We start from the raw sequence: 72,089 nt of genomic DNA, 5'->3' as shown, positions 1-72,089 counted from the left end.
GTGCTGTGACCTAAAAACTCTAGGAAGTATGTGGGAGCAATTACAAAAGGCTGCCTTCTCACTGTGACCTCAGATAGTCTTTTCTCTCTATTGTGTGTATGCATGACCCTGGTGTCTCTCTGTGTGTCCAAATGTACTCTTCTTATAAGGACAAATCAGATTAAATTAGGGTCTACTCTAATTGCTTCATTTTAACCTAATCACCCTTTTAAAGACCTTATCTTCAAATCCAGTCCTACAGGTTAAGACTTCCACGTATGAATTTGTGGGGGTGAATGGGCACAATTTAGCCCAGAACAACATTTGTTTTCTTTCTCTCATGGATCACTACTCTGTCTGATATCTCAAAACTATTATTTCATATGTTTTGCCCAAATTTTAAGTTGTTTCAGGAGAGAGGTTAAATCCAGTACCTGTTACATCATCTCAGCTAGAAGTGAAATTCTGAAACTGTTAATTTTAAAATGGTACAATTTGTTGATTTTTTTCTTGCTTATCCCAAGTTGCTTTTTTCTTGAGTATCCCAAGATATTCTTTTATATCATTTTCTAAAAGGTTTATATCATGGCCTCTCCTGGTTAAGTAGTTAATCTACCTGGAATTGATTTTTGTTTATGGTGTAATATTGGAATCCAGTTGCATTTTTTTCCTCATAAGGATATCCAATTGTGTCAGCATTATTTTCTAAAAGGTCAATTCTATTTCCCCCTTTCTATGAAGAATATTATTATCATAAATCAAGTGTTTATAAATGTGAGAATTTGATTCTTGCCCTCTATTCTGTTCCACTAGTATAATTTTTATTCCTGCAATATTATTCCAAATAATCCTATATGCTCTTATTTACAAATAAAAGTTTGATAATATCAATTGCTAATGAGGATGTACAGGAAAAGCAATACTCATAAATGTTATTGAGAATAGAATCCGTATGATCACTGTTTTTGTTTCTTAAGGCTGCCATAACAAATTACCATAGCTGAGTGACTTGAAATAACATTATTTTCTCATAGTTCTGGAGGCCAGAAGTCCAAGATCAAGGTTTCAGCAGGGCCAGACCGTTCCTGAAGGCTCTAGAGAAGAATCTTGCTATGCTTATGGTTGCCAGAAATGTAGCTACATCACTCCAATTTCTGCCTGTCTTCACTTGGCCATCTTTCCTCTGGGTATGTCTCCTGGTCTCCACATCACTCTCTCCTTATAAGGATCCTAGTCAGTGGATTCAGTATCTATCCTAATCTAGTATGACCTTATCTTAACTTGATTACATCTACAAAGACCCAATTTTCAAATATGGTTACATTCACAGGTATCAGATGTTAGCACTTTGACATATCTCTTTGGGGGACAAAATTCCAACCACAAAAATTACTTGGAAAAATAATACGACATTTATTAATAGAGTTGAATGCATACATAACCTAAGACTAGCAAGCAATTCCATTCTTAAATATATAAGCGACACAATCCCTACGTGCACCAGACTGTAAGAATATGTTTAGCAATATCATTTATATGTTATATAAAGGTGATAGGGATAAACAAATTCTGACATATTTGTGTAGTGAAATACTGCAATGCAATGAAAAGGAACAAACTATACATATAGTCACCAACTTAAATGAATCTTATAAACATACTGTTTGGCAAAAAAATACTAGTCACAAAAGAACACATAGAGTATAATTCTACTAAAATTAGCAATCTGTGCCAATATTTCAGGCCACAATGTGTAATTTAAAGAAATTCATACAAGAAGTTTGACATGAAGATATAAGTATTAATTCTCTGCTAATTCAAGCTGTCTTGAAGAGAAAAGAGTTTTGCACTTTCCAAAGAGTCTGACAGGTTGGTTCATCCAAAGTAGAGGTCAGCAAACTTTTTCTGTAAAAAAACAGACAGTAAAAGCAACCATAGACATTACATAAGAGAATGAGCATGGCTGGATTCCAATACAGCTTTATTTACAACAATAGACAGTGGGCTGCATTTGGCCCACAGACCATAATTAGTTTCCTCATGATCAAAAGCACAGATAAAATTATGTTGTCAACAACCCATGACACCCTGCTCAAAAGCCTTTACTTTATTTATTTGTTCTTTCTGCCAAATTAAGTCCAATCTCCTTACCTTCCATTCAAAGCACAGCAAGATTTTGGGTCCCGGCCTATGTCTCCAACCTCATTTTTCTCCTCCACTCCTCAATCACAAATTTGAATTTGAATCAAGTTGGGGTCTTAGGCACTCTCTCAACATTTCCTCATGCTCTTCGTCCATGCTCACACTGTTCCCATCAAATGGAATATTCCCATAAGAACAAAACCATGTCTACATTCTGCTCATCCTTCCAGAGGTAGCTCACATATGCTGCTTCCCCAGTAATAACTATTTAAATCATCTGATCCAACTTTCTCTTCTCGATTTCCATAACACTTATTCCTTTCATATCTCCTTTAAGACTGTTTTCTCCCCTTATTTTGTTGAGGTATAATTTACACATACTAAAATCCACCCACTTAAAGTGCATAGTTGATGAATTTTGACAGCTGCATACAATTGTATAATCACCATCACAACCAAGATATAAAACACTTCTATATTCTCAAAAAAGGTTTTTTGTGCCCCTTTGAAGTTGACCCCCTCCTCCAAACTCTGGGTAAACTCTGTTCCTTTTTGTCATTATAGTTTTGCCTTTTCTAGATTCTCCTATAAGTGGAACCATAGAGGATATGTCTTTTTTTTAATATATGACTTTCAGTTAGGATAAAGTTTCTGAGGTTCATCCATGCTGTTTTTGAACATATTTTGTTCCTTTTTAAAGAGATATACCACAAACTTTATTAGTAGACAGACATTTGAATTGCTCCTATTTTTAATTCCAATGAATAGTGCTGCTATGAACATTTGCAAACAGATCTTTGTGCGGACATGTGTTTTCATGTTACTTTGGCCAATACCTAGGAGTGAAATTGCTGGGTCAGATGAAAACACCAGACTGTTTCCCACCATCGTCACATGAGAGTTCCAGTTGCTCCCCATCCTCATTAGCCCTTGGTCGTCAGTCTTTAATTTTTTCATACTAGTCGCCGTTGTGGTGTCTCAGTACACTCTTCATTTGCGCTTCCCTAATGACTAATTGTGTTGAGTTACTTTTCATGGTGTTTAGTAGCCATCTGTATCTCTTCTTGGGTGAAATGCCTAAGTGTTTTGCCCAGTGTTAAAATCGGGTTGTTCTTGAGTTGTAAGAGTGCTTTATAAATTCCAGATAAAAGTCCTTTGTCGGATAGGTTTTGCACATATTTTCTCTTGCTCTGTGGCTTGCCTTTTTGTTTCCTTGGATATTTTTCTCCACGAAAAAGAAATTAAATTGAATGAAGTCCATCCTTCCTGTTATTTGTAAACTCCATAAGGGTAGGGATTGTGAGTTACACATCTTACATGTCAATATATGATAATAAGACTGGAAACTAATTATGTAATGGGCACTAAGATTTGTTTTATATATTTCTTTGCATTTGATTGTTACCCACCTGTAAGTAGGTGTTCTTGTCCTCACTGTGGTGCTGTGGAGATGAAAGCACTGAGAGGTGTCGTAACTTCATCAGTTAAATGACTAGTAAGAAATGGGGCCAGAATTCAAACCAGGGTCTTCTGTTTGACCTTGAAGTCCATGCTTTTAGACACATTAGGATGCCTCCCTTTGTTGGATGACTAGGTATATGAGTGAATGAATGCTGCCTTATTTGTTCTTAAAGATTACGTGTGTGTGTGCACATGCATTAGTAGTAGCCTTGTACGCATTAAAAACTCTGCAACAATTCAAAGGACTGAAAATAGTGATTAGCCATGATGGGAAGAGAAAGTTGGGGAAGCAAAAGTAGGAAAGAAAGTTACCATGTTTTACATCTTTCATTTTTGAACCAGATGAATGTATTATGTAGCATATCAACCTATTAAAAGAAAAATGAAGCCCCATATTTAGGACAATGACATATATTAGAAATCAATAGAAAAATAGCTTATACATTTTATTAAGGGAATAGTTACTAATGATTCTGCAAGAGAGAGAGAGAGAAAGAAACCATTACATTGCTGTGTCTTCAGAGTAGAGGATTTCTCTTACAATATTTTAAATTTGAAGCTTCCACATGTGACTGTAGACATGCTTGCAAATTTAGGCCAAGGGCAAGAAGTCACACCTTCAAAATTCCCTTTTCATTCACCATGTTAGTTCTTTTTTTTCCAACGTTTATTTTTTATTTTTTGAGACAGAGAGAGACACAACATGAACAGAGGAGGGTCAGAGAGAGGGAGACACAGAATCTGAAACAGGCTCCAGGCTCTGAGCTGTCAGCACAGAGCCCGACGCGGGGCTCGAACTCACGGACCGCGAGATCATGACCTGAGCTGAAGTCGGCCGCTCAACCGACTGAGCCACCCAGGCGCCCCAACACCACCATGTTAGTTCTAATGTGTGGTAGCCAAGCCCATCTTCCTGTGGGGCCCTCAACAAAGCAAGAGTCAATTACTGTTAAAAGCTTTGGGTTATTAACATAGAATTTGTACTTGTAGTTGCCTGCTCCCCAGATTCACAGAAGGACAAAATTACAATGAATTTTGAAAGACTCCCCCGCAACTAATGAAAATACAATTAATGAGAACAGAAGACCTCACTGGCCTTAATGAGAAGGCCTGAGATGGATTTAATTGCTGGGCCTACCCCAAATGCTCTGTTAGATTCACACCGTGGAAGAGCCAACATGGATATAGTGGAGCGTGGACACGACATCAATAAGACATGTCAAAGCTATTCATCACTTTGACGTTTCATGAAAGCCCTGACAGAAACCACGCAGTCCCTCATGACTGGTTGGATATCTTGCTATGTTCCTAAGGCAGCTTCTGCAGACTTGAAAGAGAAGGCAAAAGAGTGCCAGCGTGTCTTTGTCCTCTCGTTCCAGCTCCCTGGCTGCCTGGATCACAGCATGCATTATCTGGATCGAAGGGATGACGCTTGTCCAGAAGGCTGGATGCACAGGTGGAAGATGCCGCAGCCGGCACCAGTGACACCTGAAGAATGAGCCAGGTGGAGATGAGCTAAAAAGGAAAGGGAGCTTTAGGAGTGGGCCTAGGGAGAACGGTGGTTGGGGGTATTTATATAGAAGGGATGGATAGTGAAGTCATTAATGATTCTGAGAGAGACAGAGAGGGAGAGAGAAATCATCGCAAGCACCCCACGCCCAGGGCCTACATTGTAGAGAGTAAACACTGCACACAGAGTACATTTCCCTGATAGGAAGCTCTGTGCAAAGGTCCCAAAGCAATTCCTTAAAAGTCCTACGTCATGAGGAGCTTAGAAAGATCTAGACATGGAAATGTAGCAATGGCCGTAATGGGTATAATAAACCCCATTGGCTGGCCTGAGTTTTAACTCCCTGCAATGGCGGTTCTCTTCAGATAAGGAGCCCTGAGCAACCTTTTCCTTCCTTAGGTCTTTATAGGGGTATCTTATTATATAGTAATAATAGCCTGCGCAGTGCAGAAAAGCACAGTAAAAGATAAGTGCTCATAAGCAGTATGGTGCAGTAATTAAGAGCCCAGGATCTGGTAAAAATCTCAGCTCTGTCACTTTCTACCCTTAAGGTGATAGGACAAGCTAATTAATTACTTTGCACCTCAATCTTCTCATCTCAAAAATAGAAATAATAATGAAAATAATAGTATTTGTTTCTACAATAATAGATATATTAGATATATATAGATATATCTATATAATAGATATATATCTATTATATAATAATAGATATATATAATATATTGTTATTAATATAATAATATATTATAATATATAATTATATATTATATATACTATATAATAATATATATTATTAATATAATAATATTATAATAATATAATAATAATAATATAGATATATCTATATAATAGATATATTATATATAACATAATAGATCAGTTGTTGTGGAAGAGAAACAAGGTAAGTATATAATGTGCTTAGCATGACCCTGGAAAACAGAAAGCTTCCAATAAACTCTAGCAGTCATTGTGGTTACCATTGTTATTACCAATTTTATTACCAATAAATTACCAATACCAATTACCAATACTATTACCATTAATAATATTATTATGACTCCAGCTTATCTTCTACTTCCCATATTTAATCTGTTAACAAATCATTCAATATAAAATCTGATGTCTACCTTGGCCCAGATTTTTGTCATCTTGACTGAAAATATATATGCCTGTTGGTCCCCAGTCTCATTCTTCTTCATCTCAAACTTTTGACCAAGCGTATATCCGGAGGTAAGTATATGGCGAATACACTTGTCATTTACATTATCTGACAGTGTGAATATTTGCTTCCCAGAAGCCTGATATGGAAAACACATAGCACCGCTAAAAGCATTAAATAAAATAGAGTTGATATGGTTACACTAATCTGCACTTTCTAAATTTATTGATGGAGGCAAAGAAAATAGGCTGGCGTGGATTTCGTACAATTTTGGATCACACTAACCTAGATTCAAACAGTTCGTTCAGCTAAAAATATTGTTTCCTCCCATGAGGTTCCCAATTTTGCAGAGAAAGATGCCTCTGAGAAGTACATTACTTGATACAGTGAGTGGTCTTGCATTCCGGAGGAGAAATTACACAAGGACATCACCACCACATTCTCCAGAAGTAGAGATTCTTTGGCACTGAGTCCCAACTGACGTAGGGTCCCCTGAAGTACAGAACAAATGATACCAGCAGTGCAGCCAGCCTCGGTGGAGTTGACGACAGAGGGTGTCTTTGTGTGGTCAATGTTGACTTCCTTTTGTGGCCAGGCCCACTGAGTTGGGGGTGACAGAAGGCAAGAAAGAAACCAGACCCACAATTAACAGATGGCTGACCCAAGCCCAAGGGGGAAAGAAACCACCTCAGAAGCCTCACAGAAAATATTTGCTTGGGAGGCTCTTCCTTAGAAGGATGCTGAGGGTTGTTAAATGTATCCTGCTGTTAGGCAAGTGAGAATTTTACTTGTTTCTTACACAGAAAGAAATACCAGGAAGAAAAGCCCTGCTCTTAAGAACAGTTTTTTAATTATAAAAGTAGAAAACATGTTTCTTTCTAACACTTAACATTGAACTTCCTTCATCATCCCATAAGCAACCTTGTGGATGTCAGGTGGCAAGTCCTCAGGGTCACCTATACCCATCCCTGTCTGCTCCCTCTTCAGCAGGGAGACATCTCAAGCCACATTTCATTTCTGTAGTGTGGAGGCAAGTGTCACACATTTTGTAGGTAATTCAGTAGATACCAGTGGGATTAATGTTTTAAAATGAAACCATCAGAGGCATCAAGATGGCGTCTGCCAGCAGAGTTGTTCAGGTAGTCAAACCACATAGTCCATGAATAAGGTTCCCTGACAGAAGAGACAATCCTAAACTCAATGTATCAGAAGTTTTGAGCTCAGCAGGACACCCATCTCACTCTTCTTCAATTTCACAGCGTTCTAAGGGCAGGAAATCACCAGATTTGCTGATTCATCAGGGTCCACCAGACACTGCAGAAATAATAAAAACATTACATCAGAAATACAGAAGGAAACTTGTGTCTCGAGAAGAAATTGAATTTATCCAACGTGGAGGTCCAGAATAATCACTGACAGTGTGGCTGCTGTTTGTAATCAGACAAAAGAATGGTCTTTACAATAAAGGACTTCCAAAATGGCACATGAGAAATTACACATTAAACAACTTGAATATTCTGTAAGAAAAAAAAAAAGGAAATATAGAAGATTTAGATGGACACTTGTATCTCCTAACATATGTATCTTGGTCAGCTTCTCCACAAACTTACCTATTTTGCTTATATTCTTATTAAAGTATACATTTATAAAAATTTTTAAAGAAATTATCAGCTCTGCTTTAACCATCATCCTTATTTAAATTCACTGACCTTTATACCAAGGCCAAATACATTTTCATCTTTATACTTTGTTAAAGCCATCTATGTAAAGTTGGCAGAAAAACCTATGGTAACTTATAGTTAGTAATAGTCTCCACATGTATTTTATTTTTTTAACCCCAAATCTCAAGGCATTTTAGAAAGAAACATTTTTGCATCTTTTATTTTTAATGAAAAAAATAAAATAATGATAAAAAATGCATGTCAATCTAGGGGTGCCTGGGTGGCTCACTCGGTTAAGTGCCCGACTTCAGCTTAGGTCATGATCTTGTGGTCCGTGAGTTCGAGCCCCACGTTGAGCTCTGTGCTGACAGCTCAGAGCCTGGAGTCTGCTTCAGAATCTGTCTCCCTTTCTCTGCCCCCTCCCCACCTCACACTCTGTCTCTGTCTCTCTCAAAAATAAATAAACATTAAAAAAATTTTTTTAAAAATGAATGCAATCTAAATAATAGCCAATAAAAAGTTAGCAAATTCTGGTAATTGATAAAAGAGTATACTATGCAGTATTAAAATTATGATATAGCTTTACATTAACAGAACACTATCCTTGGAAATTTTATTAAAAAAAAGTAAAAGCAGTTTAAAATATGTATAATACAATACTTGATTTTGTAAAAATATGTGTGGATGTATGTGTAAAAATATGTATGGATATGTTTGTGTTTGTAAATAGGAAAGTAATTAAAAGGTATTTAACACTGGTTTTCTACCATGATGGGGAAGGGGGCACAGTACAACTGATTCTTGTTTTTATATTTTTTATATTTCTTGTTTACTATATTTTCTGTTTTTATAACAATGGAGAAGTATTACTTTATATACAGAAAAAAATACAGCCAATTTAAAAGAATATGTAGCAACAATCATTTTTTTTAAGTTTTTTAATGTTTATTTTTGAGAGAGAGAGAGAGAGAGCGCGCGCGCGAGCGCGCGCGCGCACAAGTGGGGGAGGGGCAGAGAGAGAAAGGGAGACAGAATTTGAAGCAGGCTCCAGGCTCGGAGCTGTCAGCACATCTCAGACTCGGGAAATCATGACCTGAGCCGAAGTCTGACGCTTAACCAACTGAGCCACCTAGGTGACCCAACAATCTTAAAATATTTTTGATTTACCCCATATCTCATGACCAATAATTATTTAAATTTTTTTCATGCAAGTTGTACTGGTTAGCTAATTTTTTAAATGTATTTATTTATTTTTGAGAAAGAGAGAGAGAGAGAGAGAATGAGCGGGAGAGGGGCAGAGAGAGAGGGAGACAGAGGATTCAAGATGGGCTCTGCACTGACTGCCAAGAGTCTGATGTGGGACTCAAACTCACAAACTGTGAGATCATGACCTGATCCAAAGTCGGACGCTCAACCAACTGAGCCACCCGGGCGCCCCTGATAAGCTAATATTTTGAAACAAAGCACACCAAAATTCACTTCCTTAAAATGCTAATCTATTATTATTATAGCTGATGAATCTCTTTGACACCTGAGGATTGCCTGATCTAGGCTGAGTTTGGTTGATGTCACAGGTTGACTTGCATCCCCCCAAAAATGGTATGTCAAAGTCCCAACACCTAGTTCCTCAGAATGTGACTGTATTTGGAGAAAGGCTCTTTAAAGAAGTAACTAAGTTAAAATCAGGTCATTATGGTGGGCCTAATCGAGTATGATTGGTGTTGTTACAAAAGAGGAATGCCTCAAAAGAGAATGCTAGGTGAACATAAAGACAAGCTACAAGCCAAGAAGAGAAGCCTCAGAAGAAACCAAACCTACCAGACTTCTAGCCTTGATCTTGGACTTCCAGGCTTCAGGGCTGTGAAAAACCGAATTTCTGTTGTTGAAGCCCCCTAGTCTGTTACGGCAGTCCTGGAAAACTAACAGAGCTGATAAGAGCTGGGCTCCAGCTATAGGTTGGTTCGACTACTTTAGTGGGGGCAACCCACTTCCATGTGTCTAAATTCCTTTTTCTGGCACCTGGCTAGCCCTGGGCTTATCTTTCTCATGGGTGGCAGGAACACAAGAGAGAAGGTGGAAATATGCAAGATCCCTTGAGGCTTAACTTTGGAGCTAGCACGCTATCCCTTCTGCCTCATTCTATTGACCAAGGCAATTCACATGACCAAACCAAAAGTAGAGATCAAACACAACCTAAGTAATAGTCCATAAGAAGTATGCCTACTATGGGAGAGCACTGCCAAATGGCATGGCATAGAGGGAAAGTGGGGTGGGGAGGGGGAATTGGGGCAAATAATGAAATCTATCATAATATCTTCGCTGGTCATATATATGTTTATATTGTCTTAGGTCACGTACTATATCTATATATTTCCACTTTCATTTAACGTTTTAATCTTATTCCCCACTTTTGCATCAGATTAATAATTTAAAATTGTATTGGATGCATAATACACCGTATTAAACCCACTCTTTTTTATCAATTGCGACGCCACAGGTACAGAGTCAATTGTAAAGTAGGTTGGTGAGGAACTAGAATAAAGAAAAGCTAATTGAAAATTTGCTTCTAAAATCAGTCTATGAAGTTAACTCATAAGTTAACCAATATAAAAGTTTAATTCAAATGGAAAGTTCAAAACAGCACAGTATAGTGTTTTGCACATAGCAAGCATTCAATATATATTTGTTGAATAGATTCTATGTAAATTTATTTTGAATGTGAGGACTGTAGCTAAAACAACGCATTAAAAATTTGAGAAATCTCATTTGGTAAATCAAGGAAAACAACAAAAAAACATATGGAAAATACTGATGACAATATTAACTGCAAAATATTACAACCTGATATCCACCATCAACTTTCTGGTTAGAAATATGTGGAAGCATTTTATGGACCTGCTAAAACTTTTTATTCACTTGGGTGGAAGATTGGCTAAAATTTAGCAGTCCTGAGAATAATTTTTTTTAACTATGATCCTGTCTTGTACTCCCACGTTTATACAAAAGGAATGCAAGAAGTTATCGGAGAATTTTGTTTTCTGAAGAGTGATAAGCCTCGTTTTTCTAAAAGGATCAAAGAATGACAAAACTTTATTGAAGTTTCCTTTCTAAGAGAAAGTAAATCTTGGCTCCAAGTTCATTTTCCAAATCAGGAAGCAGAAAATTTTTTCAGGAAAATATTGAACTTGAGAAGTAGAAAAAAAAGTTTTTCCACCGGCTAATTATTTTTATAATTTGGTTCTAAAAACGTTACCACTATATGTATTCCTAAAAAAGATTTTAGTGTCTTATGTAATCAGTAATGCAGTCACGTAAAAAGCATGTGGAAATTGCAGAGCTAAATAGCAGACATATATTTATTACATTCAGTACATGCCCATACTCTAGGGATAGCTAAATGTGTGTATAGTACTCCTTTGTCTCCTCTTCGAAACCCTTCTAGAGCTCTGTTATGAATTATATTGTTTAAATATGTCCACATTCAGTTTCGGGAGAGTTATTCCCAAGTCAGTTTCAAACTGAACACATGTTGCATCTGTTTTTTGTTTGTGAATACTGAATGCTTGGCACTTTAATTGGGATATTTTTCTTTGGAATGAAATAATTTCAAATATTCGCTTAATCAAAACATCAGCTTCCCTTTCCAGTTTCCATCATGGATTGTTGGTAGGTTTCCCAGACCTGGTCTCCTGTGCAGGGGAGAAGGACCTACCTCCCCATGGTGTGCAACAGGCAAAGAGGGAAGTCAGGCAATAACCGGACCATTAGCTCATTCCTTCTCCATATCCTGCTCCTCTCTAGATGCTACTTGACTTGAGGGCACATATTCAAATACTCTAGAAAGTTATAACTGTCTCACCTTCTTCTGATAATTTATAATCTTTTTTCTTTGAAAGTGTTAATGGCGGCAGAAACATTTTTTCCATAGGTGAAGTTTCCATGAAGCCACTGGACCCTCACAGCTCCCTCCCCTGCCAGATTCAAATAAGGGCTTTTGGGGCCCTTGATCTTTGGGATACATGCATGTAAGAGAAATTAGCCTGGCAGCAGGAATATAGCAGGGCTAGGCGGATCGAAGCAGAAAGAGACTGCCGGGAAGGAAGACAAACTAAGGAGGCTGTTGCTGTGGTGCATGGTGAAAATAAGGAAGGTCATTGAAGTAGAATTAAAATGTGCTACTGGGGAAAGCATGTACTTCAAAGACTTGAATCAAAGCTCAATCACTTATGAGTCCATTGACCCCGATCAAGGTACCCAATCTCTCTACACCTCAGTGTCTCTACTTAGAAAACAGAGGCGAAATTAGCATCCATAATTTTTCAAAAACTAAATGATAAAGGTTTTTAAATGCCTAGTATTTAATAGAAGCTCAATGTTAATATATGATTTTATTTATTTATTTATTTATTTATTTATTTATTGTGAGAGAGAGAGAGTGCAGGCTGGGGAGAAGGGTAGAGGAAGAGAGAGAGAGAATCTTGAGGCTCCTTGCCCATCATGGAGCCTGACGTGGGGCACGATCTCACCATCGTGAATGAGATCATGACCTGAGCCTAAATCAGGAGTCGGATGCCTAACCAACCGAGCCACACAGGTGCCACAGCCAGCCAGGTGCCACCCAGTCGTACGTTAAAATAATATATGATTTTAAATGGACACATTCGAAAAATATTATGATGGAAGAAACAAATCAATGCCAGTGGGCTGAATACAGGAGATGAAAAAGAAAGATATTCAAAGATGAGAAGGTGTCTAGCCCATTGACACATATTTCTCTACTTTATGGACCATGGGACACTTTTTTTCCATGAGGAATCTCCGAGGACACTAGTTAGAGAAGTGTGAACATGGTACCTCTGTTTGGGAGATCAACAAGCACAGCTTCACATTCAAGGTTCCGGTCAGGTGCTCCTGCAAATATATTTGTCAACATTTAATCTAAAAGCTTCCCCAAACTATTTGAGAAAGGAACATGCTTCTTATTTTATCAACTATGCATATACCATGGAACTAGTGTTTTGCAAAACAGACTATGGGAGACACAGGTTTAGATTTTGATCCTGTGCTTTGTTCTGGGTTTTCAGCTTGTTCTAAGGGAGATTCAGATTGACTAACCATAGGGCAATCCCCGAAGATTGCTCTGGAACCTCTCCGAAGGGCAGGTCAGTAACCCGCCATTTCCTTTTGTTCTGTGGCAAGTCTTCATCGGGCCCGCCCCACAACAGGTTCTAGATCTTCAGCACGTGTCCTTCTGGATTTCTTTAAGATTCTAGTCGAAAATAAAACACCGGGAATCTCAAAGTTTGCTTCTTTGTGGGGACTTTTTTTTTTACCTCGAGGTTTCCCTCCGTTATCTGAAAGTTATAAAATGTTAACAATGTAACCTGCTTTTCCCTCACGAATTAATATATCTAAATATATTTCTATGTCAACAATATAGTTTTACACCATCATGTTTATGGAATAATTAATATTCCAGTGAGTTAATAAACTATAATTCCTTACAGAAATTTGCAAGACTAACTATTTAGGTTGTTACTATAAACGATACTAAAATGAACATCTGGGAACTAAGTCTTTTATGTTTGCCAATGATTTTTTTTTTTAATCAGCCTCAAAAACACTATAAAAATTTACAGTTCCACACATTATTCACGTTTCCAAGCACCATTCTCTCTTGGAGAGAATGACACAAGAAGATTAGTTAGTCTCCACACTTATGACCAAAGAAGGAGAAGGGATGGGACATTTCCTTCTCCTGAGCTGTGTTTGTCATGTATATTTAAGGTACGCTAGAGCCGGTATCCTTGGGGATGGTGATACCGAATGGCCAAAAGGTTGTCATCAAAACCTCCCAGCTTGCTTTCAAAGCACTTTCATATCTTCATTCACTAACTCTTGTCTTCCATTCCCCTGTACAGTTCTAGTTGTTTACTTTTGTACCTGGAAAGTGTTTGGAGACAAGGTTATTTTAACCTATCATGATATATTTCTGTGATATCAAATTTCCAAATCATGACATACTTAATTTTTAAAAGTGTTAGTTCTAGCAACAGTGAATCTTGACACTGGTATAATATTGAGAAATTAAGCCAACTCAGAAACCACGGAGTAGTCTCACTTGCCAAATTTTGTTCTGATCTATGGAATAGAATTTAGGTATTAATAATAAGTAATATAAACTAGGCACTTAAAATATGCCAGGCACTCTTTGAGCACTTTGTATGCATTCTCTTCTGTCATTCTCTCAACGAACCCATGAGATCAGCACCATTGTATCATCATCCCCATTTTATGAATTAGGTAACCAAAGAGTAATGAGGTTAAATAACGTGCTTTAAATCAGGCACTACTAACAGTGGCAGCGATGAGACTCCAATTTTGGTTTTTTGCTCATCTTATTCCCTTCCTTCACCTTCTTTCTGAAGAGATTGATCCAAAGAACTATCAGGTGAGGTAGGCCGATGTGTGTCCCCCAGCCCCCATCTGGAGGAGACTCAAAGTAGATTATCAGAATCTGAGAAGGGTCTGGGGGTGCCCATAGAGCTGAGCTGGGCCACTCTTCTGCTCCTCAAGGAAACAACTGAAGTCACTGAATGGCATTCACTGGAACATGGGCTGGGCCAGAGGGTCCAAGATAGCTGGACTCCCCTCTCTGGTCCCTTGGGGGTGCGGAGGGTGCCTGGAAGACTGGGTTCAGCTAGGACTAGCAACAGAAGTGTCTACATAAGCCTCTCGAGCTGGGCAGATACAGGACAGTCAGACATGGCATCTGGGTTTCCCTGCAGTGCATATCCCTAGAACATGAGGAAGAATCTGAATGGTCTTTTATGACCCAGCCTTAAGAGTCCTCTAGGTGTCAGTTCTGTTGTATTTTGTTTGAAGCAGCCATGAGCCCACTCGGATCCAAGGGGGAGGACGGAGACACCACTTCTCAATGGGAGCAATGTCACAAACTTGCAGGCTGTTTTGTAAAATGTCACATCCCCTAACTGATCTCGCTGCTTTCATTCCTGCCTCTCAACAATTTGTTCACCACACAGCAGCATTTTAAAATGTGAATCATGTCATGTTACTTCCTGTTTCTACCTTCTCAGTTGATAATAGCGTTCAATTGCCCTTCTCTCCAGCTCCTTCTGGTGCCTTGCTCGGTGGGCTCCAACTCTTTCCTTTCCTCAAATGCACTGCTCTCTCTCTCGTCTCGGGACACTTGGTGTGCTGCTCCCAATGTCCGGGGTATGCGATACTCAGTTCCCCACTAGGCTAATTCTGATGCTTCAGATCCCGCTGAAAAGACATTTCCTCAGCTAGAACTTCCTGACCCTGTCTCTCCCTTCACCCCTTTCCCCCACCGCCCAGTCTAATCCAATTTCCCTCACTGTTCTCTTCCTACAACTCCTTCTTTTCCTCTGTATACACTCACCACAACTGTAACTGTGTATTTGCCTGTGTACTTGCTTGTTGAATGTCTAGCTCCTTCCTTATATCGGAAGGCAGATTAGATTAGATTTGGGGCCAATGCTCTCAGCACCACCAGAAAAGCATCAGTTAGGAGAGGGCCTAACATAAACACAAGTATTTATTTTAGAGGTGAAATTCATAGAACACAAAATCGACCATTTTAAAGTGACCATTCAGTGGCGTTCAGTGCATCCACAGTTGTACAACCACCACCTCTATCTAGTTCCAAAACGTTTTCATCATCCCAAAGGACTTGTACCCATTAGGCACTAGCTATTATTTTAGCCCTCTGTGCTAGCCTCTGGCAACTGCCAATCTAAATTCTCTTGCTAAGAATTGATCTGTTCTGAATATTCTGTATAACGGCAGTCATAAAACAGGTGACATTTTGTGTCGGGCTTCTTTGAACTTAGTGTAATTTTTTAAAGTTTATTTATTTATTTACTGAGAGAGAGAGGGAGGGAGAGGGAGAGAGAAGCCCAGGCAGGCTCTACACTGTCAGCTGGCTATGGTGCGGGGCTCAATCTTGCAAACCGTGTGATCATGACCTGAGCTGAAATCGAGTCATATGTTTAACCGACTGAGCTCAGGCACCCTTGGTGTAAGGTTTTCAAGGTTTGTCTGTGCTATAGCATGTATCAGTATTTCACTCTTCTTTATGGGTTAAATATATATCAGATATACATAAGAGACATGGGTCTTCAGTTGTTTCTGGTGGTGTCTTCATCTGGCTTTGGTACCAGGAAAAGACTGGCCTCATAAAATGAGTTGGGAAGTGTTCCTTCATCGTCTACTTTTTGTAAGAGTTTGAGGACTGGTGTTAATCCTTTAAATGATTGATAAAATTCACCAGTGAAGCCATCTGGTCCTGGACTTTTCTTTATTGGGAGTTGTTTTTTTGTTTTTGTTTTTTTTTTTTTTTTAATTAAAAATTCAATCCCTGGGGTGCCTGGGTGGCTCAGGCAGTTGAGCGACCGACTTGAGCTCGGGTCATGATCTTACAGTTCCTGAGTTTGAGCCCTGCATCGGGCTCTGTGCTGACAGCTCGGAGCCTGGAGCCTGCTTCGGATTCTGTATCTCTCTCCCTCTCTCTGTCCCAACTCACTTGCATTCTGTCTCTCAAAAATAAATAAACATTAAAAAATTTTTTTTAAAAATATTCAATCCCTTTACTTATAACAGGTCTATTGAGATTTTTTTCTTTTTGAGTCAGCTTTGATAATTTGTGTATTTCTAAGAATTTCTCCATGTCATCTAAGTTATCAAATTGTTGGCACACAATTCTTCATAGTATTCTCTTGAATACCTTTATTTCTGTAAGTTTGGTAGTAATGTCTCCACTTCCATTGCTGATTTTAGTTAATATATGTATCCTGCTTTTCTTAGCTTAGCTAAAAGTTTGTCAATTTTATTGATCTCTCCAAATAATTTCCCAAATTTGATTAAATATATCTACAAACCCATGAAGCTCAACAAACTCAAGAATTATGAGTTCACATAATGCCTGGCTGGCTCACTTGGTGGAGTGTGCAACTCTTGATCTTGGGGTTGTGTGTTTGAGCCCTATGTTGGGTGTAGAGATTACTTAAAAATCAAATCTTAAAAAAAAGAAAAAGAATTATGAGTTCACAAAGAGACCTACACTCAGTAGAATCTCACAGTTTGGTATGAAGGCTCATTTTCTCAATATGTCATCTCATCTTCTATGTCTCTGAGCCCAGAACCAATCTGGTTCAATTTCTGCAGAAGGCAAATCTCTCCTAATTGGGGCGGAAGGGTGTCTGCCAGGCTTCTCAGGGTAGGGAATGGTATTTAGGGATCTAATCGCTCCTCTTAAAGACATCAGCCAGTCTTCCCATTTTCACCTCCCATCAGCACTGCAGCCTTCAGTGAGGCATCCCGTTCTAAGCCTTTTCCAAGTTCTGGCAGGAAACGGACTGGTTCCTGACTTTTTATCATTGCAAGAGTAAGTTCCAGTTACCGCCTGCCTATGACTTTCCAAAATGATCACTTCCCTTTCATGCTATTGTATCCTCTTACATTCTCCTTCTGGATTTATTTTTGCTTCTTGTTAATATACTCGTACAGCTTTGGGAAGAACCAGAGATAAAGTCGTTTCTCATTTCATCTTTGGATCTATCTGAAATTGAGATCATCCTCATTTTGTAGATGATGAAACTGAGGCTCAGAGAGTTTGGGAAACTTGTCCAAAGTCACAAAGATAGCAAATGGTGGAGGCCCAGTTTCAGTGGCCTTTAGACTACCTTATATAGCTTCACTAAGCATAGACACAGTTTGCTCCAATGCCATCTGGCTTCAGCAAGTGTCTCAAACAAGTGTTGTTTTAGAGTTCCCTATGTTGTCTGGAGTAAAACTCAACATTCAGTAAGTTTATCCTCCTAGCGCTCATACCCCAAGACTAGACAGCTTCATTATTTTAACCTTCACTTACACTCGATACTCCTAGTCACAGGAATTCTGTCAGGCAATTACCAGCAAAGGGTCAAAAGGCACCAAAGAGGAAATCAACTGGTGGTGCCAGTGGCTGAGAGACATGTTAGGTAGTTGTGCAGAAAGAAAAAAAAAAGGATTTACCTCTAAGGGCAAGGCAGAAGTGACCCAAGCCTAGCCAAGCTAAGTCCACAGAGAGAAGGGTTGAGAATTTACTTCTCCGTTGCACACAACAGCTAACACCAAAGAGTCCTTTGGAAAGAGGAACAGACCAGTTATCAGTTTGCCTCTCGGCTGCAAACGCATCTTCCATTGCCTGCACTGCGGCGTGGGAGTTCGATCTTTTAACTGTTTCTGTTTTGCCAGCTGCCACGATATTAAGCTGTCAGTAGAGGGTGCCAGAGGGTGAAGTGGCTCCTCCGGTCGGTCGTGGTGTGCTCTTAGCAGGTCGCCGCAGGTCCACGGCTTCCCTGGCGCCTACTGCCTGGAGCATGGGCAGCTTCCCTAGCTCTTGGCCCCACTGTAGGGTGATCGGCAGCGTCCAGCAGCCGGAGTCTCACCTGTACCCCATCAGGCAGCTCAAGCAGTTTCATGGCTGAGTCCCTTCCACAAGACACCTTTCTAGGAGTAGCTTTCCCCAGCCCCCTGGAGACAGGATTTCGGGCAGGGGTTAGAGGGTGGATTTCCAGCAAGTTCCACCAATGCGGTCCCCCAGTGACTTCTGTGCCATCCGGTGAGCCATCAGTGTGCCCTCTCCAGAAGCTTGGGTGGGGGAGTTGGGCTCTTCTTTGGGTACGCTCACAGCCCTAGGGGTAGTGGCTGCTCCTTACATGTTATTCCTGTGGTTTTTAAAAATTTATTCTCTTCATTTTTACTAGGCAATCCCTCAATACTCTAATCCTATTATAATTAATGATTGTTATTAAAATTTCACATTCACATTACAGTACGGTTTCTCTTTCCTGATTTGACTCTGACGCAGGGAAACTCTGGTCTCTATGACCTTTATAGTCTTCCAATAGCACTTCTTGGTATAATGAACTGATTTACAATTTTAAAAATGAATCTCTATGGGCAAATGTTTAGCTATGAGGAAAATATTGACAGTAAAAATAATTTCTAATATATCATATTCGACAACCAAGAAATATATTCCATGCTTATGCATAAAGACATGAAGGCTCGCTCTGTTGACTTTGGGCTTTAAACATCTCACAGCACAGGAACGGCAAAAACATTTCATCTTTAATGCCAACTCTGATTCATTGTAGGGTTTTTCTGTGTGGAGAAGAATTTAAGGCCAGCAAAGCACTTACCAGTTTGTGATATCTGCCACAGGTAACAGAGAGGACATGGTGGAAAAGCATGGTTATTTGCCAGCTGTTACCTACCCAGGTTTACAGATGAGTAAACTGAGGCATAGACAATTGAAGTGACTTGGCCAAAGCAGAACTATAGAATGCAAAGGCTGGGACTAACTTCATATTTATGATTTCCAGGCCACGGCTCTTTGTCTGTTGCTACTCTACGTGATGATGGTGTTTTGAGGAAGTCGGGTAAGAAGCCCAAGCAAGTTTAAGATAAGGCTGCTTACCTTACATAACCATTAGGGTCCAGCATGCGTATATGGGAAATCAGATTTATGCCCACCATGGTCATAAATCGATCTGAAGTAAATGAGCTTATAGAGTTTTCTGCTTAACTCTAGAAATAGGATGATAAAAGAGCTTTACTATGTGCTTAAAGATTTATGTTAATTTGATTTTAAAACAGATTTTGAAAGGGTATTCACCATTTAAGGGAATAGCATAGAAATTATACCTAAGTTTATTACATGTAAACATTAAACTACACAAATAAATGCGTCTGAAAAGAGTATCTCCTTTCAGTGCACCAAAAAGAAGTTTCTTTTGCATTTGGTTGATAGGGAGTATAATAGCCAATAATGGTTTGGATTGTGGATCATAGAGAAAATCTTTTCCTGAAAAATACTGTATGTCCACTGCAGGCAGATCCTATGGAAATGAGAAATCCAGCCCAGTTAGAAGAGTCTAACTTCTGAAATGCTGATGAGATTAGTGCTCCCATTCTTGCATCTGGAAGGCTCGTACCCACCCCTGGAGCATACGAGCGTGCCCTCAAGCATGTCGATCTCACCTGAAATCTGGTCAAAGGCAACAAAGTTGGAACTTCCCTGCTATCCTGCAGAATAATGAGATTTTTCAAGTGCTTTTCCCATTGAAAGATATAGGACAAGTGCAGGTGAAAAAGGCAAAAGGAGAAATTCTTGTCCCTTCAAATCAAACATTCAGCTTATTGGTTGCCCGACCATGATGACCTTTTGTCGGTATCTGTTAAGCAGACGCAATTGTGATAATGTTTTCTCTTTTAGGAATGTCTGTCTATACTTGCCTGTTCATTGAAGTTTTACCTGTACATCAGCCTAGTGAGTATAGACCGCATGACTGGAGGTCACCCTTGAAATGTTGATTTCTGAAGAAACAAAAAAAAGTGATTTGTTGGACGATACACAAGAGAAGCTGGAAGAGTCACAACCCAAAGGGGTTAGTTTTAGATTTCAATCATAACTGTTAAACTCGCCCCTACACACATACCACTTGTCACAAGGTGAGCCCTCCAAAATTTTTTTTTACCAGTTCAGAGCTCTATCAATAACACAATCTAACTGGGGCGCCTGGGTGGCTCAGTCAGTTGAGCGTCTGACTTCGGCCCGGGTCATAAACTGCTAGTTTGTGAGTTGGAGCCTCACATCAGGCTTGCTGCTCTCAGCGCAGAGCCCACTTCGGATCCTCTGTCATCTCTCTCTTTGTCCCTCCCTCCCTTGAGCTCTCTCAAAAACAAAAAGTATTAAAAAAAAAAAATAACAGAATCTAAGCAAGGAATATGTTCTCCCTTGTCATTTATTCCACTAGAAAAGAATTTATTAATAATCTTAATCATGACTCTGTGAAGTGCCAAAGATCAAAGAGGTTATGTACGTAGCTTAATGACAGAAGTTGTGGAACAAGAATCCAATGCCCCTGCATATTACCTTCACTGTACTAAGCTACATATCCTAGAAATAAATTACAATTCTCCTGTTTAACTGTATATATTAAATGATTACACCTTCCAGCAAAAATAGAAAATTCTTCTTCTTCTCGCCTTAATTTATATTCTACTTTTTACTAGAAAAGTCACAATTTATTACCAGATACACTCTATTTTATTTTATGGATATAAACTCAGGAATTAGTGTTATAATTGTTTTACCTACAGAAATTCCCAACTAAGTACACCAAATTGTAGCTTAATTCAAATAGTACTGATTCCAAGCCTGCATCCAAAAGAACCTGTTAGTGTTACTCTGCTTGTTAAATAGACCAAGTGACTACAGAAGAAAAATGCAGCTAGAAAAATATTTAAACAATGGAATATATGCCATCTTGTGGTGAGGTGGGGAAATTGCAGCAATCGTTGAGCAGCTCCTAAATACTGGAACTCTCCTGAGCGTTAGTTCTTCGCATTAATATTGCTACTCAAATGACTAGCCAATAACAATGTCTTATTTTGTCCATAATCCATTCACAACAATCTTCCCTGACAGATTATTCTCAAATTGCAACAGCATTAAGATCCTCCTAAATTTGCCAAATCTTACTAGATTGCTTGCTAAACTGAGTTCTCAGAAGATTGCTTCTCTAACCTCCATGACCTAGTAGTTTTAGTAGACACCAAATTGCAACAAAAGGCTCAAATGCAATCCATGTGACGTCTGAAGAACACGTGAAGCTTTCAGGCTTTCTCCCTGAAATCATTTTGGCCCCATCTATTACCCTTTACCTGACATGTTAACAAAACCAATGGCAGCAAACACTGATCGCTGTATTTTTCTTTCTTCTTTTTCTTTCTTTTTTTTTTTTTTAATAGTAATCTCTACACCCACCACGGGGCTTGAACTCCTAGCCTTGAGATCAAGTCACATACTCTACCGACTGAGCCAGCCAGACCCCCCTAACAATAGCAGCTAACACTTAACTGAACATTATTCAAACCTTGTGACAACCCTGTGAGGTAGGGATGATTATCACCTTCCTCATTTTAAACTAAAAACGAATGGAAGCACAGAGAAGTTAGTAACTTACACAGGATTATGGTGAAGAAAAAGGGATCTTACACTACTGAAACGCATACTTGTGAGAGCACACAAATCGAAGTTTTCATTTAAACCTTGAAAACCCATGTCATTTATATCACAATAGAAATGCAAAATGTTATGAATCTCAGAGAACAGAGAAGCTTCAGCAATATTTTTACTGAAGGCAATGGAAGCAGATGCAAGTACATGACTTCAATGTAAGAACTCTGAAAACTCTCCTATCGACAGGATGCTAGTAGCTTTGGTAGAAGGGCAGATTAGTTATATATCATTACGTTGTATTACCAATGCTGACTTGGAACAAGCATTCGCCCATGTCACGAAGAAATGTGAAAAACTAAGAACAAAGCAACATCTGGGGTGCCTGGGTGGCTCAGTCGGTGAAGCGTCCGACTTCGGCTCAGGTCATGATCTCACGGTTTGTGGGTTCGAGCCCCGCATCGGGCTCTGTGCTGACAGCTCCGAGCCTGGAGCCTGTTTCAGATTCTATGTCTCCCTCTCTCTCTTCCCCTCCCCTGTTCATGCTCTGTCTCTGTCTCAAAAATAAATAAACGTTAAAAAAAAATAAACATTAAAAAATTTTTTTTTTTAAAAAAAAGAACAAAGCAACATCTTCATTAAAGGACCGTTGTTTCGTTTTGTTTTTCCCTGAGTTGAGGTCTTAGTTGTAAAGTGTCATTAAAAAAAAAAAAAAACAAAACTAATGATAGTTGATAGCTACTTTACCCTGATCAGGACCACATGATTCTTCCAGATGGTTTATATCTCATCTTAGGCATTGGGGCTTTTAGCCACATGGCACATGTTCCTCCTCCTGGGAAAAAGTAAAACGAAGTCACTACTGTCACAACAAATGGACTGCAAGAATCTGAAAGTCATCTCAAGAATTTGAGACGTGGAAAAGGAAGCTGTAACGCTGTGCAAAATTCCTATCCCTTCAACCGGAAATTATCTTCTTGCATTTTTTAATTACAATTTTTGTGTAATGGTCCAACCTTCAAATCCCCATGGAAGCAGCCAATGCTCCAATGCTCCATTTCATTATCACCTTTCCTAGATATTTTATTAACACACAAATAAGGTAGTATGTCATGTGATCCACATCTGCCTTTTTCCCCTTAATGGTAGCCCTTGAAGGTTTTTCCATATTCCGTATTTCCATATCTCATATTTGCTATCGCTGTACAGTATTCTTTCATAACAATCATTCAACTCTGCCTCTACTGAACATTAAGTCATTTTTATCTTTTTTTCAAACACTGTTGCATAATGATCTCTGAAAGTCATCTGCACATCAAGTATGTTAAATTTTCCAAAAGTGGAATTTTGAATTAGATTATTTGTCATTTTGTTAAATTAAGCTCAGGGTTATAGTGACTCACACACCCTACTACAATATGACAATTTCCTCAAACTCTTGCCAACACTTCAAATTTATGATAGGTTTAAAAAAATCAGGCCAAAAAATATCTTTTTAATATGCATTTAAAAGTGGTTCAGGACCTTTTCATATTTAACAACTATGTGTCTTTCTTTCCCAGTTAACTTCACATCCTTCATGCACTTTAGTCTTTCTCTACTAGCTTTAGATGTTAGCCTTTTGAACGGTGACAAGTTGCGGTTCTCCCACTGCCATGTCTTTTCCTCAACTTACTTTTATTAGCCTGCAACTTTTTTCCCCCCTTAGTCGAATGTATCAATTGTTTCTTCTACGGTTTGGAGTCAGAAAGATCTCTACTCCAATTATTTTCTTCTTAAAGTTTCTAGTACTTATGGGCTTCATTTCCCCTTTCCAACTTAAATTTTTCTGGTGGAAGGCGTAAAACTTCTTCCATCTGACTATCCATTATCCCACCAAAGTAGTTAACTCTCTCTTCCCTCACCATCTCAAGTATTTTTATCCAGTATTAATTTCCAAATGTGTATTATTGATCTTGACATCCTGTTACATTGATCTTTCTCACTCTAAGACCAGAACCGTGGTTTCTCTGCACTTTTATTTCTAGAAATTTTTAATTGTAAATGGGGTCTTTGTTCTTTCAGTAGTTCTGTCATTTGGATGTTGTACCAAGTGACCTGGGCTGAATTCGTTTCATAACTCTCTTGAAGCTTCAATTATATATAAAATGAACTACACTTGCAACAGGGGTAAATCACAATATAAAATGAACCAAGTTACAGAACACAAACACATTTCCTTACTCCTTTAATGAAGGACTGAGTTCTTTAATATCTAATGTCATACAGGCTTAGATGCTGACAGATTTGCAAGAGTAAAAATATGGGTAAAATATGCATGAACTTCAGACTAGTGGTTACTTCTAAAGAGTGGGAAAAGGGGAATTACATGGCAAAGTGTATAGTCTTCAAACTGTATAGAATCTACTTAAAGGGAAAAAAAAAACACTTGAAGCAAATATGGCAAAAGTGAAAAAACATGATAAATCTGAATGGATGCATGGCTGCTCATTACCTAAATCCAGGTGTTCGTTCCTGTGAACATCTGAAAGCAGGGGCTTACACAGAAACAAACATGTTTTATCTATCTTCTAGAATTTTAGGATTTTCATCTCAAAACCATCAGGTTAGGCCTGGCAAGGTGATTTCACTCGTTTTGACAGGTTCCTAAAATGTATTTTCTCTTGCACATCCTCAAGTACAAACTGCCCACATGTCTGCCTCCTACCACCAGAATGTAAGCGGTGCTGCGGGCATTCTTCCACCATTATGTTCAGTTGCATACCCGAAGCATTAAAATGAATATACTCGATAAATTCAAAGATGAACTGATTCTTTAAATGTTTATTTCCTTGGTTTGGAAACTTAAGAGTGGAACCTGGATGTTACGTAAATGCAGCTTAGACCAGGTTTTGTCTAAATAGGTTTTATTTTAGACAGACTTAATATGAATACAGGAAAATTCTGGTCAGACACAACCATACAATTCCTTGTCTACTTGGTACATAGTGGGGGTTGGCAACAAAGTCACATATTGCTAGTATGGAAGACAGTTTCCTTCTCTGATTATGGTTTTCTTCCAATTCAGAATTTTCATTTTTTCCAATTTTTGGGAATCTTTGGTTCAGCTCAAATATAATTCCTGGATCTTAGTCGCATAGCTTATATTATTAATTCAGAGATAAATTATTATAATGAGATGTCAATCTTCACTGACACTGACTGGCCAAAGTATAAAAACCAAGATGGTTAGAACTCCTAGTGCATTAATAAATATTTACTGTAAAATACTCTTTCTTGAATAGTAAATGGATGTCCTTGAAGCTGTTATCAGTTCCTCTAGTGTATTCTAATTGTACAGAAAGTCATGTTATTTGCCTCTGAAAAAAGATTTCATGTAAGAAACAGACAAAAGGCAATCCAAGTACAATTTTTTAATAAAGATAATTACAAAAGATGGAAAAATCAGCTCAGAAAGGCCAATTACTTCTTTAATAGATCAGTTTTTTGACATAATAACTCACATCAATTTTAAATACTATCACATAAAGCATGGTGGAGAAAGAAATTTTGCTTCATAATTAGAAAACTCACAATAAAACTTGCCAAGAAAAACAAAAACAAAAAAAGCCATTTTGAAAATAAATACAGTCCATGCCAAAGTAGTATAAAATGAAGCCAGAAGTCTTCAAAAAGAAAAAATTTTTCTTCCCGATATTTTCTCACTCTTTTATGGTTTCTGAAATTGGTGAGACACTCAAATTCAAGGGTTGCTGAGCTGTTCTGATTTGGCTCTGTTAAAAGAGGCAACATAAAATATTAAAGTCCTGGAGGGTCATGCCAAGAAACACACACTCATAATGCCTTGAGTCACTTTTTAGAGTACGGACTACCTTAATCTTTCCAGTGATTTTACAATCTATTCAAGTTATCTTATAAAGGCTAGCACAAAATTACATGTGGTCAAATGTATGCTTTCTGATGATAAACACCTCAATTATGATTTTGCCAAACATAACTAAATTATGAATCATGTTATACCAGCCCAGTGTTTAATTTACCCATCTCGGGATGCCTGGGTGGCTCAGTCGGTTAAGTGTCCGACTTCTCAGGTCATGATCTCACGGTTCGTGGAGTTCAAGCCCCGTGTTGGGCTCTGTGCTGACAGCTCAGAGCCTGGAGCCTGCTTCAGATTCTGTGTCTTCCTCTCTCTGCCCCTCCCCAGCTTGCTCTCTGTCTCTTGGTCTCTCTCAAAAATAAATAAACATTAAAAAAAATTTTAAATTTACCCATCTGCCAACACCACACACACACACACAAAGTAATCATGTATACAGAAATAAGAGCACCATGAAAAGATCACATAAAGTTAATAGCAAAAGGTCTCAGATACATTACGTACAATACAAACTGATTTAACGTTCAGTTACACATTACTAGTCTTCACCATTTTTTAAGGCAAGCTACATAAGTAAAAAAGAAACAGATAACACATACACTGATAGTTAGACGGCATATATTATCTTGTGCACCACCAATACAGAGTAAAATTTAGAACACCTCATTCAACTTACTGATGCTCTCAGTCAAGTTCGGTCCAGCACTTCTCAAAAGAATACACACATAAACACACCTAAAGTAAATGTATTTATTATTTTTATAGTATATAGAAATTATTAGATAAAAAACACAATTTACCCTTTGGTATCTGTTTTTTCACCACTACTGTCCTTGGATTTATCTTCTTCCTTAACATCTAAAAACAAAAATTGGGAAGAGATTAAAACTTACTTTAAAATATAAAATGTATACCTTACTTAAAATATAAAACGCTGTCTTAGGGGCACCTGGGTGGCTCAGCTGTTTTAGTGTTCAGCTTTGGCTCAGGTCATGTCTCACAGTTTGAGATCCCACATCGGGCTTGCTGCAGTCAAGACTGTCCGTGCAGAGCCAACTTCGGATCCTCTGTCTCCTCTCTCTTCCCCTCACTTGGGCTCTCCCCCAAAATCAACAAATATTAAAAAAAAAAAAAAAAAAAAAGCTGTCCTATACAATTTTACTATTCATGAATTCAATAACTATACAAGCTTTGTTAGGTGCTGTGCTAAATGAGAGAGGTTCAAGGAGTTAATGTCACATAGACCCTGCCCTCTGAAGTTGTTTTCCTTGCACCACAGTATTATAGCTGAGATATGCACTGCGGAGAAGTTCAGCCTACAGACATGAGCACAGCAGCACTGAGGGAGGTTGGGAAAAACTACCACCAAGAAGTGACCTTTGAGAGATGCCCTCAGAATTAAAGAAGATGTGGCACTTGGCAATGAGAAAGAATGAAATCCTGTCATTTGCAACAACGTGGATGGAACTAAAAGGCATTACGCTGAGTGAAATAAGTCAGAGAAGGACAGATATCATATGTTTTCACTCATATGTGGATCTTGAGAAACTTAACAGAAGACCCTGGGGGAAGGGAAGGGGGAAAAATAGTTACAAACAGAGAGGGAGGGAAGCAAACCACAGGAGATTCTTAAATACAGAGAACAAACTGAGGGTGGATGGGGGGTGGGGGAGAAGGGAAAATGGGTGATGGGCATTGAGGGCACTTGTTGGGATGAGCTCTGGGTGTTGTATGTAAGCCAATTTGATAATAAATCATATTCATACAATAAAATAAAATGAAAGTAAAGAAAATCTTTAAAAAAAGAATAGAGAACCATCCCATTATATAGCAGTACATACAGATCTTCCTCATTCTTTTTTCTTTTTTTTCCATTAAATTTACTTATTTATTTTGAGGGAGAGAGAGAAAGAGCACATGAGCAGGGGAGGGGCAGAGAGAAAGAGAGAGGGAGAATCCCATGCAGGCTCCATGCTGTCAGCACAGAGCCTAATGTGGGGTTCGAACCATGGGATCATGACCTGAGCCGAAATCAAGAGTTGGACGCTTAACCGACTGAGCCACCCAGGTGCCCCAGATCTTCCTCATTCTTATGTACCATAATCCATTTAACGGGTCCTATGTTAGTCAATATTTGCCTTTTTCCAAGTATTTTGCTTTATTAATAATTTCATAATAAATAACCTTGTATAGATAAAAAAGAGAGAGAGAGAAATGTCTTAAGAATGAATAGCTTTTGGGTGGGAAATGGGATGAAGTATCTTGAATGGAGGGAAACCTTAAAAGGACTTTGAGGCAAGGTGGAATTAGCAGGTTTAGAAGGAAGAAATGAAAGACCACTGGGACTGAAGTATTCTGAGAAGAGAGAATCAGGTAAGATAAACCCAAGACACAACAGAGGCTAAATCTTACTGCTTATTCACTTTAACTCTCACTGTGTAAGTACTGAAACTCAACCATTTTAATAAAAATCAATAAAATAGTAACATTACCACTACAAACTCAAGATTACTAAAACAAATTAGCCTAAATGTGAATTTCTTCTTTAAAGAAGCATATGAGCCAAAGTTGTGACGTAATGACCTAATAATAAAGATACAGCGATTATACACAGCATCACTAAGCATTCTACATACACATTTCAGGAAACTGGTCTGCCTTACAATACAAACATGTGTGTGACAATAAGGATGACGTTTCTTTCAACTTCTGGCTTAATTTTAGATATGTAAACTTAATAATTCAAATTGCTAAAATGGAACTGGGAAAGGGAGGAGGAAAAAGAAATGGCCCCCACTTTAGAGGTTTTGATTATAGATTTTTAAAAATGTTTTCTATGGTAATATTTCTTTATGTGTAGGACAAGGGATTTTAACAATTGGAAGGTCTTACAAGAAGAGCCCCACCACGAAAGAATTTTTTTTAAAGTTATCATTATCAGCAACACAAGTTTTGAGGAGCTAAATACTAAGAGATTAATCCACTACCAGGCTACTAAGCCAGAGCAAAAGGTACTCTCTTTTTAGCTAAAAAGGCAATTAAAGACAAGCAGCACCCTAGTAAATGTGTTTTCCCGTTTGGAAAACAAACAAAAAGCACAAAAAAGATAAAGATTTTAAAATGAGAAGAAACTTCAAAAATGACAAGAATATATACAGACAGTGAGAGAAATGAAAAATACTAGAACAATCCTACAGCTAAAGCAAAGTCCTCCTTACCTCAAAAATAGATGGAATTTCTGGATGCCAATCAGTACATAAGAGCAGACTGGAGCCATCATTGTGATACATTGCAAAGTTAAAATTATAAAATGGTAGAGAATGGTAGCCTACAGAGGAGTGAATCATGAGTAAAAGAACAGAACTAAAAGTGTCAGATATGCTGTGGAATCCTAACCTCTCTAGTAAAAAAGAAAAAAGAACACGATAGCCAGCTTATTCATGTAACTTCGATATAATAGATAAAAGGAAAAGGATGTTGGCCCAGTATCTCTATCAGTTTTCCGCATGCTACAGGGTTAAAATTAACAGCCAGCTAAACTCATGCTCATCACCATTACTTGTATACAGGCATCAGGTATCCAATCAAGAAATGCACCAAGTGTTGAGAGTACAGATATTTAAGATCTGGTGTTCCCTAGCCTTGGGCAGCCCAATCTAGCAAGGAGATACATAAAATCCTATAACGAGGCACTATAATACAATGTGTTAAACAAAATGACCAAGGTATGTGTAAGTGTTCTGGGAACTCAGATAAAAGATAACCAATTCTGGTAGTAAATTCACCACTTAGAGCATCATTTTGTCAAAAGACAAGCTACTAACAGCATTTTTAAAGTTAAAGCATTGAAGTATTATACTTCCTCTCCAACCCAGCTTCCAAATCCCTTCTCTTTCCTCAGAGTTTTTATGTTTTCATTCAACAACTTCTGAGCAAAGTCTATTCTCCTAGCTTTTTCACAATGGTGAAAAACTGGTCTGAAGATAATATGACTCTTCTTTTGTGTTTAATTCCCATCAAATAAACTTTAGGTAATTAAAGATTATCTTAGAATTTCAGTTCTGCCCACAGACTCCAAAGGGACCTATACCCACTTGGTCTTCTCACCCAGTCTGTATCATCATAGTGTAATGTTTGCTATTTTATGCCTATGTCAGCAAGAGACAGTAGGTAATAAGGTTTTCTACATTATAGAGCAAATGTGATTAGTAACATCAGCAGAGCCCTAAATAAAAGATTTAAGAGCTAAGCACCATTTACATTGGGAAAAAAAAGTCATCTACCTAGCACACACACCTTTCTAATACTTACTTGTGTAATGGCCTTCAGGCTCTCATAAAAACTGCAGTGAAGCTCATTTTTAAAATTTAGAGTTAAAACACCTTTACCAAAAAATAAACCTGACCTGCTTTTTTGTCCTCTGTTTCCTTCTTGTCTTCTTCAATTCTAGCTTTCTTGGCTCCTTTCTTATGATCAGCCACATTTCTACGACCTCCTTCTCCTTCATCCTCAGAGTCTGAGAATTCTTCATCACAAGCTATCCGTTTGTCAGATGCTCGAACTAATTATACAAAGATTTTAGATAGACATTAAAAATATCATTAATACCAAGTATGTTAGAATGTCTACACCACAACAGCATACTATTATGCTATTGCTCTAGCAATCAATAATAAATAGAATGAGAAGCTGGAAAGTCAAACAGAAGGTGCTTAATGTTATTCAACCCATTCTACTTTGGATAATTGGTATTACTAATTAATTCCCAAATATACATAATTAAATTTGACCACATATGTACAGTCACATGAACTGAAAACGTTGACACTCAAATCAGGCTTTAAGGCATATGAAAGTAAAACTATGGAAGATTAGCAATGGAAAAAAAGGCCAGTAATAATGGTGTGCTCAGGAAACATGACCCAAAGTGAAGTTTTTAACAAATCAGAAAAATGTAACAGAATTCACATCAAGGTATTATCTTACTAGAAATTCTCTTGTCTGGATCTTCTCCATCTTCATCTCCGCTGTCTTCATGAACAGCATCTTCTGGAATAGCTTGCATCTGGACGCCAGGTGCATGAGGTAACATGCGTAAATTTTCAAATAAGCGCTGTCTAAATTACACGTACAGATGTATTAGACAAAATTCATTTTCTTTCAAGTTCCTCTTAAATGTAACAGGAAACATTACGCAAAAATTTCATCTTTATCTGACTTAACCTGTGAGTTAAATTAGTAACACATAAAAGCACTGATACTTCAGACTGTCATTAACCCATTCAATCCTCAAAATTTATAATGTAGGTACTATTGCATCCCCCATTTCACTGGTGAGAAAATACAAGCCTTCAAGGCAAATGAACCTGCCACATGTCACAAAACTAATGTGTGGCAAAGAAAGAGGACACAAACTCAGGCCTGTGTACTACAATAACCCTCTAAACACTTTGTTCTTAGAAATAAAGCTTTATCAAAATGTTTTCAAAAATGAAAATTTCACTTTCATGTAAGGCAAGGAAGTATACAATTTAGAGAACCTTTGCGATTTAAAAATATTTAATAGAAAATGGAAATATTTTTGAGCTATGAGGTCCATACATTTTCATTATCTCAGGAAAAAAATATCAGTAATCTTAAGGTTTCAATGCTTTTGAATAAGACAAAGGAAGTATCTGATATAAAGCTAAAGATGAAATGTTTATCAAACCAATTCAATAATTTCTTACTTTATCTTTTCCATATATTCGGGAGTATTCTGGTTTGTCATGTTTGAAGGACTAATATGCAGTTTGAAGTCCGGGCCAAAATACTCAAAGTAATCATTATATGGCAATTCTATTAAAAACAATGAAATAAAGTGACATATTAAAAGTTCAGTTTTCACACAAATCCATGCACAAAATCCAGATTCAAGTTGTGAAATGTTCCCCAAGAAAATATATAAAAGTGAACACAAAGGGAATGTATTAAGTGACTATTCTATTTACATGGTTTTGGAATCTACTCTAATCATCCATCCATCCATCCATTTGTATATATAAACAGTTCCAACCAATAAAGATATCATAATAAGAATACCTACCATTGGGAATCTCACAATCAAGGGCAACTGCAGTCTCGTATGTCCAACATCGAGCAACATTACGAATTGTGTATCCACCTCCCCCAAGCATCAGTAATGGTAAATTGAAAGTTTTTACAACTTCTACACATTTAGCATGACCTAAGACAAAGAAGATCTGAGTAACATACAAATCTAAATATTTTAGCAATTTGAAAAGTTTTAAAAAGATAATAAATGCAAAGTTTTACTCAACCAAAATGGCTTTTCTAAGTATTTAAAAAATATGTAAAAATTTCAAGAAATCTCTAGTCTAAAATTTACTTTTCAATCATATACCTTTCACACAATGATTTTTAAAACACTGGCTACTTTAGCAAGTATCCCTGATAGAAAAGTCAAATATACAACTAAGATTAAAATATGAATATTTTTTATTAACATATGAAAAAGTTCTGTGATATGAAGATTCTATGTTCTTGTGAGGTTATGTGGGGTGGGGGGAAAGGTTACAATGAAACATACACAATCTAAATTTTCCCTCTAGACTCATACAAATTATGGAAAGCTATATAACAAAGTTTAACTGTGGGTTATCTTCAGGTAGCAATACTATGGATAATTTTTTTTAACTTATCTAAGATTATAAAATTAGTATCTATTAGTATAAGAAATACTTCAAACTTCTATGTGTAGAAATTTGAGGAAAAAGTAAACCCAATATAAAAACAAAGTATTTCTTTGGATACATGTACCAGTTCAATAATCAATTATAAGTTAATTACCAGTAATTTCTTGATATATTACTTAGGTATACAAATCAATCTTTAAAGAAAAAAAACCCTTCAATTGTAAAAGAAAACCATGCTTACTGGAGATTATCAGGAAAAATCAAAACAGTGCAAAGGAAAAGCTATCTAAAACACCATCATTCAAAGATAGTATTTGAAATATTTCTTTTTTTAAAGTTTACTTTATTGGGGGGAGGGAGAAAGAGAGTGCATGTGTAAGTGGGTGAGGGGCAGAGAGAGAGGGAGAAAAGTCTTCAGTAGGCTCCACACTGTTAGTACAGAGCCTGACATCGGGCTTGATCCCATGAACCGTGAGATCATGACCTGAGCTGAAACCAAGAGTCAGATGGATGCTTAACCAACTGAACCACCAGGTGCCCCTTAAACGTTTCCCTACAATTCTGAGTTAATAAGGTTTAATTAGTTTTTTCATGTAATTGTATATTGTGAGCATTTCTAATTAAGTATTCTTCAATAGTTGCACCATATGATTCATAACCCAATTTCTATTATCACTACTAGAAAAATGACTGTTTCTTGTAACAGATAAAAATGAATGGCAGAGATCACAATAGTAACAACATAAAGGAGGGCAGAAAGGAGATGGACAAGAGGGGACTAATAGACTTAAGAAATACAAATTGAAGTTGGCAGTGCAGAAAGCTTAGAATCAAGTTTAAGATTTGGGATTGCAAATATCCTTATGCTTTATACCAGGGAAATTGTAACAGTTGGCTGAAGTGTACATTAATGTAAGAGTAAAACACTATAGTTTATGATTATGAATGCTATTACTTTTCAGTATGAAGGCATTAAAGCATTTTCAAACAGCTAAGACAGGAAAATGGTCTGTTAATACCCATTTTGTACTAATATTAGGTAGATCATTTTTAAAAAAGCATGTCCATTTTGAGGCCAACATATGGTTATCAACACATTAAGTCCAACATATGAAACTATTATTTGGCCACTGCTGACCTACCAAGAAAAGGGGCAATCAAGTTTGTACGGTTCAACCTAATAAAAGCAAAATAGATTATACCATAATTCTAATGCTAACTGGTATAGAAGCAATCGTAACATTAAGTAAAATAGCCTTTAATATCTGGATTTAGTTATTTAATTCCATTTAAGCCAACAGTAATTCTGGAAAAGTTCTACTGAGAATTCTTCACATCTTACGAAGGAATTCAAAGCATCCATTTGTTACCTAAAAGTTCAAAAGGAAAACAACTACAAAATCATGTACAATAGTCATCATTATTGATCCCCATATAACAAATTTTAAGACCTTATTAAATAAAGTTTCAGATTTATTCTTAAACTCTAGAGTTAATCCCATGATGGTGATCTTTTACTTTGGTCCGGACTTCTATCACAAGTTAATTTCAACACTTGATCAAATTTAAATTTCTGGTGTAGTACTAATCTCCCACATCTTTTCTCATTTCTCAGAAAGCTACTTGAGAATGTGCGCCACCAAAATGAGACAAAAGTGAGGAAGAAGACCGAGGAAAGAGCAATAGGGGAGGGGAGGCACACAAGAGAAGCAAAGAGCTCTTTGTTCTACCATATCTATAGGGGATACTCAACCAAACAGTAACAGATCAGAAGGCTATTCTTCAAGAAGGTAAAAATGACGGAATATTTGATGCATCTGAACATTTGAAGCTATTTAGACACTGGCAGTTTAATAATGAGTAAAGAGAAAGCTAAGTAATTGAAAAACTGGGCAAGAAAAACAAGTTATGCAAAAAAGAAAAATCTGGTAACTGAAAAGTGCTTTAACGTTAATGACACTGTAAACACTGAAGGCCACAACCAAAATTCTAGTATACATACCCAGATTTAAATTGTAAAAATGAAGACACTGGAAGGGTGTGTGCATGTGTTGGGGACAAAGTGGTGAAAAAGAGCTAAATCCCTCTTCTTCCATGATAGGAAGTGAATACGCAAAGCTAAAATAGAAAGTAACAAAATTTGCATGTTATATTTTTAGAAAGGTAAAAACCAGGGGTGCCTGGGTGGCTCAGTCGGTTGAGCATCTTGACTCTGGACTTCGGCTCAGGGCACGATCTTGTTCATGGGATGGAGCCCCCTCGGGCTCTGTGTTGGGGGCACGGAGCCTGCTTGGGGTCCTCCCTCTCCCTCACTCCCTGCATCCCCCCTGTGCGCACACACACACACATGTGCCCTCTTTCTCTCTCAAAATACACATAAACTTAAAAGAAAAAATAAAAGGTAAACACCAAAGAGAGGAAACACTGAAAATGGCTGCTTTGGTTGAGACTGCGAGAAACTTTATAGAAGTATTCACCGCTGAATGTATCAACAAAAGAAAACCTAATTTACTGAAACAAGATTATAATTAATGCATACATACATTCAACAAAACCCATGAAAATTGCAGAGCATGTAGCTCTGTGTAAAAATTGTAATGAAAACTAGTATGGGAAGTTCTTGGAAGAAAAAAAAATTCTCCTGGGACTATCATCCGTTAAATTGCTTACCTTTGACTGTCAAATTGAAGCAACCAAGCCTATCACCAGATAGTGAGTCAGCACCGCACTGTAGCACCACAGCACTAGGTTGATACATTTCCATCACTTTTGAGATAATCTATGTACAAGATAACCAAAGTTATTATCTCTAAAAATACTTTTAAAATTCCATTTTGATTTTATGTTTTTTTTAAAGATTTTATTAAGTATACCCATCATGGGGCTCGAACTCATAACTCCAAGATCAAGAGTTACAGGCCCTAACTGTGCCAGCAAGGTGCCTCTCCATTTTGATTTTGAAATAATAATACTTACAGGCTTAAAAATCTGCCCATAGGACTCATCATCTATACCATCTCTCATTGGAAAATTGACAGCATAGTATTTGCCTTTTCCAGCACCAATATCCTAAAATACATAATTAAACAGCTCTTAGGGAGTATTTCATAGTGAAAATATTTGACATGTTTATTAAAATAGTTTTCTGCAAGGTTGTAAAAACTGGTAACAATATCCAATTCTGAATTCAGCTTTTAGGTTAAGAAAGGAAATAATACAGAAGAAGTACATATTCCAATATTAATGGATTGCATTATTAGGCTGAAAAGAATGAGTTCCAATTAATCTGAAATGGTTATCTTGGGAGAACAGAAATTGAACATAAACAATTAAAGGCAATATTACATGAGACCAAGAAATTAATCATCAACAGAATATGTAAGACAACATTATGAATAAAGCTACAGAAAATAAATATTCTGAGCAGAAAAACCCTGTAGAACAATTGTCTCTATAATGCAGAATCCTCCTTGTGGCTCATAATCTGGTGTAAGTTTATTTATGATGAAAGATAAGCCCTGACAGTCCTGATGTCTTGACAACTGCAGACTAAAGCACCAAAATCTGCTCTTTAATTGTGCTTGAAGTAAATGTTTCTACTTGTTGAATAAATACCACTCTAGGCATTAATACCTTCCAAATGAAGCAAAAGAAACAGAGAGCTGGGTTCAGCAATGTAGACACACTTAGGATACACACACACACACACAACATACACTTATTTGTATAAATAAGTATTTGAAATACTTATTTCACGCATAGATGCGTGAGTGTAAATGTACCTCTGCATGTGCACACATAGATGTTCCTTGAAGAAACGGTACAGTATAAAAATTGCTACAAAACAGTTCTTTACCTGCCACACCAAAGGATTAGGGGTGACTGATACTCAGGTGTTTTAAATTATGATTCAATATACTTGAATCCTTAGGATTACTAACACTTGTGTGTAAATTCTCCCCTGATCTCTCATATAATAATCTGAGCTTGATTCATTTTAAAAAAGCATAGTTTATCCTTCAATATTAGTTATTATGAGCCAACGTCCAACGAAGACAAGTGGGATTACACATCTCCTCCCAACCAAATTTTTTTTAAGAAATCTAAATGTTTATATGTAACTAAATGCAAACCATACAGATGTGGATAAACTAAAAGCACTGTGAATTCTTAAACTCCTTCATTAAAAACCAAATTCCTGGAATATATCTTGACACTGAGATTTCAGAATACAGAAAGTTGGTCAGCACTTCTCACTCCAGCCAAAGGCTGGCAACTCAGAGCTGCTCCCCTTGCAGCACCAGGCTATATCCCTTCCATTTCTAATTCCTCAACTACTACTGTATCATACCCCTTTTTCTTCTACTTATGCTCCCGATCTAATAAATGCATACAATTTTGAACAATGATCAACGCTCAAAGTATCCTTCTTTTCTAATTTAGAATAAATTGTCACGAAGGAAAAGGAATGTTTATCAAATTAACATCTAAAGATACACACAAGTTTTATGAAACTCCAAATATAACTACATGTATGATTGATCTTGAGTTCCTTGCAAAATTTTGGGGATACCTTTTATAATAACCAAAGGGAAAAAATATTATGAGGCTATTTCATATAGCGTGTGCAAAATCTTAAGTGAGTAGAAGATATTCAAAGTCATCCTGAAATCTTTTAAAAACATTCATTCTCCAATATTTTCCACCAACTTCAAACAATCATAAGAATACTGTCAGAAATTAAAACACAGGCTGACTTTTGCCATTTCTGAGATTAATTAGGACCATACTGAAAAGAGACTAATTTTTTTAAACTTAAAATTAGCAAGGCTTTTGCTGAATTTCTAGTGCAATGGTTGTAGGCAAAGGAATTCTAGTAATTTAGAGCAGTGCCTCTCAAACTTTAATGCACAGAATCTGAGTTTCTGAGGCCTGACAATATGTTCCCAGGAGACACTGATACTGCCAGTTTAAGGGTCATACTCTGTGAATCACTAGTATGTAAGTTAAGACCAACTGAGGAAAGACACTGAACGAGCTAACAGGCAAGAAAGTGAAAATGTAAATTTTCAATTTTAAAAGCCACATAATTTAAACAGAAATAAACCACTGACGCTCTACCTATTTATAAGAAAGATTTCACCATCACAACTCTTACTGAAAGAGCACCACCTTGTGGTCAAATAAAGAAAACTCACATATTTGAAAAACATGGTTGCTAAAATAAACTCCCTACCACAGATATGAAAAATAATCTTAATAAAATAATTTAGAACTAATGTTGAATGCCATGCTAAGAGAAATTTCCTATATAATCCAGGCTGAATTAAAAACAGCTATTTAAATTTTTTAATAAATTTCAACATGCATATAGTTTTGGTTCAAGAAAAACTAGTATAGAAAAAGAAAAAAAAAAAAACTTCAGGAACTTTATAGAAACAAGATTTGACCACTGGTTTTTACATTCATTAAAGACCACCAAATGGAAGAAGATAACAGAAATATAAAAGAAATAGTTGCATTTAATTTAACAGGCAGGCGGGATAAGCTATGGTATTCTTTCCCCAAAAGAAAAAGAGATTAAAATTAGACCTATTAAATCAAGACTAACTATAAAAAGAACAGTACAAGAATCTAAAAAAGATTTTATTGTTTTCTTATTTTCTTCCACCAGTCTTTACAATCAAAGACAATGTTGACTACTATCAAGTAGGTTTTGAAGATTCAAATGAACAGCTATCAAGAAGACTGCTTAGTGCTTCAGGGATGTTCAAAAACAATTATTCAATCAAAGAAAGTGACCGAGCCAAAGGAAGTCCTCTCAGAATTTTTGTATAGTCAACGAAAGTGAATTCTAGCATATGTTAGATAACATATAAAAAAAGACTTTATTCTGCACACGAATTTCAAATTAATGACTCAAGAACAATATTAGTTTAGATATATAATTATTAGCTTCCTCAGTTTTCCTAATATTTATCTCGTAATTATTTATTCAGACCGAATTCAGTCTTACCCGCAAATCTCCTGTTCCGGGAAAGTATTCCCCATACTTATGGAATGATACAGTCATTACACGATCTGTGGTATAAAAAGCTTCTTCGACACCATCACCATGATGGATATCAATATCAATATATAAGACTCTTTGATGATACCTGAAAACAAAGCCGTAAGTTTTCAAAGGGTTTTAAGATGGGGAAGAACCACCATGGATGCAGAAAACCTATTTTTGAGCTCTTGCATTCCAGAATGTTTAATCCCTTTTCTTACTTTACTTCCAGCTTAAGAGACCATTCATACACCTGAAATTACAAGTTTGAGCCTTAGATCCTTAAATCTTCTCTTTAGCCCCAATCTAGGTAAGAAAATGTATTTACTCTCTGTGAAATCTGTCCTATTCTACAGGTTTTAAAAACATAGCACATGTTCCTATATATTAACAACTGAAGATTATACCATACTTAGAACTATTACTTTAAAACATCTCTCTAGTACATTTTCAGGGTTATACAACAGTGGTTAGCAATCTATGGTTCATAGTCCAAATTTGGCCAATGGGATCTTTTTTAAAGCTTTAATGTAAGAATAATTTTTACATTTTTAAATGGCTGAAAAATAAAATTAAAACAGGAATAGTTCAGGATATGTGACAATTAAGTGAAATTCAAATTTCAATGTCCATAAATAAAGTGTTACTGAAACATGGCCACGTTTATTTGTTTACATATTGTCTACGGCTTCTTTTGTGCTTCAACTGCAGAGTAGAGCAGTTGTGACAGAAACCACATTCGGTACTCTCATCACTTCACAGGGCTGATTGGAGCACTGCAAATTGCAGCAATACAGTTATAACTTGAATGCATTTTAAGAGCCATGTGTATCATCATAATGTGACATCTTATTACTAGCATGCACCCAGGTCAAAACAAGAGAAAAGGAAGGTGAACTTTGAATGTCATCCTTTTATGGCACTGTAACCTGAGGATTATTCTGTTACTGAGTTTAATGGCAGCACTGTATTTATTACATGATGATACCACAGCTATGTTAAAAGAAAATGTAAACTCTGACATTATCAAACTAAGCACTCTTAGGAACAGTCTCAACTCACAGGAAAGCACCATTCAGCAAAGTTATGAAATAAAAGTAGAATGTCTCATCATAGCAGAATCTCTTCACAAAAATAATAAGAGCAAAGCAAGTTTCTAAGTGGTTCATAAGTGGCTTATCAGCTGTCAACTAATTAAATGTTTGATCACATCAGTTAAAGAAATATGTCTGGACAAATTAAGTTACACTTGTTTAAGAATATAAGCATGTGGGGGCGCCTGGGTGGCTCAGTCGGTTAAGTGTCCGACTTCGGCTCAGGTCATGATCTCGCAGTCCGTGAGTTCGAGCCCCGCGTCAGGCTCTGTGCTGACCGCTCAGAGCCTGGAGCCTGTTTCAGATTCTGTGTCTCCCTCTCTCTCTGACCCTTTCCTGTTCATGCTCTGTCTCAAAAATAAATAAATGTAAAAAAAAAAATAAAAAAAAAAAGAATATAAGCATGTGGGCAAGAACTATTACTCAAGAGATGAAGACACAAGAACCAACATCAATAGTAAATTAAAAACCAAGGCAAATAATTTCAAATGGTTTTCCCTGGCTCTCAATGAGCTCACTGAAACATTTTAGTTGTTTATATGAGGAGTCAATTCCAAATTTTACATGACTGAAAAATTAGCTTCTATGAACCGTATGCATGGTATCAACTATAGACAACATTTTCAGTACTGACAAAAAACTAATTCACTACAATCTTAAGTGGAATCTAAGACATGTTACAACCGATAATGGTTAAAAAAAAACAAAACTTTATAAATTTCCAAATTCTTAAGTACCTCCTCTATAGATACCGCTCTCAAACTGCCATCAAGGGTAACTTTAAAACTGTTCTAGTAACTTAGAGATAATTTTATCCATTAGTAGAGAACAAAGCCCCATTGCACGTAAAACTACACAAACTCATTCAAAAAACAAATTTCCTTTAACACAACGTTTCATATTTTTGCCTTCAAGAGTTAAAACTTACAAAATGTTAGAACATGAACTTCAGGGTCATGTCATTTCTCATTAGTTGAAACTATAACCCAAATCTAAATCGCTACACTACTTCTAGTATTTTTTTTTTTTTCCCAACGTTTATTTATTTTTGGGACAGAGAGAGACAGAGCACGAACGGGGGAGGGGCAGAGAGAGAGGGAGACACAGAATCGGAAACAGGCTCCAGGCTCCCAGCCATCAGCCCAGAGCCCGACGCGGGGCTCGAACTCACGGACCGCGAGATCGTGACCTGGCTGAAGTCGGATGCTTAACCGACTGCGCCACCCAGGCGCCCCGACTTCTAGTATTTTTTAAAAGGATATTTAATGGGACTTTTAGATATACATAGGCATTTCTCATTCTCACTAATCCAAGGAATGGGAAAATGTCCTGCATTTCTACAATGGTTTATAAAAAATCCATAGAAGACTCACCATAACTACTTTTAACCTACTTGATATGTTTTTTAAAGCCATAGATTCATATTGTTTTAAACTTTTTTCATAAGAAAAATAACACAAATTAACTTACTTTAGTAACTCAAGGATGGCAAGTACAATATCATTAACATAACAGAATCCTGATGCTTCTGATTTCTTAGCATGATGTAATCCTCCAGCCCAGTTAACAGCCATATCAGTTTGTTGTCGGTTTAACTTCACAGCTCCAGCTAAAAAACCAGACAGGGTAGACTTTGAACGTGTTTAAAATAAAAAACAGTAGAACTAGACAAAAGCCCTATATAGAGTATGCCATGTATAAAAGAACTTAAAATTACAAAAATATAAGGATCACTGTCTAGGGCACAAACAGCAATTTTTTCTTAAATATATATATATTTTAAGTTTATTTATTTTTGACAGAGACAAAGTGCAAGCATGAGCTGGGGAGGGGCAGAAAGAGAGAAGAAGACACAGAATCCGAAGCAGGCTCCAGGCTCCAAGGTGTCAGCACAGAGCCCGACGTGGGGCTCAAACTCACGAACTGTGAGATCATGACCTAGGCCAAAGTCAGACGCTTAACCGACTGAGCCACCCAGGCGCCCCTCCTTGGATAAATATTATCCTATAGCTGTGATCTGATTAAATAAGGGTATATATGGAAATTGGTAACTAGAGAGGCAGAAGAGAGAAATCTCTAAGTGAAAATATAATAGCAGTAAGAAACTGAAAACTTCAAATCATTATGACCATAAAACATGGGGAATTCGTTGACTGATTTTAAAGAAAGAAGTAACTACCTTTACTTACTTTTTTTTCAAAGTAAGCTCTACACCCAATGTGGGGCTTGAATTCATGATTCCTAGATCAAGAGTCACATGCTCTACCCAATGGGTCAGCCAGGTGCCCCAAACACAGGGGTTTTTAAAGACAACTGTACTCTACTATAAACATACAGACTACTTTTTTGTTATTAAAATCCACTACCATTAAAACTTTTGCTCTAAACAAATAACCCAAAAGATACATACTAAGTTTAAGTCATTTTTTTTTTAAGTTTGAGAGAGCGAGCACAAGCAGGTGAGGGGGAAAAAGGATCCCAAGCAGGCTCTGTGATGCCAGCACAGAGCCTGACGCAAGGCTTGAACCCACAAACCGTGAGATCTTGACCTGAGCCAAAACCAAGAGTTGGACGCTTAACGAACTGAGCCACCCAGGTGCCCCTAAGCCAATTTTTAAATCTGAATCAGGACACTTACCAACTGAGCCACCAGTTGAGAGCTGACAAAACTCAAAGAGTCCATCAAACACTGGACAATCCTCTCCAACATTAACTGTGAAAGATGGATTTCAGTTACAAGCCCTTCTGTGAATTAATGAAACCTTTTCTTATAAAAACTTTATTTGATGCAATCATAAAACATCTTGGTAGAAAGCTAAAGTTTGTTACTTAAAAATATATCATTTATCCAAGGTAATTAAAGCATTATATGTGAAACACCACCATCAAATCTTACCAGGATTATTTGTAGAACATCTCTATTACCAAAAAATCAGTAGCAATCAAAATATAAAACGTATTTGATTTAATTAAAACACAGACTTAAGTTTAGGCATTTCTCCTCAAATATTCAATAGATTAATCAAGATTCTACAAAATTGAAGCAACTTTAATTCCTTTATAATTTACTCTCTTTACAATTCCTTACATGCACAGACTATCCATAACTTTGAACTATATTTTAGCGAGTACTAAAAAGATAAAGCAGCAGGTTGCCTACCCCATCTCAAAGAAGAATTAACTAAGTTCATAACAGCCAGGGTGTAGAAGAAAGGAGTATATAAAGCACGAGAAAACAACACCTACAGATACGTGACACACTGCAATATATTTAGTTCCTTAGTACAGACAGGATAAAAGGGACATATATGTATATAACCCATTCTCAAGTCTCTCCCCACCTCTCAAATTACAACTTCTTCAAAAGTAAGGGTAATTATTTTACATAGCTTTGTATATATATACTTAATCTAACACTACAATGAATAAATTTTAGTTTCTTACTGCTCAGATATAATCATAATCATAATATAATTCAGTACTATGTATTAATAAATCAATCCTGTTAATTCATCTGTCCCATCTACTCATGACTTTTAATCTTAAGCCTAAATCTCCATCAAAAAAACATGTATAAATAGTATGTTCTACTTACATTACAGCATTTTACTGAATAATCGATAGTAGAAATGTATACAAAGTTCTATAAATGTATGAGATGTCTAACAACTACACTTAATTTAGTATTGAAATTGTTCATTAAAAAAAAATCATCACTAAAATTAATAAAAACACTGATAAGAATGAATTCCAGTTAACAAGGTTTAAAAAACTCTGTTGCAATCATTCTAGGATGACACTTTGCATTACACTTTCAAGCCAACCAATCACTAATAAAATACTTTTTATCTATCAAATGCTTTATAGAAGAAAATCAAAAGTGTCACTAACAATGGGAAGGAACAGATTACGTATTACAATCCAGATTAACTAAAGCACACAAATAGAAAATGAGATACATATACCAGGCTAAGACCAATCAAAGTATAATCACTTTTTTTAAACAGCAAGGGAACAAAGTCTTCCCACTAATACCCATTCTCCCAAAGTTAACCAAAACAAAGAGTAGAGGAACACCAAATAGCTCTTTGGCAGTTTGGCAAATCAATAGGCTTCAAGTAGAGTTTGCTTTTGTTTTTTACAAAGTAGCTTTAATATTTTTACATTGACTTTTCAAACCAATAATTAAAATAATATTTAGATCAGGCAGAATACCTAGATTTGGATAACTCTAATTATAAGCTTCTAAAAATACTCATTTACACTTATCAATACTAGCATATATTTTTAGCACAGAAACGTACATCTCTGCATCTGCTTACTATACTCAGACATATTATCTGGTCTTATTGAACGTAGAAATTTGATGTACTCATCACTGTGGTATTTTGTCATTTCCTCAGCAGTGGCTTTATGGGGCCTCTGTGAAGAAAACCAAATGTCAGAATTGTGGAATTACAACTGGTTATATCAGAATTATCAAACACAAAATATACAATTTCCCCCAACCGTCCTCTAAAAGAATTAGGCTGGCCAGAACAAAATAAATTTCAAAGCTAATCCAAATTTATACATGTGTGTTTTTAGGAAACCGTATCAATTCTGAAGCGAATTTCTACTCCTTTAAAAGCATTAGACAGGTCTGGCCCCAACTATAAATTAATCACTCCTTTTATTTTAGTGGAAATGGCTCAACACTTACCGAATCCATGTTTAGAAACACTTTCTTTCATTTTCCGTCACAAACCTTCTATCATAAACCTGCTCTGCATACAGTGAGAATGAGACTCAATCTCAATTTTAAGTCTTTGTTCAGGATCTCTCTTCCTTTCCTTTGCCTATCTTAATTATCCTTGTGCCCAAGAGCTCAATTTTATTTATGACACACTTCTCCCAGAAGCCCAGAAGGCTTCCAGATAGTCTTATCCAATCCTCTCCTCTGTTTATATTTCAAAGAAAATAACTCATGTGTATATACGTACATATATATACATATATACATATATATATATATATATTATATACACACACACACACACATACATACACACACCCCCAACATTGTTAACTGCTTCAAGTCTTTCTTTTCTCCCCAGATAGGCAAGAATTGTGTCTTGCATTTGTTTATATATACTCTCATCAGTGCAAAAACATTTAAAGCAGTTGTATCTTAAATGTTATTTATATTCTGCACATTCACTAACACACTGTTCCATATGCCAATTTTCTAGAATTTTCTACATAATTTTGTAATAGTCCCAGGTCAACTCTTCAGCAGCACAGCCAGGTCAACCACTACGGTAACAAAAATATTTAGTATGCTAAACTGAGCTGTTCTCCAGAATGTGAAAAGGTGGGATATGGGAAACTTTTTAAAAGTAGTGGAGGAGCAGGGAAAAGAGAGGCTACAGTTCCCACACTCCCAGTTTTCTCTGAAGAATAAAACAAAAAGGAGTTTCTGTTTTCTTCCAGACTTTTTCATCTGCTAAATGCCCTCCAAAGGGAGTAATAAAGTTTCAGGGCAGTAGATTAAAAAAATAAAATCACTGCTGAATATTTACCAAAAGGTATACTCACATATATTTCCATTTTTCTATATAAGCCATAATTTAGCAGCAAGTTGTGGGTCATGCGGATTCTATGAGGTTTCATGGGATGACCCTGTCCATAATAATAATTCCCAATATCACCTAAAATAGAAAAACAACATCAACTGAATAATACGAACAAGAGAATCTTCACAATCTAAATTTATGTAGGTTTATCAGTAGCAGGCATTTATCACCCAAATAAGATTTAAAACCTTAAATAATGATTTTGGATTTTTCAACTTTCAAATTATATTAGAAAACCAAGATACTAGGTACATGTTTACATGGATAACTCCATTAGTATATGTTATGCTTATTTATAGATTAAGGCAAGGAAGATTTCTGATTTTCAGCTTACCAAAATTTCTTATTTAGGATTAGTCCAAATAAAATACTCTAATGACTTACAAAAGTGGTTTTTGTTACTTAAATTGATAACTACTTTTCATATTCACTGGCAAGTTCAGATGCCTAAGGTAAATTCGCTGAGTTTCACTGTTATTATTTAAAGATTTTACAGCAATTACTTCCTGAATATTTAGTGGCATTCCAGAAATCCTTTAGAGTTAGAATTATGTGGGTTAAAACATTCCACATACATCCTTATCACAGTTTGAGAGAAATTTTTGGTAAATGAAATTTAGATCGTAAATAAAATTTTGCTCTGATGAGACACACATACTCATGACATTTTTTAAGGTAGAAAGGATATTTTGTCTCATTCTTAATGATTAAAAGTTGTAACTGCCAGCCTACCTTTCCATGACATCTTACATACCAACGTTTTAAAACTTATACATAAGGTCTATTTTAAAATGAGCAGGTAACACCAAAACCAGATTTTCATCTATCAAATTTCAATAAAATCAATACTTTTAGGTAAAGACCTAGTGGTTTTATAATAAAAATATTAAGGAAACCTCTAAAAATATACTATTTTTTTTAATGTAACAAGCACTTTCTGCAACAGACTGTATTAAATTAGAAATTATTTTAGTATCAATTCTAGTCTTTAAATAAATAATTCCGAAATTTTGTTAGGACAGTCAAGCTGACTTTAATGGCTTGAAGTTAATCACTTCAACATGAGTTTATGTAAAAGCTAGGGATAAAGAATACCATTTCCCTCTCTATCTTCAGGATCAAAAAAACCTTCCAAAATCCTAATATACACTTTTGGCTAAAAAAAAAAATTTTTTTTAATGTTTATTATTTTTGAGAGAGAGACACACACAGAGCAAGCAGGGGAGGGGCAGACAGAGAGAGAGAGAGAGAGAGAGACACAGAATTGGAAGTAGGCTCCAGGTTCTGAGGACAGAGCCCAATGGGGGGCTCGATACCACAAATGAGGAGATCATGACCTGAGCTGAAGACGGCGGCTTAACTGACTGAGTCACCCAAGGCCCCCCCCACCTTTTTTGGTTTAATGTAAACTGAGAACTCAAAAACTTGCATTTCTCTCTTCCATGTATTTGATAATACTCCAGGACAAACATTCCTGTTTTATAATGGGCCTATTTTCATAACATAGCTATTTCTAAATACTACTACTGTTTTATTTTGTTGGTATTGTAACACTAATTTACTTAACTCATTTTCAATACAAACTCTCTTTCGAAACAACATATACACAGTCATTTAAAGGGAAAGCCACCTTTCTTAAACCAAGAGCCAACAACAAAGCTAAGACAATACAGACAAGTAGCTAAGGAAGACTATGGGGATATGTAACATTCCTCTACGTATATATATCACAATTCAGAGGCCATGTATGAAATAAACTACCTTTACAAGGATATACTATGAAGCTCAGTTCTACATGGTTGGCACCACACATACTTCCTTGAAAGCAACCTGGTTTCAAGAAATTCTTGAGGTATGGAAAGACCGCTAGAATCACAAAGCATCACGTACCCAAATTAATGCAAGGGAGGTCACTTCTAAGTTATCACTGCCAAGAGACCATGAGAATAAGAATAAAGAAACTCGTCTTCAGAGAACTTCCAAACACTTGGTTAGATTTACTAAGATGAGATGTCTCTAACATCTATTATATTTTAAGACCAAATAACTCTAGTTATAGACATACTGAGAGTCCAATGGAAAGCCACTAATAATCTAATAATAGGAAAGATGCCAATAACCTACAGAAGGGTGACTACAGTAGCAATTTCTCAGCAAGCATGTTTGAAAAAAAAAATGATAGCAGCAATGAACATTTATTGAGTGCTTACTAGGAGGTACAATTCTAAGCACTTCACATTATGATCTGTTAATCTTGTCAATTAACCCTATGATGTAGGTATTTATTATTACTATTGTTCCTATAGTGAAGAAATGTGAGATGTAGCTGAGTCGGTAATATTGCCAAGCTAGAAGAGTTAGAGTCAAATGTGGGCAGAACAACGCAGACCATCTTTAAGCAGTAGCTAGTAGGAGAGCAACGACATTTACAGTCAGTAGAAATGGCAGGGGAAAGCCTGGCTAGGAAAGGATATAATATGGTAAAGGTTTAGGGTCTTCACTAATTTCAAGAAAATGAATATAAGAAACTACTTATCCAATCCATCACTTTTTTACCAATATAGGGTCCTCCAATTTTGTATGAATATACGTAGCTTTCAACAAGTTTTCTCTGCTACAATTTAGGCGCCCCAGACCCATCAAAAATATGTGCCCCCTACCTAAATGACACATGTCCACAAGGGCAACCAAGCCAAAGATAAGTATTAACTGGTTTACCAAGAATTCCCCCAAAATGTAAGGGGTTAATAAAAGAACCATCTCCCAATTCTTTCTGGTTTAATCCCATATCTCAAAATTCTCTCAAGGCTGCTTTGTAGCCATCCACTTTTCAATAAACATAAAATGTCTTTTCTTAGTTTTAAGAACCTACAAATTCCACTCATGTAAGTGGTGAAGTAATGCAACTTGGACATTTTATTTTATTTTTTTTTGACGTTTATTTATTTTTGGGACAGAGAGAGACAGAGCATGAACGGGGGAGGGGCAGAGAGAGAGGGAGACACAGAATCCGAAGCAGGCTCCAGGCTCTGAGCCATCAGCCCAGAGCCCGACGCGGAGCTCGAACTCACAAACCGCGAGATCGTGACCTGAGCTGAAGTCGGACGCCTAACTGACTGAGCCACCCAGGCGCCCCGCAACTTGGACATTTTAAATGTTATCTTGATTTTCATCAAAATACATAAAAATGCTTTACCAATGAAGCAAATATCAGAAAAATTAGCTCAAGGTGGTTCCCTGAACACAATAAATTTTAATCGTCAACATGAAGAAGTCCTCACAAAGAATTCATTTTATCTGCAAAATTTTAGCAACTGTTCACTCTTCAAAAGAAGCTATCAGAACAAAATGGCTACTAAGATCTACACTCTCACCTAAAGTACTTGAGACTAGATGTATTTAAGATTTTTTTTCAGGTTTTATAAATGTAGTTGTTACATTTATAAAATGTTGTATATTATGTGATATCCTGGGATCTACACAGCAGCCTATAATCAAACATTAATATTTTTGCAGCAAAAAAATGTGTGAAGATTCACAATATGCAGAATAATGATTATAAATATTAATTTTTTCATCTTCCACATACTGCTTAGTCCATTATCTTTAACACACTGGCCACTGGCTTCCATAAACTGCTCTCTTGGACTTTACTCCTACCCCACAGCCACTCCTCCACCAACCTTTAAGTATCAGGAGCTTCTCAAGTTCATTCATTCATTTAACAAAATCAAGAGACTACCATGTGCCAGGCACTTTTCTAGGTGCTTGGACAAGTCAGTGAACAAGAGGACTGCTCTAAAAATCTTCTTCTCTTAGGAATGAGTCACCTAATCTGTTCCATCTAGATAGAAACTTGGGAATCATCCTTTATTCTGTATCACCATTAACCAGTTCCAGCTCCATTTCCAATCCACCAACAAGTTCTTTTTACTCTCAAAACCTCTCTTAAATGTGTCCATTTCTGTCAGCCACAACCATGATATTTTATGTGGACCAACATACATTCAATTCTTGCTTTCAGTCTTCCATTCATCACTCTTTACCATCCTTTTTCCACTTAAAGAGTTCTATTTAAAAACCTTCAGTGGTTTTCTATTCCCTGAACAAAGTTAAAATCTCTTAGTACATGTCTTGCGTGGTCTGGCCCTTTACTACCTTGCCTTGGCATCCCATGGTTCCCCTACATCTTCCCTTTTGTTTAGTGTGCCAAATCCTAACTTACTTGGCCTTTGTAGTTTGCAATGTACTACATAGGAAAACTTTTTTCCCCTAATGTTTTTTTTTTAATGTTTATTTTTTAAAGAGTGGGACAGAGCATGAACAGGGAAGGGCAGAGAGAGAGGGAGACACAGAATCTGAAGCAGGCTCCAGAGCTCAGCACACAGCCCGACGGGGGGCTCAATACCACAAACCAAGAGATCATGACCTGAGCTGAAGTCAGATACTTAAACCACTAAGCCACCCATGTGTCCTCATAGGAAAACTCTTTTAAAACTGGCCCATTCTCTTCCTTCAGGCCTTCCTTGTCTGAACAGCCTGCAAAGGTCCACACTTAGGTATACAGCTTTTATTTCCTTCTTAGGACTTAAATAATCTTTTGTCTACCTGGCACACAAATATTAAACCCATCTGATATTTCTATGGGCTTTCATAAACAAGTATAAGCCAACTGCTATGGAAATAGAGAGGAACAGGACTTATTAACCAGTACAAATACCCTTATTAAACTTTTAAATCTGATCTCATTCATATTTCAATGTTATTATCATTCTCTAAGAGATTACCAATTCTAACTATCTCCTTAAATACTTATCAACCGAAGCATTTACAAGTTTTTGTTAAGAAAAATAATTACTAATACTTTCTGTTTTGTAAGAGGAAGCCCCCGGCCCACCCTTTTTTTGTAGCAGCCTAAGGAGGTCCACTGTTGCGTCACCAAAGGAAAAAAGAAAAATCTTTTAGGTACCAGGTTTTGACCTCTTCTTGGACATTAAAACCAGTCAATGTGGTAAAGGATAAGGAGTGGACTGGGTCAAACAGGGATACGAATCTATTTTCAAATGTAATATAGACAAAATGCCACTCATTTTACCTGTCTATAACTCAGAATGGTTTTAAGAAGCAAAGAAAATGTTATATGAAAGTGCTCTATCCAGGGGCGCCTGGGTGGCTCAGTCGGTTAAGCGTCCGACTTCGGCTCAGGTCATGATCTCGCGGTCCGTGGGTTCGAGCCCCGCGTCAGGCTCTGGGCTGATGGCTCGGAGCCTGGAGCCTGTTTCCGATTCTGTGTCTCCCTCTTTCTCTGACCCTCCCCTGTTCATGCTCTCTCTCTGTCTCAAAAATAAATAAATGTTAAAAAAAAAAAAAAAAAAGAAAGAAAGTGCTCTATCCATAAAAATAAGGTACTGATCATTTATTCATCAATAATTTAAAAAACCTTTAACTTTTATTTACATGATGGAGGCACAGACATAAGCAAAACAGACAAGACTCTGTCCTCACAAAGCTTATATTCAGTGAGGTGGACAAAATTCAGGTGATATAAACAGCATGAGAGTATAATAGGGAAAAAATCAGTAATGAGGATTAAGGTAATAGGGAAAAGTCTCATAAGGTGAAATTTTAAGGAAACGAGTAGTAAAGAATAGCTGGGGGAAGAGGACCCAAGTATAAGAAAAACTGTTTTATTTAAGTATTACACAGTACTAGTGTAATAGTGATGTGTAAATAGTGATGTACAATTAGGACTACTGGTGTAACAGTAATGTGTAAATAGTGATGTGCAATTAGGACTACTGGTATTTATGAACTGCTGCTGTAATTCATTCAGTACTCTGATTTGCTGATAACCTGTTCTAGAAAAAATGATTACCTATTTTACGGATAATATTTATACTACAGCAAAGAACCCATGCCGTTTTATTAAAGGCTATCTATCTAACAAAAGGCTTTGGCACCACTGTTACAAATAAAAGTCTAAGAAAATCTGTGAATAGTTGGCTGCCAAACAGAATTCTTGAGTATCCTGGGAGGTGCAATCTTGATAACTTTTATATTCTATCTTTGTATAGTGGTGCATGCTTTTCATTGAACCACTTGTCTCCAAAAATTCTGATGCACACTATCAAGAGGAAAAAACAGAGCACAGAGCAATATACAGACAATTATGTAAATGACATATATATACAACCCTATTATATCACATACATTGTAAAATAGGCACTAAATGTGATTGGCCTAAAGCTTGATTCAAAACAAAGCACATTTAACATTTCTAGATAAAGTGTTATAAATGCATTGTGGGGCACCTGGTTGGCTCAGTGGTTAGGTGTCTGACTCTTGATTTGGCTCAGATCATGATCTGGCCCACATCTGGCTCTGTAGAAGGGACCCTGCTTAGGATTCTCCCTCTTCCTCTCTCTCTGCCCCACCACTGTTTGCGTGGGCTCTCTCTCACAAAATAAGTAAACTTAAAAAAATAAAATAAATGTGAGTATCACAGACAAGGCCGTTAACACAGCTTGGTTTGCTAATTACATTTAAGTACAGAAATCACATCATTTTAAAGTCAGAAGGGATCTCAGCAACTAGTTATGTCACTTTACATAGTATTGATAATCTTGTAGTACCTGCAAGAATACCAAGATTTAGAAGGGAGTTTTTGGAAACTTTGGAGGCATGGGTCAACAATTGCTGCAGTTTCCTCAAAGGTTTAAGGATACCTCATCCACCAATGCCTGAAGGTTCACCTGGAACCAGCGTTCCAGCCATCTAAAGGGTATAATACTGAACACTATAAAGCATACAGAGAAAAATACACGTCTTCAAGAAGTCTCTTTCATTTGCTAGATATTCTCTCTGTGTTGCAAAGAGTGTGCCTAATGGTCCCACTAAGCCTAAACGTAGGATTCCTATGGTTGTAGAATTCACTTCACTCCTGTCTTCTACTCTCTTTACCAACACATTAAAAGCAGCTAATTTAGGCGAGCAGATTTTTAGTTTCAATCCAATCCATGTTGTATACCTCCAAGTCTCCCCATTCTTTGGTGCAGAAGCTACTTTACCTTTCTCTTTCCTCACAATTAGAAAAAGAAAAATTACCACTACCTTTATAAGCTGACAAAATAGGATTTTGGGGATAATGAAAATGTAAGCTTTTTGAATTAATTGTTCAAAGCTTAGTATATATGCTATCACGTACTAATAATTAAGCACAGTGATACCCAGCCAACTTAATAGTTTCTCCAAAACATTTTATTAGCTCCCCCCCCGACAAAAATCCAAAGAAAATTCCAAATGAAAGCAACCAAAAATTCCGTTCTAAAAATGAGGCAAGAGCCTGAGATTTCCAAAAACTCAGTTACACAACTGGTGTTGGTCATCAGGTAAAGGAGTTGAATGGTATACAGTAAATAAGAGACTTGATTTTTTCCACTCTACCTATCAAGCCCCGCATCCTGCCCTTGGCATCCCATTCCCTCAGCAAAGGCTCATCACAAATGGGCCCAGAAACACAGCTGTTCTTAAAACTGCTCCTTACGTGTACTTCCTGCTTCTACAATTCAAGTCTGATGACAAGAAGTTATAAGCAGCTTCATTAGAGCCTATCACTGTCAATAGCAACTAAGCTGCAGGAAGAGCCTTAGCACTAGTTTCCCCCGCTTTTCAAACCTTAGAAACAATATCATTTTAAAAATTAATTTACACATACGGTTATTTACTTTCCAATTTGATCAGGGAATGGAGAGCAAGGGCTCCGCCAGTGACTCACAATACGCATAAATTTTTAAAGACTGATCATTAAGAAATATAGTTCATATTAAAATTAAAATGTACTATCTCTATCCCTCCAGGATGGCATAATTTCAATTTGTATTACACATATATGCAATGCTCTCAAAAAATGTTTTATACCACAGCTGTTAACTACTTAGTACTAGCCATCAAACATCAAACAATTTAGATTTCTTCCGTATGATCTGAAGTTTTCCCCCAAAGACACATTTTATATGGTCATTTTATATGATCAGGCATTAAAAGATTCATCTTTGCTAAATGAAGTAATATGGTATGGCCATTTTCAAATTAAAATCAGCTTCATTCTGAACCAGATCTCTAAGGTCTGGTTCCACCTAAGATTTTGTAATACAGACAATACACCACTTGTAGGAAACAACTTTCAAGATTTGTACTGCTTGAGACACATCAAATAGGACTCGCAGGTCACGGAGCCTAGCTTCTTTGTTAACTTTTCAAAATCCTTCTGTGGAGAATAATCCAGGAGAAACTATTTGCCGTTAATGTCTTTGTGTAACGTCTCTGCTCAAATTTCAAATGGGAGAACCCCTAAAATTTAAGCTATCTGATTTTCATATTTTACTGGGCCGCAAGCTCAAGCTTACCTGATTATTCAGCACTTTCCGCACGACTCCTCAAAGTTTTCCTACACCCAAACTCCCACCATCTAGTAACAGCTTTCACAAGCAAGATGCCAATGCTCTCCTAAACCTCCAAAGCAGGGTGTATTTCCTGATCGAACAAAGAGCAACAAAGAAGTGGGTGGTAACCGCCTCTCACAGAGGCAAGCCAGGACCCATCGAGTCTGATCCACGAACACAAGCAGTAACAGCTCCACGTCTCCCTAGCACCGTCATATTTCCCGCGAAGACTAACTACCTCAAACTCGAAAAACCCCAGTTTTTTTCGAGGAAGTGAAGCCTTTTCGTTTGAATCCTGAGAAAGTGGCGCTGAAAGCACCGGGCGAACAAAGGAGAGGGATGGAGCCCCGGCGAAACGGAGGAGTGAGTGTGCCCCAAGGCGTCCATGGGCCCCACCCTCAGTAACTACTCGCCAGCCGCGACCCGGTCGAGGGGTCCGGGGTGAAGCTGGAGGCGGAGAAAGGAGCAGACACTGCGGCCAGCCAGAGCCGAAGAGGAAGGGAGGGGCGGGGCGGGAGCGAGCCGCGACCGGGGGGTGGGGGGGAGGGGGGGGGACGGGGACTGGGGGCGGGGCTCTCGCGGCCGCGGGGCTTTGTGTGAAGTCTGGGCCGGGGTAGATATTTTGACCCGGGGGGGGAGGGGTCGGGGGTCGGAGCAGGGTCCCCCAACACCACCGTTCCCGCGAGTGGCGGGCAGGAGAGGCGAGAGGCCGGACCATCCCCTTGGCCACCTCCACCGAGGCAGGGTAGGCCGGCGCCGTCCTACAGGCGGCCGCCTTCAGGGCGGCGGACCGTACAGCCGGAGGGAGAGCGGCAAGAGGGAAAAGGGGGCCGTCCACCTGGCACCCGCCGCAGAGCCGGCGGGGGCCGCTCGCCGCGGAGGGGCTCCCCCTGACGGCGTCGGGTCGGGAACGGGTTAAGATGCGGCCAGACGTCGGTCCCTCCTCCTTCCCACCCCTCAGCCCCGGCGCCCACTCGCTTCGGCGGCCGCGGAGTCCGGCTCGGCTCCCGGCCTGGCTCCCCAGCCCTGCCCGCCCACCTTGCCGCCGGCCCGGCCTCTCACCATCGTAGTAGTAGCAGACTTTCTTCTTGCCGCCTCCCTGACTGTACGCCATGGGCTCCCCGGCCACCGCCGCCTCCGGGCTCCGGCTCCTCCTCCTGCTGCTGCTGCTGCCGCCGCGGCTAGGCGGGGAAAGAAAAGGGCTGGGGCGAAGGTGGGGGTGGCAGTCCCGCGGGGAAGGGCCAGCCGAAGGGAGGAGAGGAGGGGGTGCCGGGAGGACTCGGTACCGCCCGGCCGAGGGGCCGAGAGCGCGGAGCGGGGGGTGGCAGCGGCGCCAACTCGCGACACTGGGGAGGGGGAGGGGGCAGCCAAACCACCTCCGGAGGCCGAGGGGAGGTGGGACGCGTCCACTGTGGCCTTCACGGGGGGAAAGAGGGGTCCGACTAGAAAAAGAATCCTTGTCAGCCTTGAGATAAGAGGCCTTCTAATGATGAATAACTTGTGGAGAGCGGCGCCAAATGCAGTCGTGAAACGAGAAAAATAGTCAGGCTATCACTCCACAAGTAGCTAAAGGGAGTGTGGCGCCGGGTGAGCGCTCCCCCCCCTCACAATCTTCGCACAGTGGTTGCGCCTATTCGGAGTCTGCGCAGTCGCGCCTCCCCAACCATAGCCTTGGCCGCCTAGACCCCCTCCGCGTCGTCCCACGCCGCTCCCCTCCCCCACTGTCGCGAAGCTCCCGCCCGAGCGGACCACGTGCCGGGAACCGGGCGGGGAGAGACCACTCTTGCACCCCTTCCGGCCTCTTCGAACACGCCGGGCTGCAGCCCATGGTCCCTGGGCCGGGTCGCCTCAGGTTTCTCGTTTGTTCATTTATTCTTTATTTTTTGTTGATAATTGCTCCGAGGTTGCGATCTGTTAAGGGGACCTAATACAGACAATAAGTAGTACAGTACTGCCTGGTTTTGAATGAGTATTTATAGAATGCATTTACATCAGGGCGTAAAGCACAGTGGTAAGCATTTGCACTTAGAATATTTTCATTGATACCTATTTATAAAAGCTACCTGGTAGGCCATTTAAGACTCCCCCAAACACTGAGATGTAAGTATTATTCCTATTTCTTCTTTAGTAAGGTACTTGGTCGTCTCCACTGTTGATCCAGGGTTTGAATTCATTCAGTCTTCCCCCCCCCCCCCCCCAATCCACACATCCATACTGCTGCTGCTGTTTGGACACTAGAAGATTGGAGCAGAATGCTAAAACACTTTCAAAACTCATGGAAGCGATAGATACCTGTGTCTGATCAATAGGTCAACAAACATTTGTCAAGCACCTATTGTAAGCCAACCACATTGCATTGTGAGGGGTGGGGGCTTCTGACAGTCTACAGTGTAGCACTCTTATTCCAACTATATCTTGTACAAGTTTCTCCCAAATACCCGAATACACGAATACACACTCTTCCATAGCCTCACCAAAAAAAAAAAAAAAAAAAAAAAAAAAAGGCCTTATTGAAGCAGGAGCCATTTGGAGCCACTACCAAAAATATCTTCTTGATTTTGCTATTGTCTTCAAAATCCTCAAGGTATTTATACTTAAAAAAGCAATTTTCCTGGATCTCACCCCAAGAAGTTTAAGAAAAGTCCAGAGTAACCCCTTTTCCCAAGTCTGTATTTTTAACAAGCATACCAGGTAACTGATGCAGTTGGTACAAGAACCACAGTGTGAGAAACATTGGCTTAAGGTTAATTACAAGGTATTGACTTTAAAGTTTTACTCTATCAAGTCCAAAATCAACTTGGTAGATTCTGAGCAAAAACTAATATTCTCAGATTCAGCATAGTGAAGTCTGAAATGAGATTTTATTTACTTCAGGAAAATTTCCCTGACTCTACCTACCTCCTTGACTCCAAGTCTTTCTTTGCCCCTCATGTAGTTCTTGGGACTAGTACTGCTCTAGCTCAACACCACGTTAAGATTGCTCACAACTTCTTTTAACTTCTGATTAGAATAGAGGTTAGCCAGAGGAAGGACTATGTCTGTCTTGCATGCAATTTTATCTCTGTGCCTATGACATGGGGCAAGTCACTTAAACTTTTTTTGGTCTGAATTGCCTTATCTGTAAAATGAGGCAGGATCACTTAAAGAATAGTTCCTCATATGAATACTGAGTGGCTCAAATAAGAAAGTTAATATGGAATAGTTTTTAAACAGTGAGAACTTTGTAAATATAAGGGATTATTATGATTGTTATTACAATACTGGTAATAATAATCATTGTTTGCATCCACAGCATTTAGCTTTGAATGTGTGAGATGAGCCTGGGCATATATCTTAACTGTTGAGGAACTTGTTATGTTATTTATTATTTAATAATTTTAAACTAATTGAAGCAAATTATTTTACCCTTAGAAACTAGCATTGGAGAAGGATATCTTACCCAGTGACAAGAGCTGACCAAGTGAATTATGTGCCTAAACATCGTAATGAACTGTAGATTATCAAACATTCTATCAGAATTGACAAACTCTAATTTCATTTACTGTATTCAAACTCATCTCTCACAAACCTTTTTACCATCAGAAAAAAGAAAGTTTTTTGGGTGCCTGGGTGGCTCAGTTGGTTGGGCATCCATCTTTGGCTCGGGTCATGAACTTGCGGTCTGTGAGTTCAAGCCCCATGTCCAGCTGTGTGCTAACAGCTCAGAGGCTGGAGCCTGCTTCGGATTCTCTGTCTCCCTCCCTCTCTCTCTCTGCCCCTCCCCCTCTCACGCTCTGTCTCTCTCTTTTTCTCAAAAATAAATAAACATAAAAAAAAGAAAAAAGTTTTAGACAATATATAGGAGAAGGAAACAAGTTGAGAACAAGGTTAATTCATAGAATGTGTAATTGAGGATTATCTTTATTCTTTTTTTTTTTTTTTTACATTATTTTTTAAATGTTCATTTATTTGCAGGGGGAGGGTCAGGGAGAGAGGGGGAGAGAGGATCCAAAGTAGGCTCCTCACTGACAGCAGGGAGCCCAATGTGGGGTTGAATTCAGAACCACGAGATCCTGACCTGAGCCAAAGCTGGACATTCAACCAACTGAGCCACCCAAGGGCCTGGAGGATTGTCTTTATTCTTAAACTATTTTTCTTTGGTTTCTACTTCGTCTACATGGACATATCTTTATAATCTTGAAGATGTTTAGTACTTTGAGATTATTCAGTGAAAGGATCTGTTAAACATAATTGGATTATTTTGACTATTTAGAACTGATTGACTAGGAACTATTTAGATTATTTAGAAACCGATTGTTTAAAAAAAAAACCGGAAAACAATTGTCTCAGCTTATGCTAAAAATGAAACCCTGCTACCAACTGCAGCAGATAGTTTAATTTTTAGTTACTATAAAAGAATTGTTCATATAAGCTTGTTTCTACTCTAAGGGAATTTTAGATTTCCTGGTGTTAAATTCTATGTAGCAATTCCATAAGGTAGTACAGAAGGTAGAGAAGTAGAATTACTAACATGAGGGTGCTGTCACACACTAAACCAGCCTCAAGCTGAATTTTGATTTCCCTAGAAACATGGTTCCTATTTTTACCCAGTACTATAAGCTATAACTCATTAATCTGAACAGTAGCACCAAATAATGAAACATTATTGTGCTATTTGAGCTGTGCATTTGTGTAATAAAATTTTAAATTTCCCATTTTTATTAAAAATAGATTTTTGAATCATAGCTTATCTACTAAATTATTCTGTTGCATTACACTTTCCATGTCACCCCTCTTAGCTTCTTAGCTGATGGATGCTTTGCTTCTGTCCCTTAAAACATAGTATTACTTTCATCCAACCCATCTACTTACATACATTTTCTAGAAAAATTCTATACCCATGCTTTATCTGGGAAAATCTAATTGCTAGTGTCTCCCAATCACCCAACACTTGTATCTTAATTCTTCATCTTTCCTCTCAAATTTTTTAACTTTCCTTCAAATCTGATAATTATTTCTCTCTACTTAACACAGAACTGTACAAATGGAGGTAGATTATGTGTGTTGGGACCACTGAGTGAAAAGCCCAATAATGAGGATCATGGAGCAGAATGGTGGGACCTGGGTCCTTGAAGACCTCATTTATATCTGTACCAGACCTGGACTGTCCACCTCCTGACTTCTGGTTACATGCAGGGAAAAAAAGACATATCAAAACAAATATTTGGGTAAACCACTGTAGTCAGGACTTTGTTAAATGCAGTTGGATACAATCCTACTTCATGTAAAATATGCATTAGGAGTTAGTGGCTTTTGGTGATTTCCAGTTAGGAATTACAGATTTCTGTGGAGAGACATCTTTCCTTGGGTTTTGAACATCTTGAGAGTGGAGGTACTGAATGCCCTTTTTTCCAAACAATCCATTCAAAGATGTTTGTATAATGAACAGCTTTGGAAGATAAGAGAAAGTGACTCCCTCTGGGGCAAAGGCAGGGCATGCGTACTACCCATTATAAAAGATTCAGGTTCTCTAAGTTCAGGGTTCATCTCCTATAACGCAACACGCTACAAGTGTAAGTGTCATCTGGTCCTCTTCCTCATGACCTGTAGGAATTGGGGCTTGGCCACAGCACAAAACATAATACTTATACTCTGGTCACTGCTATTGCTTTGAATAATAAATTACCTTTGCCTTTGGCACAGGAGTCTTGTGGCTATGAAACTGTGGTTGTCTAGCTTGTTAGCTTGCAAATAGTGTAAAATCTCAGACCCTTCACATTTCTTGACAGGTTTTAGTGATGAGATTGGGGGGCTGATAAAGACATGGCTTACTAAAAAGGAAGGATGAGAGCCTTGTCAACCAGCAGAATTTGAGGGAAGTCCATGGAAATTGGTAGCAAACATTTGACCAGATTATACAGTCAACTGGGAATTAAATGGCCCTCCACTGTATTGCCTGTTAATGAAGAGGAACTGGGGGGCTTGCAGGCTGAATACCAACCAGTAGGTTTAAAGACAGGTGCTGCACAGTATCCTGCTTGTGTAGCTTTCCTCCAGGTGGGGGTACTTCTTCACCATGTTGGAGACACAGCCAACCTGTTTTCAGACTTAGATTGATCCCACTAGCAATCCCCAACAGTTGTAATAAATAATACTTGATTTCTGGGGATACCCTGTCCACTCCCAGAACTATACTTCTTGAATGGAAGTCAGGTATTAATTTTACCGCTTCCAAGGTCACAGTAATGTGCACCCTAGCTATGGTCATAAGAGACTTTGAAGTGTTTAAGGAACCGCCAGTAGATTGCATAGGTTTCAGATGACAGTGGAGATCTCTTTGAAACAGGGCCACCTTTAGTTATTTGGAGGAACTTCCCAGAAGGATAACTGACTCCTTTATGTGCACTCTGTGGTTGATTATCCTGATGATGTCAGGCGATTAGAAAAGATGGTAAGAAATTTGTCCCTGAGTTTAGCTCAAGTGATCAGCGATGCCACCGAAGCCTTAGAAAGCAGTGAGGTCTGCCTCAACTCACCAGCCAGGGTTGTTATAGATGATAGAATTACCCTAGGTGGCAGGTTTTGAACCATCCTTAATACATCAGCTGAACTGGATTAATGCCTCAGACCAGATAGAAAGGTCAAATCAGAATCATAAGGAAAAAAGCCAGTGACCCGATGGTTTATGGGATTTCAGGAACCTTGGGGCATGCCTGAGGTCAATACTACAGATTGGTCTCCTCCTGCTGCTTGGCTGTCAGTGACAGGGCCTTAATTAAACGCTATATGAGACAAAATGAATGAAGCCTCTGCTAGTCAGATTAATCAGAGTGGTTAATGGTAATATATCCACGTGAAAGTTTGAGTTCTGTCAAGAACACGTAGGGTGGATTGTTATAAGAGGCCGGTCCCTGCACATTCTTGCTGAGTATGCCAGGTTGCAAGACTTCTCTGTCTCCTGAGACTAAGCAGTTTCTGTAGCTAGTCACATAGATATCTAAGTAGGAAGGTGACATATCATGGCTAATGTGTAAGTGCTCACTCTCAGGGTCAGGGAGACTGGCTTGCTTGCTGCTTGCTCGGAAATCTGGGCCCTTGGTCCCGGGTTTCTCTTTTGCAGTACAACCCACTCTGTGTGCAGGTGTCATCTGGGTCGGTACGTATTCTTTCTGGGACTTAGGAGACAAGAGAAACTGAAAAAAATGGGTTGATGCTCATTCAGTTTTGCTATGCTGTGAGCAGTAAAGTACTTTGTCTCTGATCCGGGAATCTCCTGACTTCAGCCAGAGTCCATGAAACTTTAACAGGTTAACTTAACTCACTTGCAAGATGCGATAAAATCTCAAGGGCTTGACAGTTCATGACCATGTAATGCCAAAGCATTGTTAGCAATGAGAAATTTTTCCTTATACTGTGAACCCACAGATATATCCAGCTTATGGTGAATTCTAGATTCTTCTTTCCAGTCATGGGTGGAGCAGGGGGGAACATGTAAAAATTCCTAGCACATTACCTCTGGATGAGTTTTATTGGAAAACTATCAGATCGTTAGTTAGGAGAGGAAAATTGAGATGCTTTTATCCCATTTGTGCTAATGTGAATACAAAGATGTTGAAGTATTCATCAAAAGCACTTAAATAGAATCACAAATCGTTGAAGATTCAGTATCTTTTTTATGTGAACACGGACAGGGAATGCTGACAATCTAGAATAGATATTGTTCAGCAGCAGTGAAGGTTACCTTCTCTTGCTCTCTTCTAACTGACCATTTTTTTCTTTTTTCTAATTTTATTGAGATATAATGCACCTGTGACCTTGTTTTCTTTTTCATCCAAATTTTGCATTGCCATGCTCCAAGACATTACCACACCTTCCTTTATGTAACAATGACCAACACCCGAGTGCGCATAATGGTACAGACTGCATTGTTTAGTGCTGTCCTTTTTTCTATAGTAATGTCTTCTCATTTTGTAAAGCATTAAACTTTTACTGTAGACTCCGGTCTTAGTTGAGCTAGTGGCAAATGTGCTTCACCGGATGCTCATGGCTGATGGCCTGGTATCATAATTTTGCCTCCTTGCTTTACGGGGATAATTTGATGCTAGTTTTTATGGTCTGTTGATATAATAAATGCTTACATTTGTTGGTATATTAGTCTGTTAAAAGCATCTTTCAGGCAAAACTTTTAAAAACAGTCTGTTAAGGCTTGGATTTTTTTTTCTTTCCCCTCCATCACTTGCTTTCCCCTCCAATACACTTTTATTGTATTTCATTTATGATGGTAGGTTAATTACCCAAATACATTTTCATTTCTTCTTAAGCTTAAATAATAAGTATTTGTATGAGGTTTGACTCAAGAAAAGATCTCACTTAAAAATAAGACAAATAATATCTAAATTCATATAGCATTGTCCTAACCCCTCTTCCCTAACTCTCCACCTTTATCCTCCAGCATCCTATGTGCGGTTTATATGTTAGCATCTATATTTTTTTCTTATTCATACTTATTTACCTTTACAAAATTATAAGATCCTTGAGGGCATATGTATTAGTTTACTCGGGCTGCAATAACACAATACCATAAATTAAGTGGCTTAAACAATAGAAATTTATTTTCTCACAATTTTGGAGGCTAGAAGCCTAAGATAAAGGTATTGGCAGGTTTAGTTTCTTCTGAGTCCTCTTTCTTTGGCTTGCAGATGGCTGGCTTTTCGCTGTGTCCTCACATGGTCATCCCTTTGTGTTGTCTGTGACCTAACCTCTTTTGTAAGGGCACCATACAAAAAGTCTTATTGGGGGTGCCTGGGTGGCTCAGTTGGTTAAGCATTTGACTTCAGCTCAGGTCATGACTCACAGTTTCTCAGTTTGAGCCCCACATCAGGTTCTGTGCTAACAGCTCAGAGCCTGGAGCCTGCTCCAGTCTCAGTCTCTCTCTCTGTCTCTCTCTGTCTCTCTGCCTCTCCCCTGCTCCCACTCTCTCTCTCTCAAAAATAAACACTGAAAAAAAAAAGTCTTATTGGATTAGTACCAAACCTAACAGCCCCATTTTAACTCACCTCTTTAAAGGTCCTAACTCCAAATACATCACATTCAGAGGTTCTAGGGGTTAGGACTTCGACATATGAACTGTAATGGAACACAAGTCAGTCCATAACAGGAGGGAAACTTGTCTTATAAGTCTTCAAATTTTGGATGACTGATGTAAATGTACACATCATAATGTTCTAAAATTAATTCAGGCTTTGTAATGCATCAAAATAGCCCCACTTATGCTACAACTACTCTATAAAATACATCAGAATAATCCCTTGAAGCCTCCTAGATAAGAGTATTATATTGGTCAAGGTTCTTGGTTGCCAGTTCTGGTGATGATAAGCAAAACGGAATGTATGAGAAGGGTATAGATGGCTCAAGAAGTTGATGGGAAAGCAAGAGGAACAGGCTTGGAAAATTGAGAAGAATCAACCAGTAAGACGGATGATAAAACACAGCTAAATATCTTCATATGTGGGGTCTGGTTATGAGGGTGCTTTCTCCGTGGACATTGGAAACTGTCACTGCTAACAATCACCAAACCCAGCTTAAGACCCTGGAGTTAGCTGCCACTTCGTGCACTGTCCCTGCCTTCTCTGTGTGTTAACTTCAGCACAAAAGTCCTGGGCAAGAGCACCCAATAAATGGTTCTTAGGTTATATGCTCTAGCTGTCAGGAATCAATGGAAGTGAAGTGTGTGGTCTTTTGGTAGAAGATGGGAGCATGGCTCCCACTAAAATACATCAATGACAGACTGCCCAAACATAAGAAGAGGGTCAAAATGCTGGTCAGCCCAAAAGTGCCCACCTCAGCTATTAGCCTCTTGATAGCAAATGACATATAATTAACTCTGATGGTTTTCTCTATCTTGTATTGAAGGTCTCATCTTTCTCTTTATAAAATAACTTTGAAAACTTAATTTTTATTATAATGTATTCAACTAGAAAATGAGCCATTTGTGTAGAAAATAAAGAAAAATTACTGGTAATCTCATAGACATCAGATCTAACATAGGCCATTTTGGTGGTTAATTTTATGTGTCACCTTGCTGGGACCACAGTTCTGAGATATTCAGACATTCTGGATGTTTCTGAGTGATGGTTAGTTTTACCTGTCAACTTAATTGAGCCACGGAATGCTGAGATATTTGGTTAACCATTATTCTGGGTCTTTCTGTGAGGATGTTTCTAGGTGGGATTAAGATTTGAACCAGTAGGTTGAGTAAAGCAGACTGCCTTCCATAATGTGGTTGGGCCCCATCCAGTTAGTTAAAGTTCTAATTGGAACAAAAGACTGACTTCCTCCCGAGCAAGAGGGAATTCTGCCAGCAGATGGCCTTCAGACTTGAACTGCAATATTGACTCCTGGGTCTCTAGCCTTTGGACTTGAAATTCAGCATCACCTCTTCCCTGGGTCTCCAGCCTGCTGACCCACCCTGCAGATTGTGGGCGTGCCCATGTCCATAATTGTAGGAGCTAATGCCTTAAAATATATCTTTTTAAAGATACACACATCTTATTGATTCTGTTTCTTTAGAGAACCTGACTAATAAAATCATAAAGATAGAATGAGTACTGTGTCACTGAAGAGTAAGCTGTATACTGCATGACTGAAATCTGGTGCACTTCAGCTCTCTTATGTTAATGCTTTCTTTAAGCTATTAGCATACCACAGAAACTAAAGAAGAAAAGAACTGCATAGGTTATGCAGTTTTTATATTTTGCTGAGTTTCCCTCTACACTGTTTTTCCAAGTACTTTAAAAGTACTTATAACAGGCAATAAAGATTTTCGCTACACCCACCGGAAAATTATTCAGTGTCTTTATAATAAAAATCTACCAAAATTTAGCTTAGCTTATTTTATTCTATTAAATAAATATTTCCCGTTAAATTATTTCCCTTATTAGTTACTGCTTTCAGTTACATTACTTGCAAACACTCATTGGCTAGGTAGGATGGAATCAGCGTTAATTATTCATCTTGCTTTTACTTCCTCAATTATTTTTCTACTAAAATTTTAAGATAATAGGAAATACCTAAAATTGTAGATTCCCTAAAAATTTATTTATAAATTGAACTTTTGGTATCTTAAAGTTGCATATTAAATAATTTAAAAAGTAACCTTGCTGGAATTTTCTAATTATAAAAATGCTTGCCCTAAGTACTTAGTTGGTGCCTGGCAAAATTTCCTTCCCTTTTTCTCCCTTCCTCCTTTCTTTCCTTTTCTATTTCTTTCTGAACTATCTATCCTTTCAAGTCTATTTTGCTAACATCATAGTTATCGTCCTAGAATGGTTTCTATAATGTGAATTTTTGTGCATTTTATCAATTTTGATCCCCAAATATTTGGAACTTATTCTGGGAAAAAATGTTGATGCCCTTAATGTAATGTGATTATTACAAAGATGTTTAATAACAACTTTATAATTTTTTTTTTTAATTTTTTTTTCCCAACGTTTATTTATTTTTGGGACAGAGAGAGACAGAGCATGAACGGGGGAGGGGCAGAGAGAGAGGGAGACACAGAATCGGAAACAGGCTCCAGGCTCTGAGCCATCAGCCCAGAGCCTGACGCGGGGCTCGAACTCCCGGACCGGGAGATCGTGACCTGGCTGAAGTGGGACGCTTAACCGACTGCGCCACCCAGGCGCCCCAACAACTTTATAATTTTTGATCAGTGTTCATGTTAGACAAAAGAACTGTGCTATTTTTTTTTTTTTTAATATGGAACGTTTCAGGATTGTGTGTCACTCTTGTGCAGAGGACATGCTGGTATTCTCTGTATCATTCCAATTTTAATGTTTTTTTTTATTTTTATTTTTGAGAGAGAGAGAGAGAGAGAGAGAGAGAGAGAGAACGGGGGAGGGGCAGAGAGAGAGGGAGGCACAGAATCTAAAGCAGGCTCCAGGCTCTGGCTTCCAGCACAGAGCCCCACACAGGGCTCGAACTCATGAACCATGACCTGAGCCAAAGTCGGATGCTTAACCAATTGAGCCCCCCCCATAGCGCCCCACAGTGGTCCTCTTTTGACAGCACAATTATCATTTCTTACCGAATCGCTGAGTCCAAGTTAACTAAGTAAGCTAGCGAGGCCTGACACAGACCTGTCGCCACCATCTTGAAACTGACTGCCTCCAGGCCTTATGCTAGTCTGAAATGGATTAGTACTTGCAACTAAAGTTGATGCATAAAACTTCGGATTATATAGTATTTGAGTTTTGTTTTATATGTGGTTCTATAGAAAAATAAAAAAATGTAAACAGGCCAAAGAAAATCATCTATCATTCATCTCTTTCTAGCCTGAAATAACATTTTGTTGCATGTACTGCCCTACTTTTTAAATGCATACTAAACTATGTAAGCACATAAGAAAATATATTATAAAACAAAAGTGGTTTTATCCAACAAAACTATTGGTATACTGTTTGATAAGTGCGTACTGTTTTAAATTTATGTTTTCCCTATCAATAATACATTTCTATATAAATAAATGCAAAACTATTTCATGAATAAAGTAGGATTTGTTTAACCAAACCTCTATTAGATTTTTAAAAATCTTGGGCTCTTATAAAACCGTACCTTCTTTAAATGTATTATAATAGAGGCGCCTGGGTGGCGCAGTCGGTTAAGCGTCCGACTTCAGCCAGGTCACGATCTCGCGGTCCGTGAGTTCGAGCCCCGCGTCGGGCTCTGGGCTGATGGCTCGGAGCCTGGAGCCTGTTTCCGATTCTGTGTCTCCCTCTCTCTCTGCCCCTTCCCCGTTCATGCTCTGTCTCTCTCTGTCCCAAAAATAAATAAACGTTGAAAAAAAAATTAAAAAAAAAATAAATGTATTATAATAGATCTTTGTGCATTTGTCCGATATTTACCTTAAAGAGCTTCTGATATATCGCTATGTTTAGGTCTATTAGAATTATATTATAAAAAGCTGCCTTTATCAAGTATGGGGGAGAATAGCTGTGGTTTTTGTACCACATTTTCCCCTTTTTTTCTGGTTCTTTAGGGGAACTACACCTTGTAACATCTTACTCTGCCTCCCACCTTGAACCATGATCCTGGAAGGGTTGAATCACATGGCCTCCCTCCTTCCCTCCCAGGCATGTGCTTGTGATCCAAATTGGACCAGAGTATTTCCCCAGACATTGCTGATAGAGCAAATTGAGAGACTTGTCTATCTGCTCTTGGCTGTCTTCCCTGGCACAAAGGAGGAGGCTGTTTGTACAAGGAGCAACTGAGAGAATTAAAGAGGGAAGTAGAAAAGTGATAGATGACAGGAGGGAAGGAAGGAATGAAGGAAAGAAGGAAGGAAGGAAGGGAAGAAGGAAGGAAGGAAAGGAAAGGGAAGGAAGGAAAGGAAGGAAGGAAAAAAGGAAAGAAGAAAGGAGGGAAGGATGGAAGGAAGGAAGGAAATATTTGAGCTTCTATATCTAGCCATGCCTGAGAGTTAGAACTACCTCTGGACTCTTCAGTTGTATGAGCCGATAAATTCACTTTATTATTTTTTTTATTTTTGTTTATATTTCAGTTGTATAAGCCGATAAATTCACTTTATTATTTTTTTATTTTTTGCTTATACTAGTTGATTTGGATCTCTGTCTCTTATAACCAAAACAGTCTTGATAATACATGAAGCAATATAAAAAATAAAAGTAATAAAGATTTATCTGTCTTATCAATAAATTATCTGAGTAGCTATACACACATTTTTTTCTATCATGTTGTCCACTATTTTAAAACACAGAATTTCTGCTCTCACGCTTACATGACTTATCACTAGTCTCTACCTATTTAAACATCCAACTTTGAAGGAATGCTGCCCTTTACAGGAACATGACTTTTTCAGAGACTGAAAATTTGGATTAAAAAACTTTTAAAAGTCTGTAAGTATTCACATTTCAAAATGTTGTGCTATAATATATAATAGTCTTTTAAATGCTTCTCATTATAATGGAAATATGATTTCAATTATAACAATTCAGGTTACTAACAACTTTTCAAGAACACGAATGATGCAAAAGGACTGTTACATAGCTTTGTTTTGAGTTTTTCCCATTCATGAGAACTTACCCAGTTGTATTTTCATCATCTTTTCTTGGCACTTGCTTAGTTTTTGACACAGTTGTTGCACAGGAGCATACAAAGCTTAGGAAGTATGACTGGAATCACCTGGTAAACTCAGGATACAAACACTCTTACATGTCTTTTTTTTTTTCCTACGGTCTAGTTTGAAAACTCACCTGCCATATTTAATAGGAAGCATAATGTCTCCTTAAAATCTTTCCCCCCAAATTGTTCAAGAACTCTGGGAGATGACTGAGCTCAAAGGTTAATCCTGGCAAATAGAGAAGTCTGTAGTAGCTCTTTTTTGCCACAAGGTGTCACAAAAGGAAGAGCTTGCACAGGCTGATCGCTATGCTGTGGGAGTCCCTTGCTGGTCCAGACCCCTGTCCAGAATCCATGACATCCTCTGTACTTGATGCCCTTTCTCTGAGGGTCACCCATTGTTCCCTAAAGCACAACCAGCCTGTAAGCTTGTTGGATTCAGAGAAGCCTCTAGGAGCAAGTATTGCCTTGTGCCCAAACCAGCCCCATCCCATAAACACGTATGTCCTTTTCTTCTTTTGGGGGGTTTCCCTGGGAAGAGCTTTTTATTCTGACATAATTTGAAACTTCCAGAATATTTGCAAGGATGGGATGAGAAACTTCGGTATACCGTTTCTCCAGATTTGCTAGTTACTCCCACATACATTTTTCTTTTTCTGAACCATTTAAAAGGAGGTTGGAAACATTCCTGTGTGTATTTCCTGAGGGCTAAGACATTCCCCTACATAATCAGAGTAGAATTATCAAAGTTAGGAGATATAATAATTATGTAATGCTATTGTCTAATTCAGAGTGTATGTTAAGATTTCTACAACTATCCCAGTAATATTTTTATAGTTATTCTCCTCCCTCCCTGCCCCAGTTTAAGATCCAGTCCAGGACCATATATAACATTTAGCTGAAATGCCTGTTTAATCTCCTTTAATCGGAAACCGGTTTTGGGTTGTTGTTGTTGTTGTATTTTTTTTTTTTTTGTCTGTCTTCATCTTGCCATTTTTGAGGAGTACAGGCCAATTATTTTATAGAACGTCTTTCTCTTTGTGTTTATCTGATATTTCTTGTCGCTAGATTTCATTGTTTGCAGAAATGCCTCTGAAGTGATGTGTCTTTCTCAGTGTGTTATGCCTGGTGACACATAGTGTCTGTTTCCCTCATTACTGATCATGTTAACTGGCTTATGAACTTGGTTAAGGTAATGCCCACCAGGTTTCTCCACCATATAGCTTTTATTTTTCCCCTTGTGAGGAAGTTATTTCTGAGAAGATGGTTTGAGACTCTCCCTGTGGCTGCTTAGTGTTTTTCCCAGCATAGTGGCTGAGTTCTGTGAATGAGCATACCAAAAGAACAAAGTAAAAAAAAAGAAAATGACATTTTTGTGATCTTGTCTCAGAAGTCATACATCTTCACTTCTACAGAACTTTCTTAGATAAGACAACCACAAAGACGCACCCCGGTTCAAGGCCAGGGGACACAGAGCTCATTACGCAATGGGTAAGACGCAAGGTTGCCTTTGGGAAAAAACGGATGGAGAGTGTTGGCAGCTGTTTTTGAAAGATGCTGTGTGACATACTAGGCAACATCATGCCTACGGACTCGTGGCCCTTTTCTCCGAGCGGTGCCTCCCCTCCCGCTGTGTGTTCAATCTGTTTAATTTTAGGCCTCTGAGAACCCTGGACTGAGGCTCTTCCGCCAGTGGATTGGTTGGGGACCCCGTTATCTTGTGTGACCCTTGCTGCCACCCAGTGCAGCCATCCAGACGAGAGGTGGCACCTTCCTATGGACCGTATTGGCAAAGAAGAGAATACAGATGAAAAAGGACCCTCCTCTTGCCTTCTGTTCCAGAGCCACTTACAGAGAATGGTTGATTTTATGGTTTCCTTGCTCTTCAGGTCCCTCCGGATGTCACTTTTATGCTCTGGTGCTGGGATCTGGGCATGTATAACAGTTGACTTCTTCCCCCTCCCTGCCCCGAGACCTTCTAAGTCCCATACGGTGAGATTCCCAAGGCAGTAGTAACTTTCCGAGGAAATTCAACAAGTCTCATCCCATTCAAGGAATAGAACATAGGTCAAAACTCATCAAGTTGTATACTTTGACTACGTACAGTTTGTTGTACCTCAATTAATATCTCCCTCAGGTGGAAACTAGAGTACAGTGTACTCTAATGTATGTATCCATTATACATGCTTATAATATGAATAGGTTTTAATTCACTGGTTGGAGGATAAAAACGATTTCACATTTCTTTTTAAGGGACTCCCATTCCCTCTTTCCTTTGTTCTCTTTAGAATCCTTATTGTGATAAATTTAAGAACACTGAGGGTACTTTGTCCACAAGGGCCACACCTACCATTGTGAAGAAGTCTAATGACCCATTAGAAGTGGACCCTTTCCAGCTCTTCCCGCCACTGGGCCCTCAAGGTGCTGGGTAAGGAAGGCTCTGGCATCAACCACAAATCATGGCCAGGATGAGCCTTCTCTCAGTTTATTCTGAAGCGTGCACATAATCTGTTTCCTTTAACTCTATGCAGATTATTTGTTCCATGTAAACAACCAAGGACACTAATGGGCTACAAAGCATTGCTGTTAGTTAATAATATAATGCAATATCAAATAACCCTAAAGGAGGGTCACCACCTAAATTTCCTTGAACTAAAGACTTTTCTCTCTCTCTCTTTTTTTCTTTTTGAGGGAAGGACCTGACTAACTCTATACTTGATGTTTATTGTTCTCTATAATCCTTAAAACCCTAGGCTGTAGCATCTGTCACAGATTTAAGGTGACCTCAAACTAATCTCTGAGGACAGTGGACAGTTACTAGCTAGCCCTATCTTTGTACAAATAATTCCCCTAAGTTTCCCAAAATGAATGGCAGCCAACCCAATGGCATGGTGTCTTCATTTCTAGGAACTAACACTGCCATCATTCCCTTGCTGAAAAGTAAATATTTTAAGAACTGTTCTGTAAAGAAGCATCACACACAGCAGAGTTAGAAATTGGGAAGTGGCCTTGGGATTGGCAGAGCTCTCTATACCTTCAAGGGACGTAATTCAGAGGTCCTCACGAAGAGTTTCCCAGAACCTATCCCATCCCAGTCGTCCTTCCCCAGGGGAAGTCGTTGCATGGATGCCAAATTCGAAGTGCTGAGCCAGAAGTGGAGCAGAACCTAGTTAATGAGTAAGGGGAGTCCAGTGGTCAGCAGCCAAAGTTCTTCAGCTCCTTAATGTTTCCAGTATTAAAGATAAAAACAAACAAAGGCAGTAGGGAGACTTGTCGGGTTGAACTAGCCGTTGCAGGGAGTCCCGCTCGTGCCTCGGTGGGCTGCTTCCAGATGAGTTCAGTTGGCCGGTAAGAGGAAGGAGTTCCTCTGAAGTGATTGCAGGGCTGAAAATGTGTGTGTGCCACCATTTGTCATCCGAAGTTGCCTAAAAATAAAGGGACCATGTGAATTCTGCTTCAAGACTGCTTTGTTATTGTTCCAGTCATTCTTCAGTGTTCTGTGTAAACTAAGTCCACTCCTCTTCTCTGACACACGTTCACCTGCTGCAGCACGGGGACGTGCTGGAGCCGCCTGTCACTTGTCCTCTGTCATTTATGAGAGGCTTTGAAGTGGTGGTGATAAAGGGGGTTCTCAGGAGCTCCCAGGCTGCCTGTTCCATGGATCCCTCTTCCGTTTCTGCCAATACATTTGAGGATGATGCCAGGCAGCAGCCTGAAGAAGAGTTGGGAGAGCAGTGAGCAGCTTATGAAGATGGTCCCATGTGCCTGCCCTGGCTTCTTCCTGTCCGCTGCAGCTGTGTGCCTTTGACCCCTTCAGGATGGCCACATCATTCGAGGAACACAGCCGGTCATGGGCCACCTAGAGGGCGTGGTCTCCCATGTGCTCATAGTTACTGAGTTCCATGAACTTAAATCTCTTTTCACAGCAGGTATGGGATTTCCGTGAGAGAGCTCCCCATAGGCTACCCAAAGAAGCAGTTACACAGATGGCGGGACCGTGGCTTCTAGCGGTTTACACCCTGAGGTTATCCAGACCCATGAAAGTACACTGAATCCGCCAAAAAGGAAAAAAAAAAATCTAAATGAGGTAGAGATGGAGCAGTCTTCAGTTAGCAGGAATCTTTGCCACGGAAGGGTTAATGAGGATCCGAGAAGAACCTGAAAACCCAAATGTAAACACTTGCAATTATCTGAGTTCTATGGCCCATGACACCGATTACTTAAGTCACGTGTAA

At 38.3% G+C, this 72,089-nt stretch overlaps 1 protein-coding gene and 2 pseudogenes across 1 annotated transcript; 1 reads left to right on the top strand and 2 right to left on the bottom strand.

Annotated features, from left to right (window-relative positions):
* Positions 1-6,260: 6,260 nt before the first annotated feature.
* LOC124529102 (alpha-ketoglutarate dehydrogenase component 4-like) lies at positions 6,261-7,663 on the top strand (annotated as a pseudogene).
* Positions 7,664-25,363: 17,700 nt separating this feature from the next.
* On the bottom strand, positions 25,364-55,082 carry HDAC2 (histone deacetylase 2). Its single transcript, XM_047101776.1, has 14 exons — positions 54,802-55,082; positions 45,261-45,373; positions 43,988-44,105; positions 42,322-42,396; positions 41,154-41,292; positions 38,554-38,695; positions 35,514-35,606; positions 35,208-35,316; positions 31,928-32,068; positions 31,572-31,680; positions 30,829-30,959; positions 30,248-30,403; positions 26,643-26,700; positions 25,364-25,738 (listed from the first exon to the last, which is right to left on the bottom strand). The coding sequence occupies exons 1-14, from the start codon at positions 54,851-54,853 to the stop codon at positions 25,708-25,710; spliced, it is 1,467 nt and encodes a 488-aa protein (XP_046957732.1). The 5' UTR covers positions 54,854-55,082; the 3' UTR covers positions 25,364-25,707.
* A 10,387-nt stretch (positions 55,083-65,469) lies between these two features.
* LOC124529495 (uncharacterized) lies at positions 65,470-65,562 on the bottom strand (annotated as a pseudogene).
* Positions 65,563-72,089: the final 6,527 nt, after the last annotated feature.

This window comes from Lynx rufus, unplaced genomic scaffold, assembly GCF_022079265.1.
Source record: "Lynx rufus isolate CCGP_SWC_20201006 ecotype Redwood Valley unplaced genomic scaffold, mLynRuf1.p SCAF_6, whole genome shotgun sequence".
In the NCBI taxonomy this organism is placed as follows: Eukaryota; Metazoa; Chordata; class Mammalia; order Carnivora; family Felidae; genus Lynx; species Lynx rufus.
Note: the sequence above shows the minus strand (reverse complement) of the source record. Positions and strands in the feature narration are given on the sequence as shown.

Bases quoted from the DNA above. Each gene is read 5' to 3' on its own strand.
- HDAC2 (XM_047101776.1), bottom strand. From the start codon at position 54,853: ATGGCGTACAGTCAGGGAGGCGGCAAGAAGAAAGTCTGCTACTACTAC. The intron at 35,317-35,513 runs GTAAGTATTATT...TCTTGTACATAG, and splicing joins ATGGGCAGATTTTTAAGCCT to ATTATCTCAAAAGTGATGGA. The intron at 32,069-35,207 runs GTAAGCAATTTA...TCTTTGTCTTAG, and splicing joins CTTCAATTTGACAGTCAAAG to GTCATGCTAAATGTGTAGAA.